At 35.8% G+C, this 70,889-nt stretch overlaps 6 protein-coding genes across 6 annotated transcripts in view; 4 read left to right on the top strand and 2 right to left on the bottom strand.

Annotated features, from left to right (window-relative positions):
* Positions 1-6,051, top strand: part of LOC110613371 (E3 ubiquitin-protein ligase UPL3) — a 10,875-nt gene extending 4,824 nt beyond the window's left edge. Inside the window, exons 9-17 of the mRNA XM_021754454.2 lie at positions 12-125; positions 1,872-3,443; positions 3,534-3,758; positions 3,840-3,944; positions 4,384-4,464; positions 4,575-4,643; positions 4,743-4,871; positions 5,474-5,596; positions 5,673-6,051. Of these exons, the coding sequence (XP_021610146.1) occupies positions 12-125; positions 1,872-3,443; positions 3,534-3,758; positions 3,840-3,944; positions 4,384-4,464; positions 4,575-4,643; positions 4,743-4,871; positions 5,474-5,596; positions 5,673-5,738 (2,484 nt within the window). The 3' untranslated portion in view covers positions 5,739-6,051. The remainder of the gene's footprint in view (positions 1-11; positions 126-1,871; positions 3,444-3,533; positions 3,759-3,839; positions 3,945-4,383; positions 4,465-4,574; positions 4,644-4,742; positions 4,872-5,473; positions 5,597-5,672) is intronic.
* A 14,157-nt stretch (positions 6,052-20,208) lies between these two features.
* On the bottom strand, positions 20,209-25,472 carry LOC110613621 (beta-galactosidase 13). The gene is made up of 19 exons (XM_021754844.2): positions 24,906-25,472; positions 24,716-24,811; positions 24,495-24,607; positions 24,341-24,407; positions 24,163-24,255; positions 23,929-24,072; positions 23,712-23,806; positions 23,520-23,625; positions 23,343-23,427; positions 23,136-23,254; positions 22,856-23,023; positions 22,308-22,483; positions 22,098-22,207; positions 21,908-22,017; positions 21,710-21,817; positions 21,267-21,374; positions 21,032-21,177; positions 20,603-20,948; positions 20,209-20,526 (listed from the first exon to the last, which is right to left on the bottom strand). Exons 1-19 carry the CDS (start codon positions 25,083-25,085, stop codon positions 20,410-20,412), a joined length of 2,487 nt encoding a protein of 828 aa, XP_021610536.1. The 5' UTR covers positions 25,086-25,472; the 3' UTR covers positions 20,209-20,409.
* Positions 25,473-33,311: 7,839 nt separating this feature from the next.
* On the bottom strand, positions 33,312-41,528 carry LOC110613623 (LEAF RUST 10 DISEASE-RESISTANCE LOCUS RECEPTOR-LIKE PROTEIN KINASE-like 2.4). The gene is made up of 5 exons (XM_021754845.2): positions 40,763-41,528; positions 40,302-40,379; positions 39,256-39,282; positions 35,490-35,540; positions 33,312-34,697 (listed from the first exon to the last, which is right to left on the bottom strand). The coding sequence occupies exons 1-5, from the start codon at positions 41,526-41,528 to the stop codon at positions 33,556-33,558; spliced, it is 2,064 nt and encodes a 687-aa protein (XP_021610537.1). The 3' UTR covers positions 33,312-33,555.
* A 391-nt stretch (positions 41,529-41,919) lies between these two features.
* LOC110613624 (rust resistance kinase Lr10) lies at positions 41,920-44,092 on the top strand. Its single transcript, XM_021754847.2, has 2 exons — positions 41,920-42,616; positions 42,705-44,092. The coding sequence occupies exons 1-2, from the start codon at positions 41,926-41,928 to the stop codon at positions 43,829-43,831; spliced, it is 1,818 nt and encodes a 605-aa protein (XP_021610539.1). The 5' UTR covers positions 41,920-41,925; the 3' UTR covers positions 43,832-44,092.
* A 3,619-nt stretch (positions 44,093-47,711) lies between these two features.
* On the top strand, positions 47,712-51,498 carry LOC110613626 (protein MCM10 homolog). Its single transcript, XM_021754848.2, has 11 exons — positions 47,712-47,932; positions 48,249-48,426; positions 48,757-48,831; positions 49,015-49,252; positions 49,333-49,457; positions 50,105-50,138; positions 50,217-50,263; positions 50,403-50,543; positions 50,630-50,694; positions 50,776-50,848; positions 50,947-51,498. Exons 1-11 carry the CDS (start codon positions 47,830-47,832, stop codon positions 51,107-51,109), a joined length of 1,242 nt encoding a protein of 413 aa, XP_021610540.1. The 5' UTR covers positions 47,712-47,829; the 3' UTR covers positions 51,110-51,498.
* A 14,410-nt stretch (positions 51,499-65,908) lies between these two features.
* Positions 65,909-70,805, top strand: LOC110613138 (rac-like GTP-binding protein 5). Its single transcript, XM_043956204.1, has 7 exons — positions 65,909-66,205; positions 67,658-67,745; positions 67,825-67,934; positions 68,033-68,096; positions 69,990-70,054; positions 70,181-70,246; positions 70,340-70,805. The coding sequence occupies exons 1-7, from the start codon at positions 66,107-66,109 to the stop codon at positions 70,442-70,444; spliced, it is 597 nt and encodes a 198-aa protein (XP_043812139.1). The 5' UTR covers positions 65,909-66,106; the 3' UTR covers positions 70,445-70,805.
* The last annotated feature ends 84 nt before the right edge of the window (positions 70,806-70,889 follow it).

Genomic DNA, 70,889 nt, shown 5'->3' with positions numbered 1-70,889 from the left:
TTCTTTGGTAGGATGAGGAATTGGATATATCTCCTGTTGAGATTGATGAAGCATTGGTGATTGAAGATGATGATATCTCTGATGATGATGATGACGACGACGATGACGATGATGATCATGAAGATGTAATTATTTAAATTCTTTTCTCATTCAAGATTATATTGTTCTGTTTCTTTATTTCTCCTCTTCTTACCAGGCTTTTGGAAACTGGAGACTGTTTAATGTGATGGTTATAGCTGTTTCTTAAATCAGATTGCATTTTTCTTAAAATGATAAATGTGTCAAAATGTTGGTTGGAAGAAAATTGCAAAAATGTTTTTCGCGATTTTAATCAGTCATACACAAGGTTGCACGCTATTTGCTTTGAACTGAAATTTCAAACCACACCACCTCAAATTGGAAATTTGTTTCAGTCTAGTGAGACAATTTTGGAAAATGGAAGTTGGTTGATTCTGTGTCTTTAGGCCCTATATCACCACAAATTTTGAACTTGATTCTCCCTTGTGCAAAATACCTTTGTTTATGCTATTAACATTTCTCTATTTTGTGAACACAGAAATTTCAGACACTGTACTGCCCTTTTCTTCCCCCTTTGTTCTTTACAACTCTACGGTTGTAGCGTTATAGTGTTATTTCTACAGTTTGAATTTTTACAAGCCTTGAATATTAATGTGAACTTGTGTCTGATAGAGCTGAACAAAGATCCATATAGCGACTGCAACTAGTTTGAGATTAAGGCTTCTTGTTGTTTCTAATGTGTTGTTGCTGATTCTTGAGAATGAGCTTTAGGGTTTGAATTGAGATCATATTTTGTTGGGTTGCAGAATGTGTGGTTGGAGTTGTATTTTACACGATTCATTTTTCATGTTCTGCTTTGTATTCAAATTCTCCTACTTCTGCTTTTTCAAATCTGTACGTATTTTGTTTTATGGATTTATCATTTTAAAAAATAAAAAAAAATGATTCTACTGTTGTGTGTGAGCTGTGATGCAATGAATCTTGTTGACTGCAGTGCAGATGTTTGGGGGGGGGGGGTCCAAAAACTGAGTCAAGCCAAACCAAATTGAATATTTTGATTTTGTTCTGTTCGATTTCGGCCCTTTATTAAATTCTTTTTTATTTGTTTTTTCATATTTCTGATAATTCAGTTTTCAGTTCTTTGAATTCAAAACTGAAGCAATTGGATGCAGACCCATTATGCACCCCTGAATTTGGATTTTATCGCTATTTTTTTTAATGTAGGATATAAAAAACAATTTGTATTGTTGAGCTACTGGAGAGTTTTGTGCCTTGTTTACCTGCTGCAAATAGGGCCTGTAAATTTGCCTATGATTTGAATTCTTACTAATTTGTATTCTTCCTTCTTTGTGACTTGTAATAAATTCCTAAGTAGCTTAGGAAATAATCAAGCTCTTCATTTTTTACTCGGTGAAAATTATTGAAGGATAGATGTCATATTATTGCATGTGAAGTAATGATTTTAATAGTTGGACTTTTTAGTACATTCATGTGATAATTAAATACATTTTAAGAGTTCTGAAATAAATATCTATAGACATCATCCTAAATGTAAAAAATTACAATTCTAATACTCATTCACAGCGTCTTATGTGTTCCTGTGATTTTTGTGCCATAATTTCACATTATTTATTTTACAGCATATTACATTAGTCAAGCTATAAATTGAATTCTAGTAGGGGCATTTGCAAAGTATTAGTAGTTATTATAGCAGAAGAATGGAGGATGGGGAAACAGATTGTTGTCTAGTATGTTATTTTTCATGCAGTTATATATTGGTTTCTTAATGAAGTTAGTGCCCCCACTCTTATAACTGACAAGCCAGTTGTATCTTTATTTGTTGCCTTTCACAGGTGCTGAGAGATGATTCTTTACCTGTTTGCATGCCAGAAAGAGTACATGATGTAAAGTTGGGTGATGCACCTGAAGATAGCAGCAGTGCTCCAGCAGCAAGTGATAGCCAAGTGAATCCTGCTTCAGGTTCTAGCAGCAGAGCAGCTGCTGTGAGGGGCTCAGATTCTACTGATTTTAGGGGTGGTAGCTCTTATGGCTCAAGGGGTGCTATGTCATTTGCTGCTGCTGCTATGGCTGGTCTTGGGGCTGCCAATGGCAGAGGTATCAGAGGAGGCAGGGATAGACAAGGACGACCATTATTTGGTGGTTCCAGTGATCCTCCAAAATTGATCTTTACTGCTGGTGGGAAGCAGCTAAATAGGCATTTGACAATCTATCAGGCCATCCAGAGACAACTTGTGTTGGATGAGGATGATGACGAAAGGTATGGTGGCAGTGACTTCATATCCAGTGATGGTAGCAGGCTTTGGAGTGATATATATACAATTACATACCAGAGGGCAGATGGTCAAACTGACAGGGTTTCTATGGGGGGTTCGAGTACTACCACCACATCAAAGTCTGCAAAAACTGGTGGTTCTAATTTGAATTCTGACAGCCAATTGCAGCGGATGTCACTTTTAGATAGCATTGTGCAAGGGGAACTTCCTTGTGATTTGGAGAAAACTAATCCTACTTATAATATCTTAGCACTGCTTCGTGTACTAGAGGGGTTGAACCAGCTGGCGCCACGTCTGAGGGCCCAGTTAGTTTCAGACGATTTTGCTGAAGGGAAAATCTCAGGTTTGGAAGGGCTGAATGCTACTGGTGGTAGGGTTTCAGTTGAAGAATTTATAAACAGCAAGCTCACCCCTAAATTAGCTCGTCAAATTCAGGATGCCCTTGCATTATGCAGTGGGAGTCTTCCATCATGGTGCTACCAGTTGACAAAAGCTTGCCCATTCTTATTCCCTTTTGAGACCCGTCGACAGTATTTCTACTCAACTGCTTTTGGATTGTCTCGTGCACTGTATCGTCTACAGCAGCAGCAGGGTGCTGATGGTCATGGATCAGCAAATGAAAGAGAGGTGAGAGTAGGAAGATTACAACGTCAGAAAGTTCGTGTTTCTCGGAACCGCATTTTGGATTCTGCTGCCAAAGTAATGGAAATGTATTCTAGTCAGAAGGCTGTACTTGAAGTAGAATACTTTGGTGAAGTGGGCACCGGGTTGGGTCCTACCTTGGAGTTCTACACACTTTTAAGTCATGATTTACAGAAAGTTGCACTTGGAATGTGGAGGTCAAATTCATCATCAGGAAAGCCAACTATGGAAATCGATGAAGATGGTGACAAAAATGGAAAAGCCAATAATGATTCGAGGGCTGTTGGAGATGCAGATGTTGTTCAAGCTCCACTTGGTCTGTTTCCTCGTCCCTTTCCTCCAAATGCTGATGCTTCTGAGGGTAGCCAGTTTTACAAGGTTGTTGAGTATTTCCGGTTGGTTGGACGGGTAATGGCCAAAGCTCTTCAAGATGGACGCCTTTTGGATCTGCCACTTTCAACAGCATTTTGTAAGCTTGTGCTTGGTCAGGTATGCAGATAGCACTGGACACATTTCTTTCTTTTTTCAGTTTTAGTATTGATTTTTTATTCAAACTTTTTTTATGTTATTTTACTGCAGGAGCTTGATCTGTATGACATTCTCTCTTTTGATGTGGAATTGGGGAAGGTTTTGCAAGAATTGCATGCTCTTGTTTGCAGGAAACATTATATGGAAGCTTTAGGAACTGATAATCGTGATGCTATTGCTGGTTTGCATTTTCGTGGGACTGCAATTGAAGATCTCTGCTTGGATTTTACCCTTCCTGGTTATCCCGACTACATTTTGAAGCTTGGAGATGAAACTGTACATGACATTAATTTTCTTAATCTGATGTTGTCCTTGCTCTTGTCCCCTTCTCTTACAAGAACTTATTATAAACTTCAGGTTGACATAAATAACTTGGAAGAGTACATATCTTTAGTGGTTGATGCAACGGTGAAGACTGGGATTATGCGGCAAATGGAAGCATTTAGAGCTGGGTTTAATCAGGTAAAATACATTATGCATAGTTTTAAATGAACTATTATGGACTTTGAGTTTTATATAGTCTATTTTAACATGGTTCAGTGATATGTTGGGTTCAATAGATATGTATAGGGGTCTGCATTATTCGTTCATAACTGAATTGAATTGTTGAAATTTGGTTATTTCAATATCCATTTTGTTTTTCGGTTCAGTTGGTGTTCTTAGAAAAAATTAGTTTTGGTTACTGGTTTGGTTTGGCTCCGTAAACAAACAAATTAAGTGAATATTTTTGGTGTCTGTTACATTTTCTTTCCTCTTAATTTCTTTTAGGTTTACTTAGCTGAATGCTTACACCTTTTTGTGTGTTTTGTGTACCATGCTTGAATATGGTATTGTACGATGATATCTGGTTATCATGTTCTTCTTTTCTGATCTTTGCTTCATAATTTTGTGCATCAATTAGGTATTCGACATCTCATCCTTACAAATATTCTCTCCACAAGAGTTGGACTATTTGCTATGCGGGCGTCGAGAGTTGTGGGAGGTAATTTTCTTTTCCATTTCTTTGAATTTTAGAGTATGTGACTGGATCCAGTACTACATATTGTTCTGTAGGAAAATTTTATTTCTTTGATTTATTTTTTACATGTGCAGCCTGAGACCCTGGTTGACCACATAAAATTTGACCATGGATATACAGCCAAGAGTCCTGCAGTAGTTAATGTATGATTTTATGCATTGTTTTGATGGGAATTTCTTTTATATAAAATTTGTTGTATGAACTTGATTGATTGATGAAGTTTGTTTCTATGACTTGTATAGTTGCTTGAGATTATGGGAGAATTCACACCTGAGCAGCAGCGTGCCTTCTGCCAGTTTGTAACAGGCGCACCAAGGTTACCACCTGGTGGTCTAGCAGTATTAAATCCGAAGTTAACCATTGTGAGAAAGGTACAGTACAATCGTCAGGATTAGGATGGCCATATCTGATCTAAATGTTTATGATTTCACATAGCCTTTTTAATGCCACAGAGATAGGTTCATGGAACTGTTAATGTTTAATATATAAGATGCTATACTGCAAAGTGCATATGTTTCTGATATTAATATCATTGTTATGCCATTCTTCTTCTTTTATTTTTCTTTTTCAAAATTATTATGTCCATCAACCCTTTGGTTTTTGGAATGCTTTTGTGTTGTTCTGGTTTTCCTGCTCCTTATTTTTGCTTATAATTATATGAAGCTAATATGTATGGTGGCATAGTTTGTTATTAATATATATTATTATTTTGTTTCTCCCTCTAATCTTGGAAAGGCTGATGGATTTCGCACCTATTTTGTTTATGTTGATTTTCATTTGGGAATTGGGAGGGGGGCTGGGCCGCCGGGGCTTATTGGTTTCTATCTTTGATAATGGTATAGACTGACGAAGTAGCCGAACCTTATAGTTCCTTTTTGGGGGTCCTCTAATAAAATTTTTAGGTGGTTCATCTTTTTGTCTGTACACTTGGAGTTCTTATACAGTTGCATAAATGTTGTATGCCTGCTTGCAGCATTCTTCATCTGCAGGGAATGCAGCAGCAAATGGAACTGGGCCTTCAGAATCAGCAGATGATGACTTGCCTAGTGTCATGACCTGTGCTAATTACCTGAAGCTTCCTCCATACTCCACCAAGGTACCATATGTGTTAAATTTGATTTATTTTATGCGGGTGTTGAATATTCTGGTGCTGATAATTGTGCTTTAAACAGGAAATAATGTACAAGAAACTGCTGTATGCGATCTGGGAAGGGCAAGGATCCTTTGATTTGTCTTGAGTTTCGACTAACTGGTTGACGGGTGTATATTTTGTCACAAGAATCTTCATCATGGTCATTGCTTTTTCTTTTTTCTCTCCTGGATAAATTTGATATAGGAATTAGCAACTGTCCTGCTCAATAATGGTTTCTTTTTTGGTGGCCCTTTAAACTAATGGAGTCATCAATGTCAGTTCCTAAAATTTTTAAGGAATCGTTATCTGGTCGGGTTTTGTTTAGGGTCCGATGGAATCTGTGCTCGGCTGGGTCTCTCTGTTGGCTTTGTAATTTAAGTTCATATATTCAATTTAAAGAAATTGAAAATTATTGTCCATACTTGATCAAATGCCTTTGTTTCTTTAAAATCGTCACTTCTCATAAATTAGACGACGTGAAAATAATTATTTGTATTATATAAATATGTAGTTATTATATTTTAATTGTGATATATCAAAGATAATATTATTGAGTTTTATAATTTATTAAATTTTATTTTATTTTTAATACAATTCTTATTAATTATTTATTTCTTTTAAATGAAAATTTAAATTGTCTTTCAATATTTAATTCAAGCATATATTATTAATAAAAATTTTATTATTTCAATAGAATTTAATCATTTTATATCAGAAAATTAATAGAATATTTAATTATCATTTCTTAATTTTTGTAAGCACCCAAATATTTTTTTTTTCAGAGCTAGCTGCTCCTGTTGCGCAGCTGCAACCAATTTAGCATCAAGAGATGTTTGGGCATATGTGGATGTTTCAGGGACATTAGCAATATTTTGAACAAAGGATTGATGATAGGGAGGGGTGGCAAAACATAGGTTGGAAAGAGGCTGGTGTTTAGGGGAAAGATGAGAAGATGCAATAGGGGATGAGACCGTTTGCTGAAGTAGGAACAGAAGGATTAGTGAACCCATCAGTATTATCAGGGTCAATAATAGGCATAGAGAGGACAGGAGAGTCATCAAGAGTCTTAGATTGAGCATAAAGTGTGATGACCGCTGGTTCCTTCACCCTTGTCTGAGGGTCGGCCCATGAAGACAGCCGAAGGTTCTCAGATCTTCCCCAAGAGCCAGACTTGGCCCATTCCGCCGCGAGATCGTACTCCACCTAAGCTTTCCTTACAAGCTGGCTCAAACTCTCTGGGCCTACAGTCCAACTTTCTCCATCCTCGGCCACAACTCCACCTTCTTGTCCAACCCGAAAGACAGAAAGCGGCCAGCCTTTCTTGCTAGCGGGTCCCCTTGCATGCGTGTCAGAGGCGAATCAAAGATCGTTATGCATGTAGCAGGAACTTGATATGTTCGTACGTCCGTATCTGTATAGCAGAGACACGTGGCCCAACGACGAGGGCTCCGTTATATGTCACTAGCGGACGAAAGGAAAAGGATAAAAGGGGAGACCCTTCCCTCAGACCTCCAAGTTTTTCCATTACCTACAAAACCTTTGTAAAACCCTATTTTCTGGATCTCAGATTATCAATTGGCGCCGTCTGTGGGAACGAAGGAGATCTTTTCATCACCGGAGTTCCATTTTGAACATACCAACTGAGATCCACGATGGCTAATCACAATGAAAACAATCTTAACACTCCCAACGACCTGAGCTCTGCCCAAGAGGGGTAGCAGTTCTCTTTTTCCAGTCCTACGACTCCCAATAACCAACCACCCATTCCTTTCAACCCCTCGCCAAGCTTGGCAGGGAATGTGCCCGCAGCGGCCCTGTCCAACCAGGACCTCCAGACCATTGCCCTCCAGCTACAAAACACCGCCCATTGGTTGGGGCAGATAATGCAACAAAGGGGCCTCAGCACCCCGATGAATGCACGGCTAGTGGTAGAAGAACCCCAAACAAATGAGCCCCAACCTGCCCTTAACCACCTTCAAACCAACAGCCGAGGTACTGGGGAAAGGGAGAGAAGAGCCGGAGAAGAGGAAGAGCCGGAGGCCCGAGTCCACGGGAGGAGGGCGAGGGAGATGATAAAAAATGATGAGGCTGACAATTATTCTGCCGGGACTACCAGGTGGACGAGAAGTGAAGCAGAGGAGGAGGAATGCCGCCTGGGGAAGAAACCTAGGCAGGAAGATGAGAACGTAGACCAAAAGCTGCAGAAGTTGAGAGAGCAGCTCTTGGCTGAGCTGGGAATGAAATATCAGAACCAAACTCTCCTACCCATTGCGTCACCCTTCTCGAAATGGGTGCAGCAGGAGACTGTCCCTAATGATGCCACCGATGGCGGCCTATGACGGAGCTGGAAACCCCCGGGAGCATGTCCTCAACTATAAGACTTTCATGGAGCTGCAGACTCTGTCAGATGCCTTGATGTGCAAGGTATTCCCAATGACGCTCTCAGGGCCGGCAAGGGCGTGGTTCAATAACCTTGAGGCCGGGAGTATTGGCAGCTTTGGAGACCTGGCCACCCGCTTCATTAGCCAGTTTATCGCTGGGGTGCCCGCAGATAGGAAAACGCGCTACCTGGAGACAATCAGGCAGAGGAGAGACGAATCGCTAAGGGAGTACGTCGCTCGTTTCAATACGGAGGCCCTGCAGATTCCAGAGCTCGATGAAGGAAGGGCGGTAGAGGCCATGCAGAAGGGAACGACCTCTGCCGAGTTCTTTGGCTCGTTGAGCAGGAAGCCTCCCGACCTCATTAACCGAATTGATGAACAGGGCCGAGAAATACATAAGGCAGGATGATGCTTTGACGACAAGCAGATTCGCTAGGGGAGCGACGGATAAAGGGAAGGCTCTGGAAGAAAGGAGGCCAGAAAGGCAGGAGAAGAAACAAGGCAGAAGGCCAGAGCCCTATAGGCAGCCCTGGGAGCGAAGGAATCAAAGACCTCTCCCTCTTGGGGTCCCGGAACAAAAACCACGGCCCTCGTGGATCCCAGAGAAGCCGACCCCGCTCAATGCCTCAAGAGCAGAAGTGCTAATAGCTATACAGGACAAGGAGTTCCTACAATGGCCCAGACCCCTAAGAACTGAAGCAGACCAACGAAACCCTGACAAATATTGTCAGTACCATCGCACGCATGGCCATGACACCAATAACTGCTTTCAGTTGATCACTGAAATCGAGAGGCTAATAAAGAGGGGGCACCTCAAGAACTTCGTGAAGAAGCCGGAGGGGCAGAGACCTCAGCCCAACCCGGCGGTTCAAGCGCCGAGGAGAACGGGAGCTAACCCAGTGAATGATGGGTCCAGTGGAACCATCAACATGATCGTTGGAGGCACAGGCGGTCGGATGAGCCGAAGGGGAAAAAAGAGGAGTAGAGAGGGAGAAAGTAGCAGTGCCGAGGTTATGCAGGTCGTCGAGCACTCCCCAGTAACCATCACTTTCTCCCCGGAGGATGCTCAGGGCATTCAGATGCCCCATGACGATGCCCTTGTCATTGAAGCCGTTATTCACAATTACAAGGTGAAGAAGATTTTGGTGGATGACGGGAGCAAGGTGAATCTGCTGCCATACCGGGTCTTCCAGCAGATGGGAATTCCCGAGGAACAATTGGTCCGGGACCAGGCCCTGGTCAAAGGGATCGGGGGAGTACCGGTGCCGGTGGAAGGGAAGGTAAAGCTGGCCCTTACTTTGGGAGAAGCACCAAGGACTCGCACCCACTATGCGGTGTTCTTGGTAGCTAAACTCCCCCTGAGCTACAACGCGATCCTAGGAAGACCCGCGCTGTTTGACTTTGAGGCCGTCACCAGTATCAGATATCTGGCGATGAAGTTCCCAACAGAAGCAGGGGTGGGAGTAGTTCGGGGAAGCCAGGAGGAAGCAAGAGCAGTGTACCTAGCTACGGTAGCAGAGCCGAGCTCAACAGAGGAAAGGCTGGATTCAGAAGTCCTGGAGGTCCGAGACGAGAAAACAGAGGCCAGGACAGAGCCGGTGGGGGAACTGGAGATTTTTCCCTTATCAGAAGCAGAAATAGATAAAGTCTTTAGTCTCAATGCCGGCCTCACCCAAGAGCAGAAAACCAAGGTCATGGCCCTGATCCGAGGTCACGCGTCAAGCTTCGCCTGGAAGCCTTCTGACATGCCCGGGATTGACCCAAAGGTGATGACGCACAAGTTGAATGTCCTCCCCGAGGCCAGACCGGTAAAACAGAAGAAGAGGGTAGTCGGAAGGGAGAAGCAACAGGCCACCAGGGAGGAGGTACTAAAGCTAGAAGAGGCAGGCTTTATCAGGGAGGTCATGTACCCGCAGTGGTTAGCAAATCCTGTATTAGTCAAAAAAGCCAATGGCAAATATAGGATGTGCATAGATTTTACTGACCTGAATCAGGCTTGCCCTAAAGATTGTTATCCCCTCCCTGATATTAATAAAATGGTCGACTCTACGGCCGGTTTTGAGTATATGTCGTCTTTGGATGCAATGTCTGGTTATCATCAAATCCCAATGGACAGGTCGGACGAAGAAAAGACCTCGTTCATAACAGAGGATGGGACTTACTGCTATAGAGCCATGCCTTTCGGATTGAAAAACGCTGGGGCAACTTACCAAAGACTGATGAATAAAATCTTCAAAAATCAAATCGGCAGAAACGTAGAAGTTTATGTGGACGATATGGTGGTCAAGAGCCCAACTTTCCAACAGCACATGGCAAATTTGAGGGAGGTATTCGGGGTATTAGACCAGTACAGAATGAAGCTGAACCCAGCGAAATGTGCCTTCTTCATCAGAGGAGGAAAATTCCTGGGGTACATGGTGAGTGGGAAAGGCATCGAGCCCAACCCGGAGAAGGTAGAGGCCATATTGAATATGCCAGAACCGACCTATGTAAGGGACGTCCAGAGACTGACCGGGAGAGTAGTGGCGCTTAATCGATTCATGTCGAGGTCGGCAGAAAAGTGTTTACCATTCTTCAAGAAGTTGAGGAAAGTGCCAAACTTTGAATGGACAGAAGACTGTCGAGAAGCCTTCAAAGAACTCAAAAGCTATCTCAGCTCGCCTCACGTGCTTAGTAGCCCCTTAGAAGGTGAGGAACTTTTGATATACCTGGCGGCCTCTGAACAAGCAGTCAGCGCCGTATTGGTAAGGGTGGAAGAAGGAGAGCAGAAGCCTATTTTCTACGTCAGCAAGGTGCTTAAAGATACCGAGGTCAGATATTTGAATATTGAGAAGATAGCATACGCTCTACTACTGGCAGTCCGAAAGTTCAGAGTTTATCTGGAAAGCCACCAGGGAGTAGTAATGACAGATCAACCCTTGAAGAAGATTCTACATAGACCGGAGACCTCAGGCCGGATGCTAGCTTGGTCCATTGAGATTAGTCCTTACTGCCTAGAGTATCGACCTTGGACAGCTATAAAATCTCAGGCCCTTGCTGACTTCATAGCAGAGTGCACATTCAATGAGGAACAAGGAGAATCATCTTCAGAAGTGTCGAGGAAGGAAAGAAAGGAAGAACTCTTCTAAAAGTTTAACTGGAAGTTTTATGTAGACGGGGATTCAGGCGCTGGAATAATGCTTAAGGGGCCTGGAGAATTTAAGGTTTGCTACGCCCTACGCTTAGAATTCAAAGCCTCCAATAATATGGTGGAGTATGAAGCTCTAATAAACGGGATGCTGGTGGCAATGGAGGTAGGGGCAACCGACCTCGAAGTGAATAGCGACTCACAACTGGTGATCAATCAGGTAACTGGGGCATATCAGGCCAGAGACCCAACCATGCAGAATTACCTGGCAAAAGTAAAAGCTATAGAGGCTGAGCTCATGGATCGGGGAATTACCACCAAATTTCAAAGAATACCTCGGGAGGAAAATGAGGAAGCAAACCTGCTTAGTCGGTTGTCCAAAGAAGAATTAGAACAACTCCCCAATGAAGTGTACATACAGCACGTCAACAAGCCTGCTTTTAATAAAACAAACACGGTATTGTAGGTGGAACGAAGCCAGACTTGGATGACCCCATACCTGGAATATCTAGAAAAAGGAAAGCTCCCCGAAGACAAGGCTGAAGCAAGAAAGATAGCCGCTCGTGTTGCTAATTATCAAGCAGTAAGGGGGACCTTATACAGAAGGCGAAAATCCAGCCCGTGGCTCCGGTGCGTGAGCCCGGAGGAAGCAATAAAGGTGATGGAGGAGATACACAGGGGAACATGCGGAGCTCATGAAGGAGCACGAACACTGGCCAATAAGATATTCAGGCAAGGGTATTACTGGCCCACTGTTAAAAAAGAGACAGAAGAGTTCGTCCAAAAATGCGATGTATGCCAGAGGTTTGCCAACGCCATCAATGTCCCAGCCACTCCTCAGTCCAGCATATCTAGCCCGTGGCCGTTCTCACAATGGAGAATAGACATCTTGGGACTCTTTCTCAAAACCACGGGGCAGAGAAAGTTTGTAGTGGTGGTTGTGAAGTACTTCTCAAAATGGCCAGAGGCGGCGGCAGTTCCCACAATCACAGTCCGGCAAATGATCGATTTTGTATGGGGGCATATCATCTGTAGATTTGGCATACTAAGGGTGCTTATCTCAGACAATGGCAGACAGTTTGACTGCAGCACCTTTAGAGCATTTACGGCGAACATGGGCATATGGCACAAGTTTTCCTCAGTGGCCCATCCACAAACCAATGGCCAGACAGAGGTCACCAACCGAGCTATCCTCCAGGGACTGAAAAAATGACTGGATGGGGCAAAGGCGAATTGGGCAGAAGAGCTCAACAGCATCCTGTGGGCACTACGAACTACCCCCAGGACATCCACTAGGGAAACGCCTTTCGCACTCGCATTCGGCACTGAGGCCGTAGTCCCAGTCGAGCTACAAGTCCCCACACATCGAGTCCAGTTCGGCAGTGAAAGCACCAACGAAGGCAAATTGAGAAGCAATCTGGACGCCCTGGAAGAAATCAGGGAGGAGGCTCAAGTCCGAACTGCCGCTTATCAACAAAGAGTAGCCCATTATTATAATCAAAGGGTCAGGGAAAGAAGCCTGAAGGTGGGGGATCTGGCCCTAAGAAATCTGGAGGCTACGGGAAAGAGAGCGGCGGTAGGCATGCTAGCACCGACCTGGGAGGGCCCATTCAGAATAGCTAAAGTGGTCAAGCCAGGGGTGTATCGAATTGAAGATATGCAAGGAAACCCTGAGCCCCACGCCTGGAATATCCAGCACCTTAAAAGGTACTTCCCTTGAGATATTGTTGAATGTAAAAGTCCGATTGTATTTTAAAACAAGGCAATAAAATAGACGTGGTTATCGTCCAATTTCTTTCTTTTTGTCATAATTCACATCATTGCTCTCAAAAGAAAAGGAAGAAAAAATAAAACAGGCGTCAGGGCCCAAAATCTCAGGAAGGTAAAAGACCGGGATCCCCAAGATCTCCCGGAGCTACAAGTCTAGGATCCCCAAGATCTCCTGGTATCAGAAGACCTCCTTGAGACATAGAGACCTCCTAGAGGTAAAAGACCGGGATCCCCAAGATCTCCCGGATGAAGACCGGGATCCCCAAGATCTCCCGGAACTACAAGTCCAGGATCCCCAAGATCTCTTGGCATCAGAAGACCTCCTTGAGACGTTGAGATCTCCTGGAGGTAAAAGACCGGGATCCCCAAGATCTCCCGGATGAAGACCGGGATCCCCAAGATCTCCCGGAACTACAAGTCCAGGATCCCCAAGATCTCCTGGCATCAGAAGACCTCCTTGAGACGTTGAGACCTCCTGGAGGTAAAAGACCGGGATCCCCAAGATCTCCCGGAACTACAAGTCCAGGATCTCCAAGATCTCCTGGCATCAGAAGACCTCCTTGAGACGTAGAGACCTCCTGGAGGTAAAGGACAGAGATCCCTAAGATCTCCTAGTGTGAAAAGCCGAACTAAGAAGATAAAGGCAGCAAGAGGCCAAGAAAAGCCGACCTGAAAACACGAGCTCCAAAAACTAAAGAGAACCGAGCTCAAAAAGCTCAAGAGGCAAACCAAAGCTACAGGCTTCACAAAAGAGCTTGGAGCACCAAAGTAGGGAAGGCAAAATTCCGAACTCTCGAGCCCATAGCACCATAAAATTATATATGTAAAAACCTAAGGAAAGAGCAAAAATCCGAGCTCCTTAATCTGCTGTGCGGACGGACTCTCAACAAATAAACGACTGAGCTCAATAAAGCCGAGTAAATAAAACAACAAAAGGCCGAGCTCCCCATCCCAATGGAGCATACAGCCCGGATCGCACTGACTGACAAAGGGTCACTTCAACAAGGGACTAGATATCCGAGCTCATAACCGGAAAGAGAGGTAAAATTGTCTAAAATGAAGCTGCGCAGTTACAAAGTCTAAGGATTTACCCCCTCACTACTCATGTAATAAATGCTGAGGAGGTAAAGGGGCAACTCGAGGAAAAACCTAGGGGCAACTCGAGGAAAAACCTAAGGGCACGAGCAGATAAAACCTCAGTTTTAGTCCCTGCTCATCACCTTAAAACAGAACTCATGGGTACAGTCAGTCCAGCTCGGAAAAGGCTTACGGATAAGAATGCCCTAGCGAAATAGATAAATCTACGGGTCAAAAGTTCAGTTAAATGACAGAATTTCAGTTCTGACAGGCCTGAAGGCAAAAAGGAAAAACATCATAGTGGATCCCTTAGAAAAAATTACGAGGCACGCAGTTTAAGTGTTTCATTCGTAATAAGCAGAGGTAAGTTCAATAATGGATGAAAAACAAGAAGTAGTTCAAGTAAAGGAAAGTAAAATTTCATTAAAAGAAAAATGTATTACAATCTATTCTAATTATCTGCTAGGGTCGAAGGAAAAACAGTCCTTAAGGGACTTATACTTCTAGGTATATCATCACCTACATTATCTTTATCTACATTTACATTGTCATCTGGGAGAGGTCTAGCATCCTCCGGCTCAGACCCCTCAATGCCAACAAGAGGCACAATCTCCAGCCCTGGAGGCCTAGCACCTTCCTCTCCTAGCTCTACATCCTCCTCTTGAGGCCCAGAGTCGTCCCTTTCAGGTCCGAGGACCTCCACATCTTCCCCGTCCAACTCGGTTTCTTCCTCAGAAGACTCAGCTGCAGTGCGAGAGGTCCCTCTGGGCAAGGGAAAATCATCCTCCCCGTATAGCACGTTCTCACCATCAGAGTCCACCTCAGCAATTCGGAGCTTTGCTAAAGGGGTATCAGGAGCAAGTTTGGCTTCTCTTATGCCCCGATTGAAGCCAGACATGAACATGCGAAAGCCTTTTTGCCAAATAGCAGTCTTCATCTCATCAGAGGCTTTATACTCCGCAAGTTGTGACTGGCAGGCCTCAGCTATGCTTGCTTTCAGCTCAGAAGAATCCTTGTAATCTTGGAGATGAGCTTCACAGGCCTGTTCAATCTCCCTCTTTAGCTCAGCCAAATCCTTATACTCCATCAAACGCCTCTCACACTCCAGCTGGATTCTGTCTTCAACATGCCTGGCCTCCTCGAGCAGGGCTGAACATTTATGCTCCAAAGTCCTGACCTCATGGCTGAGCTTTTGATTATGAAGTTTGGACTCCTCCGCCAATGAAGCCAGGTCTCTGATACGATCAGAACTCCTGCTCAGCTCCTGCTCGAGAACTTCCACCCGAGCTAGGGCCCCTTCCTTTTGAATCCTCACCTTATCAAGATGAGCTTGAATTCCTTCGAAATCAGCCTTCAGGGCCTCATATTGACGATGGATCTCGTCCCTCTGACTTATAGCCTCATCCCTCTCACGAAGGGTCCCTACCATGGAGGACAGCTGCTTCAACACTTCTTCACAGCGGACCTCAGCTGCAGCTGCCCTCTCGTTAGATCCCTTAAGAACCCCTCGAGTGCGAGATAACTCCGCTTCCAGGGATTTAGCATGTTCCTGCGCCTCAGTCGCCCTCCCATCAGCCCTCTTGAGGGCCTCCAAAGCTGTATGTAGCTCGATCTGGAGGGATTCGGAGTTCTCTCGAATAGCCGCAAGATTGCCTCTGGCGTCACTGGTGGCAAACAAGTTCTCCTCCAGACGCGCCTCCTCAATCTGGCGATTCATGGACTCCCGGAAAGAGTGGTCGCGAGCATCCACCTCCATGAAGAGGCCCGTCACCTAGTACAAAAGGACAACTATTAGAAGAAAGAAATAAAGAAAGCCAGAAAGGAAACCAAAAGATGACTTACCATCAGGAGCATCTCCCTAATTATATCTCTGAGCTCCCCCCGAGGTCGAGACCGGAACGCTGCCTGCTCCTTAGTGGAACTGGCTAGAAGACCAGTAAGGGCGAGCAAGCGAGGGTCTGAAGCCTCTGTGATGCCACCAAACATCCGCTCTTTGATGATTTTGGCGACCACACTAGCCGGAGATTGGTGGGTGATGTCCTCCGCATTTAGAATGTCGTTGTCTGGGGCAGACAACAGAGGTACCACGGGGACACCCTTCTCCTTCCCAATAGGAGGGAGGGTTGGAGCCGATCCCGCGGAAGCCCTGGACTTCTTCTGAGCAGGAGTTGGGGCAAATATTTCAGGAGGGGCAGGACGCTTGTCCCCAGTTTTCTCTATGACGCCTTCGTCAACAGATTCAGATCCAATCTCCACAGGAGCAGGGGCATTCCCGGTAGAGGTCTCCGGGACATCTTCCTCCACAAGAATAACCTCCGTCCTCTTCTCCGGAGCTTCCTCTTCAACAATGGGGGACTCAAACCTCCCCCCTGACACCTCCTCGGGAGGAAGAACAGGATCCAACCTCACTTGCTCAATATCTTCCGCCTGCTTCATAATGATTCGAGGAGCTTCCCTCACCTCCTCTATAGAAGCTTGATTGGACTTGGACTCCAAAGTAGGTTTAAGGACCGAGATCGACATGCCATGGCTAGATGGCCGAGAGGATTTGGTACCGCGGGAGCTCGATTTAGGGGCTCGAGAGGAAGCTTTGGCAGGAGGACGGCTAATCGTCCTAGAGGAAATAACCTGAGCCACCTCTTCAGTGGCTTCAGACACGCGACGTCCAGCCCGGAGGGCATCCAACGCGGCATTCATGCTCTCCCGGGAAAAAACTAAGTTCTTCGGGGGCTTGATTTGATCCATCTTGGCGTCAGAAGTTGCAAAAAACACAAAACCAGAAAAGGTTAGCATATTTTCCAGTACCAGTCACAAAGAAAAAAGAACTGCTAGACCAAGCGCAATACCCGCATCTCGGATATCCCTAAGGTTAGACGCAAACATACACTTCTCGACGTCATACTTCTTGTCGACAGAAGTCAGTCGGAGGAACCCCACTTGCTCGGTAAGGCTCAGCTGGGGCAGGTCATTGCAGCCCAGGGGAACATCCTCCCAGTCGAGCCCCACTCCCCACGACAGGTCGGTCTCTTTCTTCAACTCTGCCACAAGAAAACTCTCTACCCAGCCCTTTATTGAGTCCTTGTAGCCTGTGAAGAGAGACAACCCTCCACGGGAGGCAAAGTAATAAAAATTCTGGATCGCCTTAACAAGACGGAAGAAAGTAACGAATAGACACGCCGTGGGCGTAAAACCCCAGCTCAAGCAGATAGATTCAAAGCAACACATGAACAAAATGGAATTCGGAGACAGCATCCGGGGGGTTATCCCGAAGTACTGAAAAACCTCGACGAAGAAAGGGGTAAATGGAAAAGTCAGGCCGAGGTCCCGTTGCTTAAGGAAAAAGACTATACTACGACCCTTTTGGGGATCTATCAAAGCAGGAGGGGAAGGATTTGGAAGAACTATCCTCTCATTCTGGAGGGGAGCTCGAATAAAATAAAGTGGAGTATCTAAATACTTCCGAGAAATGAACTTAGTTATGGAAGAAGGAGTGATGCATGATTTAAGATCAAAAACTTTGGGAAGTTTAGGACCTTCCATGGAGGAATAAGAAAGCGTACCTGAAACACAGTAAAGATGGATAAGCAGAAGAAGGCGAAGGAGAACAGAGAGCAGAAGAGAGCAAGCTTTCCGAGAAGACAGAGAGAATTCAAAATGTGAAACAGTAATGAGACGAAAAGTGGTTCTGAACAGTTTTGTCCTGGAGCGGCGCGATCATTATTACTCACGATGTTTATCCCCTCGTCAGTCGGGCAATAACTGACGAGAAGGTAAAGGGGCAATTGATGACCGTTGGGTTCCTTCACCCCTGTCTAAGGGTTGGCCCATGAAGACAACCCACAATATGAAGGCTCCCAGATCTTTCCCAAGAGCCAGACCTGGCCCATTCCGCCGCGAGATCGTACTCCACCTAAGCTTTCCTTACAAGCTGGCCCAAACCCTCTGGGCCCACAGTCCAGCCTTCTCCATCCTCGGCCACAACCCCACCTTCTTGTCCAACCCAGAAGACAGAAAGCGGCCAGCCTTTCTTGCTAGCGGGTCCCCTTGCATGCGTGTCAGAGGCGAATCAAAGATCGTTACGCATGTAGCAGGAGCCTGATATGTTCGTACGTCCATATCTGTATAGCAGAGACACGTGGCCCAATGACGAGGGCTCCATTATATGTCACTAGCGGACGAAAGGAAAAGGATAAAAGAGGAGACCCTTCCCTCAGACCTCCAAGTTTTTCCATTACCTACAAAACCTCTGTAAAACCCTATTTTCTGGATCTCAGATTATCAAAGTGTAAATCCATGCTGACCAGGATAGCACCAGCCTGCAAATCATACAATTTGTAAGTTTTATAAGTCCCTTCATACCCTATCATAATAGTTATAATGAATTTGTTCAAACTTATGCCTATAGGGATCCATTTTAGTGGCAAAATAAAGACAACCAAATTTTATTAGGTGAGTGTAATCAGGAATACTACTAAACAACCTCTTATAAGGGTTTTGCCAATTAAAATTGGCTATTGGCATTCTATTTATGAGGTAAGTAGTAGTCAAAACACATTCAAACCAAAATTTTTTTGATATATTAACTTAAAGTCTCAAAAATCTAGCAGTATTAAGAAGATATCTATGTTTTCTTTGATCTGAATGCCTATCAATCTTAAGAACTTGAATAGTATGTTTGTGTTTTTTCCTTTGAATTGTGAGAAAGCATCTTACCTTAGTCAATAATACTTCTTTATAGCCTCCAGACATCCAAATGAATTAGTGTGACTCATAGGAAAGGGCAATTTAGATTGCTCAGCCAGAGGACAAATCTCACATTAAAATTCTTATTCACATCATATTTAACCCCACTTATATGCTTTAACTTATTGATGGAAATATGACCTAACCTTTCATGAATATCCATATATAGTACTCAGTAGGAGTAAGCATTTGGGTAGTTTAGTTCAAAATCAAACCGAACTGAATAAATTAAAAATTAAAATTTTAGTATTTATAAAAATCAAACCAAATCAATTTTAGACAAATCAATTTAAATTGAACTAATCTGATTTGATTTAATTCGGTTCAATTTAATTGGTTGAACTTTTTAATGGATTTTTTATTTTTTATTTTTATATATTATTTTTAATATTTTAAAATTTAATTAAAATATTTCAATTTTATTTATGGTCTAATCTCTCTATATTATTAAAAATAATATATTAGTATTACTAATCGGTTAGATTTGATTTTATCGATTTTTTTTACTAAAATCAAATTGAAATGCAATGACCAAAATTTTTAAAAATAAAAACCAAACCGTCAAAAAAAAACCTGAATTGAATTTTTAAACTAATTTATTTCGGTTCATTTTTTCAATTTGAATCGAATACTATTTACTCTAATACTCGGCATATATTAAGATTTATGTGATACATAACTAAGATGTTTTTATTAATATTAGATACAGAAAGCATAGTATTTGCGAAAAATTATAAAAAAAAAAGCAATATGTAACATTACAGATAAAGTAGTATTATAAACCTCAGAAAAATTAGTATGAAATAGCAATATGACTTTGTTGTGCCAGATGAGTTTACTAACAGCCAATAAATTAGAATTACAATTTGAAGGAAAAATGAAATGATAGGAAACAACTAAAAAAGTTTAATGAAGAAACTACAACTACTTAAGAAAAGTAATTTAGGTTTGTTGGATGAAAAATACAACAATTTTATAGGGTTTCATATTTATAGTAAAAAGATTTATTTTTTATTAAAAAATTTCAATTTTAAATTTATTATAATTATGGTAACTTCTTAAATTAATTTTAATCAAATTTAAATTAGCTCACACTACATATCATTAGTTTTACCATATAAATAATTTAATTAAATTAAATTTTAATTAAGATTTTAAACTCCTAATTATTTAAAATTTTGTATTAAAATTATTATTTAACTAAGAGAGATTTAAGTATTTTAATTATATAATTTGAGACTTTTATATGATTAAGGGTTTAGAATCTTAATTAAGATTTAATTCTTATTAATTAAGTTTTTTATATGGTAAAAATAATAATATGTAGCAATATCATGTATGTTAATTTAAATTTGGTTTAAAAAAATAATTTAAAAATTACAATAATTATAATAAATTTAAAAATTAAATTTTTTTTATTCAAAATTTAAACTTTTGGCTATAAATATAAAAAATCTAAAATATGTTTTTGAGTGAAATGGGCCTTCATTTTAATAAACGTTTGAATATGGAGAATACAAAATCATGAGTTTTAATGTCTTGTAAAGACAAATTTAAGCATTATGAATTGTATATTCTTCTATGTCCTTCAAAACATCATAATGCTGCATCTCCCACATCAGACCCATGATCACAAACACCTCCAATACATAAAATTTGTCTGGTGATCACTAATTCTTCTACCCACACAACAGTTGAATAGCGAGTGTCTTTTTAATGTCAGGGCAAGCATCATTATTCTTGTCGAAGAGATCTCTTTCGATTGGTATGTCACAATAAGCTTTTCCAATGCAACGCTGCTCAAATACATGAACAAACCCATCAAGTTCTTATGTCGGAGTGAAAAAAAAGAAGAAAATAAGATAGAATTACCTCTTCGACAATTTGCTTAGAAAGAGGAGATGTGCAGTTTCCAAGAACAAACCCTCCACAAGCACCATAAGGATCACCGAAGCTTGCAAACTCTACTTTGATAAACTTCTTGTGGTTTGGACACTTGAGGTGAGCTGCTGGTCGCACATCATCAACAACAGTTTTTATCCTGTCATCTTTTCTTGCCCATGATCTTACATGTGGCGGATCATACTCTGTTATATAACTACATATTATATCTCTATTCACAAGTAGAAACTCAATCTTTTCTGGGTTTGCATGCTCCTCCTCAAATACTACTATTAGGTTATCCTTTGGCTTTATGTAAGATCTCGGAATATGGTACCTGTATGTAAATTTCAATGCATTTTTATACACTGAAGTTTTTTTTTTTTTTTACATGCATAATTTATTAGTTATTTTACTTACTCAGATTGAGTAGGTTGCGCAAGAGGGGAAACATAACTCATCCAGTAGCGACCAATGCTCTGACCATTGATCCAAATCATACCCTTTTTCATACCTGTCATACGGACAGCAACTGGTTCGTTTCCTTCGGGAGCATCAAAAGAAGCCTGCCAACAGCGAATCATAAGGCCTATTGAGTACCAGTAGATGATTCTTAGCCAAGTAAAATCAAATTATATGATTACTCTGCAAATACCTTGTACCATGAGATAGGAGGTCCTTCACCCTTTGGAACTTGTTTCCATGTTGCCTTCTTTGATCCTTCCTCAGTGAACCACTGGCCCCTTTCTCCAGTCGTGCCAACCTATAAGGTGGGCACCATTTATTTTGACTAGCCATTCACTACTATTGTATCATTGAGTTGGAAGCCTAATTTCTTCAATGAACTTAGTGGGTGTTTGTCTTAGTTGATTAGCTTAGAAGCTCTAAATAAATTGACCTATTTGTTTATAATACCAAATAAGTCAATTGCTTATCAACCATTTATAAGTATTTAACCATATACATAATTGCTTAAAATTTTGAATGATTATAAGTTTCAACTAGTTTATAAGCACTTAGTGCTTATAAATATTTATAAGTTAAACTGAATACCATCTTAATTGACATATTCTTATTAGTATGGATAGCTTATTATACCTCATGACCCCAGCCATTAGATGTCAAATCTAGAGTTCCAGAGTTCAAACCCAAGATTCTTACACCTCGAGGACCAGCATACCTATGCTCCATGTAGGCTCCACTATCCTAAATTCATACAGAGAAACTTACAGTCAATTTTAACTGCAAAATTAATCATTAATGTCCAAAAATATGCTTCTTCTGGAAAATCCTTACTGGGAGTCCAACTAGAGAGCCCAATAGCGTAATTGTATTAACTCCACGCTTCAATTCCACAGGTCTTTGTAGGACAAAGCTCTTCTCAGTTTGACTTCCGTGAGCCGATCCTAAAGACAATTAGCATATTTACATGGAATGCTCTTGCAAAATTTATTATATAATAAGATATGACTGTGGATGTGCTTACCTATAAAGTGACCATTTACAAAAGCAAGCATTCCATGGCCAAGACTTGCAACCCTTAGAACTGGGAGAATATCCCTTCGCACAGACAAGTCCCAAGGATCCAATACTACGCTGGAATGAGAATTACACTAGCAAGTTAGATCTCTGCATTTGCAGAAGATAGAAAGAATGTAAAGGTATTACTTGATATTCAAGAACTTCATGCACTTACTCTGTGGTGTACCAAGCATAGTCAGTGGCATCTTTGGTCAAGCGATAGAGCTCCAATGGGATCTTGGACGAGGTTTTAAGTTGGGTTGGTATGACTTCTGATATCGTCTCCCATTTCAGTTTCTTGTTTGCTATCTTGGATTTTGTAAAATTCCTTGCATTATGTTGTGACACAACCTGTTCGTACAATTAAGATGTAGCCTTTTGTTAATTAGCTTTGTTCGGCAACAATTTTGAAAGTAGTATTTAGTAAACACTAGTATTCAGTGGTTGAGAGATTGGATTACAAAAAACTACTTCTTATAACTTTTGATCAACCATTACATGAACAACTATGTACTATTAAAACAAGTAACGGCTACTACAATGCCTAGTATTGCCTGACAGGACATTGGAGACCATCAAGATGACTAATCAATTCAACATTAAAACCCAACGATTTATATTTTACCTTCTCATTTTATAAACTTCTAATGCAGGATTCTCAACATTTTTCAGTTAAAATTCAATCTGAGGAAATCAAAAAGCAAATAAATGATTAAGAAATACCGTCATAGTGTTATAAACCACGGTCTTGCAGTCAGGGAGAATGCTAATGGATCGTGGAGGCAGGTAGAATTCCCGACCGTTGAATTTAACATCATATCCATTTTTAGTGTCGTTGTTTGTCAAGAAAGCTGCACAGAGTTTGGTTCCAGGTCGCTTATAAAACCGAGCCTGCACAGGACCACGGCTTCAGCACAAGCGACTAATCTGCACTTCTCATTTATTATATGAATGGGATTCTTTTGGAAAAAAAGAAAAAAAGAGTTAAAAGTTTGGCAGTTACCTCCTGATCATTTCCCAATTTTTCAACACCAGGTGCACCCCAAAGCAAAGGCTTCCTTGCTAGTCTTAGAGCCCTGTGCAAGTTCTTCATGTGACCATATTTCGGTTCTCTTTCTAAACCTGAAACAAAAGAAAGGAAGACAAGTCAATTTTTAACGATTCTAGTTCCTTCTCCCTGTATTGACTGAGATTTCCATGTCAATCCTACCATATTCATCAAGAGGTGCTTCATCATAGTAACGAGTTGTTACGAATGAGGCAGCAGTCCTATCTAAATTCGTACCCCCATGGTACTGCAGAGATAAAATGATTAAAACATATTAAAAGAATCATGGGTGCTGCATAGAAGAATTGGAAGATGTTAGAGGATTGAGTATGCTCTTACCATATAGTAGTTAACTAAAGATCCATTCTTGGAGAACCAACGTGCTACTGAAAATGCAATATCTTCAGCTGATCTTTGAGAAGGTGGGTCTCCAAATACTCTAAATCTATAATCAAACAACATTTATGCCAAGAATAAACTAAATTCTCAGAGAGTTTTTGGCCCAGACTTGTAATGGAAGTATATACTTACTGAGCAGTCCAGTTCTCAGTCCACAGAGAAGGCTTGTTGGGTTGGTTGGGGCCTGAGAACGTGTCTCCACAGTGCCTTCCATTGCAAGTGTTGATCTGCACAAGGAAGCTTGTTCATTAAGTTATACAACCATAAATCAAGTGTTCTTGCATGATTGTTTCTTCCAGTTTCACCAGTTAGTATTCTGGGTCCCCTAAGGAAGGCTAATTAAGCATACCACTGGACCAGGAGGATCTTTCTGCTTGCACATGACCCATGGTATTCCTGCTCCTTGGCTCAGAGCAAAATCCCCTGCCCACTGAACATATTTATTTCCCAATTCCCTATATGCAAGTTGGACAGTGTTGTACTCATTTTCAATCTGCATTACCAAATATAGAAATGGAGTGAGTTTTATCAGTAACAAGAGAAAGAAATGAGGGACAGAATTATTAATTGAGGGGAACCAAACCTGAGCCAAGACAATGGGGCCTCCTTGTGGTGCAAATAACTTCTCTTCTTTCATTTTATCCATAATCATCCTGATGAATTTCCCCATGTGAATCTGCAAAATAATTTTACATTTTGATCAGATGATTTCTTGAACTATCATATATGAAAATCATTCTTCTGTTAGGTTGCATTATTACCATGAATGGTTCATTATATGAACGGAATATGATGTCTGGGACCTCTCTTAACCAATATGGAAGTCCTCTACAAGTTTAGTTGCAAACAACAAAATATAAGGGGATGAAAACAGATCAGAACTGCTAATCAAATCAAGAAGATGAAGAACTATACCCGTGGTTCCACTCAGCCTGGATGAATGGCCCAAGCCTGAGAGTTACATACAGTCCCTGCTTTTGAACTTCCTTGATGAATTTCACCAAGTCAAATCGCCCTTCAAAATTGTACTACATCAAACAGAAACGAAATCCCTAATTAACCTATCTTGTTTTCTAGAAACATAAAGGTAAAATTCATGATAAATTTGTTTACAATGACCATAGTTAGCAATATACCTTGCCCTTCACAGGCTCATGGATGTTCCAAAACACGTAAGTTTGAATAACATTTAGACCTCCATGCTTGGCCTTTGTAATCAATTCCGGCCACATCTGAAGCCAATTCAAAGAAAAAATATCAGGTTTTTTTTATTAAAATCCCAGAACCCAATATCAAAAAATGCATAAAAACTTGTATATTCATTACCTCTGGGGTGCTACGAGGGTAATGAATGGATCCAGAGAAGAGTAGCTCTCTTTTTCCATTGATAATCAAGGATCTTCCATCATAAGAAACTTCTTTAGTCTCGCCTCCATCTACAATCGCTGATGAAATGAATAAAGAAATAATGGCCATAATGAAAAGGCCACGTATATCTACTGTCATCTTTGAGTCTCTTCTACATGAAATAGAAAAATGATATGTAATTACAAGAGAAACACGTCTAAAACAATAAAAAGACAAAAGTTCAATGTTCTGTTGGATCAAAACAAATAGGTGAAGGTGTATTGTTGAGCAAACTATGGGTCTCTCTCCTGCTTTGCATGGAAGGAGGTACCCAGCAGCTGCAAATGCAAGATTCAGGTGTGAAGGATCATATAAGCGAAGAGAGGCGCAAATTAAGGGCCTTAGAGCAAAAATCGGGAATTGTGTTGCTGGTTTAGCTATTCCTATTCATCATCCGCGGCCTTGTTTCTCCGCTTGCTATTCTTGGGAAGTTGGGTATGGGGAAGAGAGAGGGAGAGGATTTTAGCTTGAAATGGCTGGCTGCCAATGCCATAGAAATTAAACTGTTAACAAGAACTTCAAAACTAGCGGGTAAGTTGAGAACTATGCATTCTTCATGGATAAATTACTGTAAGTCCTTGAATTTTTTTTTAAAAAAATTCATTAATATATATATATAAGTCTAAAATAAATTATGGAGAGATTGATAATGAACTTATATCAAGTTACACATCTAAACTTATATATTTGTGTTAATGTATTTTATTTTTATTTTTAAATTATATTTTATATTTAATAATATTACTAATTAATATATCTATAATAAATATAATTTATTATTATTATTATTATTATTATTATTATTATTATAAATTTTTAATTTTTCTTTCATTATTATTAGAACATAATTTTTTAATTTTTTAATTTTTTATAATTTTTTAATCTAATATATTAATTTATAATTAAAAAATTTTAAAATTAAAAATTAACCGTATCTTTAAAATAATTAATAAAAAAATAATAAATATCAATTTTTTTAATTATAAAATATGAGAAATAATATATTCAAATTTATAATACGTTTTTATTAATAATAAATAATATATATATATAATTAAATTTAAAATAGATTGATAAGAGATTGATAAGTGAAATAATTAATTTAAATATTTATGACTAAATATATTTTTAATTTTATTTCTATATAAAATAATAATTAATGTATATATAATCAATATAATTTATTATTTTTAATCACTATTAATATTTATTTTTGATTTTCTACTATTTTTTAATATAATAAATACAATTTATTATTTTTTTTAATCACTATAAACTTTTAATTTCATTAAAAACATCACTTTTACTATATAGCAATAATCTTATATAACAAAAAATCATATAAATTTTTTTTATTATTTCATAGTATTATTATTTATTTATTTGATAATTTTATAAAATCATAACTAATATAATTTAATTACAAATACAATAATGTGAATAATTACATAGATTAAATATATATAATCGATTAAAATTATTATAAAAATATTAATAGTAATAAAAATATAAAATAATTAAATAATTAATAAAACTAATTGTGTAAAATATTATCAAATTAAAATTTTATTTGATTAAATAATTATAAAAAAATAATAAATATAAATAATTAAAGTATAATAAAAAGTAAAATTGTAATTTTAATACTCTAAATCAATTCTTATAAATATTAAACAATCAAATTATTAAATTTAAATTACTATAATTTATTATATTAATGACTGTAATAGTTTTAACCTCTTCATTTTTTACAAAAAATATAATATTTGTTATCCATTTTATATAAAATTTATTAGCACAATATCTATTTCATATTTTTTTTCACACCTCTTTTTTCTTTATTTTCAAATGATTAGTATTTTAAAACTTTTCTTTCTTATTATATTTTTTTAGCATCTAACATGAGATATGGTTACACTGCTCTCAACGGCCGATTCAACTCTCTTGACTAGATTGAAGCGGGATAATAAATCAACTACATAATTTAAAAAGATCATTCTATTTTTTTTAATAATAAAATATATTTATATTATAATTATTATGAAATCATTCATAATATTACAAAATAGTGTTCATCTAATATGATTGATATATTATATTTTACTACTCAAAAAATTTATGTATTTGAAAGATATTGTGATAAAATAAATGATTATGGCCACTGTCAACTGTCAACCACCGTTGCAGTTTAGTAAATTTTATTTTTTAAAAAATATAGTTTCTTGATTAAAACTTTATTATTGTATATTAATAATATATGATATTGAGTATTAAAATATTTAATTTTTTTTTATTATAATTGAGTTTGATAGAGTATAAATTTATATTTAATTTCTATTTTAAATTTAAAATTTTAGAGTTTTGCGGTAGGTGGAGCAAATTTTTTTTTTTAAAATTATTATTTTATAAAATAATATCATACCATAGTAATATAAAAAATTTTAATATTCACTCAACGTATGAACAAATGACTAGTTTGTTCATATTTTAAAATAACTATATTTTGTAAAATTTAACTTCTTAATTTTTCTTTAAAAAACTTTAGCATTCTTAAATATTTATATTATTTAGTATTATAATTTTACTTATACATACTATTTATACATTTTAATTTTAGATATTCATATTATTTAGTGTCTTTGCTTGTTCTTACCTACTGGATGAGAAGAGATGAGACAATTGGGAAATTATTAAAAATATAAAATTAATTTTTCGACACGGTTTATTCAGTAATTTAGTTTGGAATCTCAAAAATAGTGCACAATCGTATTTGTGATTCTATATATTTAGACCTTTAAAGTTTATCAAAGAACTCTTATAAAATTTTAATTTTTAAAATATAAAAATTAATATTCTATAAGTATAAAAATTTTTATACTTATAAAAATCAATTAGGCAAATCTCATAAGAATATAGATTAATTTTTAATTTTAATTAAATATAAAAAATTTTATACGTATAAAAATTAAAATTTAGATATACTCCTAAGTATAAAAATTAATTTTTAATTTTTAATTAAGTATAGAAATTAATATTTAATTTTTAAATCTGTCATTTTTATACTTACATAATATAAAAAATGAATTTTTAAGAAAAATTAAAATTATTCATTATTAGTTTTTATACAAAATATTAATTTTATACTTCAAAAATTAAAATTATTCACTATAATAACAAGTAAAAAAATAATGGATAAAACTTACAAATTCACCAATTTTTTAAAATTAAAATAGTATTTTTTTATTTTTATTATTAAAATAATTTTTAATTGGATTATTATCATAAATATACTCTTATTTAAATTTATCATAAATTGGATTATTATCTACACAACAATTATAACTAATTTTTTTAATAATATAATTATCATTCAACGATATCAATTACCATTATTCAAATATTTTTTTTGAGAGGAAGTTAAAAGGAGAATCGATTCCAAATCAATATACCGTTGCCAATCGCTATAAGCAGGACTTGGCTATCCAAGGTTATTTGTTTGAGAAAAATACTCTACAAATATTCCCATCACAATTATATTGGGAAGAGAATTTATTTTAAATATTAATTTAAAAAAATTTAGATAAATAAATATGAAATTAATGTAGATTAAGTATTCTTGTAAAGTATTCTGGTGATCTACTAGAAACTAGAAAAATTATATATATAGAAAAATTTAGAAAAAAATGAAGTATTAAAAATTTTTATATTGATCGACTTAATTAATCGATTTAGCAGATTAATAAATTTTTCACTTTAGTCCATAAACTATTTCTTATTTCATTATCATTGAAATTTATCAACCAAGTTAATACACTTTTAATCATTAAATTTCATTTATCAAATATCCAAAAACTAATAGTTGTATTAGTCTCGTTTGATCAATAACGGGATTTAATTAAAATTATCGTCTATCCAATACTACTTAATTAAAAAATAATTTCTATACCATAATCATATTTCCATGGCTTCTTCCTCTACCAACAAATTATTTTCTATTTTTTCTAGAGAAAATTATGATTACTGGGTCATTCAAACGAAGACATATTTTATCTCTCAAGAATTATAAGAGATTATTGAAAATGGAGTAATTGTAACAAGCAGTTCTACTCCAAATGAAAAAGAGATAAAGAAGTTAAAAGGAGGAAAAGAGAAAAGATGCAAATTCCTTAATCTACATTCAAATGGCATTGGTGGAATCAATTTTTCTGAGAATAGTTGGAGCCAAGTCAGCTAAACAAACTTGAAAAACTTTGAAGGAGGAGTTTTAAGGTAGTATCAAGGTATGACTATTAAACTTCAAACTCTACGAAGATAATTTAAAATTTTGAAAATGAAATATTCTAAGACCATTAAAGAATATTATTATAGAATTAAAGAAGTGGTAAATCAACTAACAACACATGGAGAAGCAATTTCTGGTCAAAGAGTGATTGAAAAAATATTGATTTTTATTACTGAAAATTTTGATACAATAGCCACCAGCATTGAGCAACCGAGTTGGTTGGATCCTTAGAAGCTTATGAACAAAAATTGAGTAGGCATAATCAAGGCTTTATTGAAAGTGTCTTTCAATTTAATTTAAATATAAGGTCTCAGAAATTCAAATTTGATGGTAAGAAATTTAAAATTTTTTGTACAAGATAAAAAAAAAAAAAGAGAAAGAAATCAAAGTCAAAGTAAAGGAAGATATCCGTCATGCCAAATCTGTAAAAACCAATCACTTGGGAAAAGATTGCTTCTATAGAGAAAGTAATCAATATCGATAATGCAAAAAATATGGCCACATAGAAAAAGATTATCGACTCAAGAAAGATATCAAGCCCACTATTTCAAAGAAGAAGATTAAGGGAATAATCTGTTCTATGCAATGCCAATCAACAGTAGAACAAAAAAACAGAAAGAGAAAATGAAATATGGTATCTAGATAGTGGGTGTAGCAATCACATGTCTCCTAATGAGAAGACTTTTTATGAGTTGGATAAGTCCTTCAAATTAAGAGTGCAATTGGGCAATGGATATCTAGTCAATGTCGATGACATTGGCACTCTTGCTATGAACACAAAAAAAGGTACGCATTTCATTAAACAAGTACTCTATGTTTCTAATTTAAAGACAAATCTACTCAGAACTCATCTTCAAAGGAGACACATGCACTAAATTTGATAATAAAGATAAAAATTTGGTAATTGAAAAAGTGAAAATGCAAGAGCAAAGAAAATTTCCCATTGTTTGGCAAAAAATAGAGACAACTATGACAATACTACAAGACCAATCATGGTTATGGCATCAAAAGTTTGGTCACTTCAACTTTTATGGCTTGAAGAAACTTCATCAATTAAAAGTGATGAAAGTCCTACCAGCAATTCAAATAGTTGATCAAGTATGTGAATAATGTCTTTTTGGAAAGCAATACAGAAAGTTGTTTCCTAAAGGAGGTTTCTAGAGAGCAAAAAAAGCCTTGGTGCGGGTGCACATTGTTATATGTGGACTAATGAGGACACCTTCCATCAGCCAACAAAGGTCTTTATTCTTTTTATTGATGACTATACAAAAATGACTTAGATATACTTTATGCGTGAAAGATTAGGAGTCTTTAAGATTTTTAAAAGATTCAAGAACCTTGTTGAAAATCAAAGTGACAAGAAGATTAAAGTCATTAGAAGTGACCGAGGCAAAAAAATATATTTCCAATGAGTTTGACAAGTTCTATGAAGATGAAGGCATCAACCATCAACTCACAGTTGGATATGCTTTAAAGCAAAGTGGAAAGAAAAAATAGAACAATTATAGAAATAACATGATCAATGTTTGAAGAAAAAAATGCCAAGAACATTTTGAGCAGAAGCTGTCTACACAACAGTCTATTTACTCAACAGTTGTCCAATGAGAATAGTACAGAATAAGACTCCTATTGAAACATGGAGTGAGTGGAAGCCTTCAGCACAACATTTGAGAGTTTTTAGAAGCATTTGTTATGTCCACATACCAGAAGCAAAAAGACACAAACTTCAAGAGAAGACAAAAAAAGGAATCTTTCTCAGTTATAACTCACAATCAAAGGGTTATAGAATCTATAGCCTAAAAATAAAGAAACAAATTGTAAGTTCGAGATTTCAAGTTCGACGAGGTTGCCACTTGGAATTGGGACAACAATAAAGTTGAAAGGCAAGTCATTGCTCCAAGAATATCAAAATCAGAAGAAAGTTAAGAAAAAGAAGTGGAGGCTTCACCACAACAATCACCAAGGGTTGAGTTGCTTCCAACAATAGTAGATGAAAATACATCTCCAGAACCATCACAAGCAAGTGCAAGTCAAGATGGAGATGAAGACATACAACAAGCAAAACAAACAACTAAAAAGATCTATAAGATTGAGGAAGCCAAATCCGAAGTTTGCAAATATTACTACCGAGGTAAGAGAAACTTACTATTGCAATTTCATTACCGCAGAGCCAACAAGTTTTCATGAAGCAATCAAACAAAAGGAATGTGTGGAAGTAATGAAAGAAGAGATTAAGATGATAAAGAAGAATGAAACATGGGAGCTAGTTCACAAGCCAAAAGATAAAGAAGTTATTGGGCTAAAATAGATTTACAATATCAAGTACAATGAGAATGGTTCAATTTATAAATACAAAGCAAGGTTAGTGGCGGAAGGATAATCTCAATAGACTGGAATAGACTATTTCGAAACATTCTCACCAGTGGTACGTATGGAGATAATTAGAGTAGTGCTTGCAGTCCAATAAAAGGAATGGGTGGAAGCAATGGAAGAAGAGATTAAGATGATAAAGAAGAATGAAACATGGGAGCTAGTTCACAAGTCAAAAGATAAAGAAGTTATTGGGCTAAAATGGATTTACAGGATTAAGTACAATGAGGATGGTTCAATTTATAAATACAAAGTAATATTAGTGGCGAAATGATACTCTCAACAGCCTAAAATAGACTATTTCAAAATATTCTCACCAGTGGTACATATGGAGACAATTAGAGCAATGCTTGCAGTAGCTACAAAACTCAAATTCCAAGTTTATCAATTAGATGTTAAGTTTACTTTTCTCAATGTAGAGTTTGAAGAAGAAGTATACATGGAGCAACTCCAAGGCTATATTATTCAAGGAAAAGAAGAGATGGTTTACAAGCTTAAGAAGGTATTATATGGACTAAAGCAAGCACCTCGAGCCTGGAATGATAAGATTGATAAGTATTTGCTTGACAATGGCTTCATCAAAAGCCTTAGCGAGCCATCACTCTACATCAAGGTACAAGATTCGAAAGATTTCTTAATCTTATGTCTCTACTTCCTTGAATGCAAGTAAAGCAAGAGCCAAGACAAATATTCTTATCTCAAGAAAAATATGCAGAAGATCTACTCTTGAAGTTCAATATGTCAAATTGCAACCCATTAGCAACACCTATGGTGCAAAATGAAAAATTGTTAAAAGATGATAATCAAGAAAGGGTGAATGAGATAACCTTTCGAAGTCTGGTTAAATCACTATATCTCTCTCACAAATACAAGGCCTGACATATTTCATATCGTGAGCATTATCTCAATGTACATGAACAGACCAAGCAAGGCACATTTCACAACTGCCAAGAGGATACTCCTCTATATCAAAGGAACTAAGAGCTTTGATATTCTTTACAAGTGTGAGGAAGAATCAAATCTCATTAGCTACACAGAGAGTGACTAGGCAGGAAGTGTCGATGACAGGAATGGCATAAATGGATATGCTTTCTTCCTTGGAACAAAGATAATTTCATGGTCATCAAGAAAGTAAAAAACAATGGCATTATCCTCCATTGAAGCTGAATATATAATAGCTACAAGCGCTGCATGTGAAGCAATTTGGCTAAGAAGAATTTTGCAGGATTTGCAATTGCAATGATGAAGAATTCAGTCTTTCACAACAAAACGAAGCACATTGAGATACGATATCACTACATTTGAGAGCTCATTGATAAAGGAGAAATATCCATGCAATTTTGCAAGACTGACGAGCAGGTTGCAGATATCTTCACCAAGGCAATATTAACAGAGACGTTTATCTACTTTTCGAGTATACTTGGAGTCAAAGATTTTCTAGCTTGAGGAGGACCGTTAAATATCAATCTAGAAAAATCTAGATAAACAAATATAAAATTAATCTAGATTAAGAGATAATTCTATAAAGCATTATAGAGAACAATGGTGATGTACTAGGATCTAGAAAAATTATATGAATAAAAAAATTTAGAAAAAAATTAAGTATTAAAATTTTTTGTATTAACCGATTTAATTAGTCGGTTTAGTAGCCTATAAATAGGCTTAATAGGTACTCTAAAGTGTGTGCAGAAATCACAAGTCCACTAATATGTAATCCTCCTCCATTAATAAAATTTTCACTTTAGTCCACAAACTATTTCTTGTTCAATTATTATCCAAATTTCTCCGTCAACCCTCATACACTTTAAAACATTTCCATTTACCAAATACGCAAAAACCAACAGATTTAAATATAAATACAAATCTATTTTGTCAATATAATTTTATTGCTAATATATGTTATGAAAGATATACAATTCAACGTCCATTCACCATCCAAGTAATTGAATCTAAATAACTTTTTGGCACATTTGATAACTCTCTGTTTGCTTGGATTTCAGGATTTTCATTTGGCATCTCTTGTGGGTAAAAATTAGGTTTTGGAGGCATTTCTAAACATTCGATCTCACTTTCAAGCATTTCTACTACTTTATGCATTGAAGGACGATCAATAGGTTTCAATTGTATACACCATAATGCTATTATGATCATCTTCTTCGTAATTTCCCTTTCCTCTTCTGTGTCGCCTCCTAATTCTATGCCTTCTGCTTCGTTAAGTTGGTCGTAAACCCAAGAAGGGTAATATATTTGGCTTGGATGCTCCTCGGATACATGGAAATTCTTCCTTCTTCCGGCCATTTCCATTAATAACTTTCCAAAACTGTAGACATCAGCTTTGTAAGAAATGCGTCCAATACTCTTATAGATTAACTCTGGAGCCATATAACCCATTGTTCCTCTTGCCGCTGTGAGAGACACAATGCTATTATCTGTGGGATACAATTTTGCTAATCCAAAATCCGAAACCTTTGGAATGAAATTTTCATCAAGAAGGATATTGTGCGGTTTGATATCAAAATGTAAGATTTGCATATCACAACCTCTGTGAAGATACTCAATGCCACGAGCTACTCCAATAGCAATCTCATACATTTTCTTGATGCTTATTGTAGTAGTAACTTCCCGAGCGAATATGTGCTTATCAAGAGATCCATTAGGCATGAATTCATATATAAGAGCTCGTTTAGATCTTTCAGCACAAAATCCAATAAGTTTTACCACATTAACATGGTGAATTCTTCCAATTGTAGCAACTTCATTGATGAACTCTTGACCATTAGCTTTGGATTTACCTAGCATTTTTACCGCTGCAAAGTAACCGCTACGAAGTTTTCCTTTATATACAGAGCCATAGCCTCCTTCACCTAACTTATCTTTGAAACCATTGGTGATCTTCTTAATATTAGAATATGAATATCTAATAGGAATAAGATTATTATGAGTCTGCAAAAATTCTTCCACTGTACCATATTCTGAATAATGCCTCCTTCGCCATCTATAACTACAAAATATGATAGCCGAAAGAACCGCACCAAGAAAAAAAGGAGCACGATACAACACTGCATGCAAAGAAAATATTAATTGTAATTTGGATAACATGCTATTCAGTTGAAGAATGGTCTAAATACAACGTTAATAAAGTCACAAAGAACCAGAGAATCAGACCGATGAATCAGTAAATTAGACCTTAAATCAGTTTGGGTTCGGGCTTGTAATCAAAACAAAAATAAAAGCGATTCAGTTGAATATATATATATATATGCACACAACAAATATAATTATGAAATTGTGTGAATCATAACTAAATGAGTGACTCATTGACATGTCACTCTTACATTTTAAGATTTAACGAGTGGTATTTTAGCAGTGGTTATGAAAATATTACTAAATATTATTAATATAATAATTTAGCTGCAGTTTAAAATTATTATAAAAAAATTTAATTTTTTACCATGTATAATAAAATATTTTAATAAAAAGTTTATTTTTATGTTTAATAAAATTATAATTTTAATCATGTTTTATATTCATTGTGGAAAATTAAGTAAATTATTGTCTTATATTGTGACAAAAAAGATAAATACAGTGGTTTTCAAATTATTGTTATTGACTCATATATACAATTAAAATATATAAGGTAACAATTTATAGTCGTTGATTTAAACTGATTTTTATAATAGTGTGTTAACTTATTTACCTATCCTCCCTACTTAACCTTTAATAACAATAATTTAATAATGTTAAAATATTATAACTCATAGGCATTGACAACCTAGAATTAGGAAATAAATTTTTTTCTTGTCGGAGCAATGTTAATATTTTATAACATAGCAAAATAACGAAAGTCTTACCAAAGAGAATAAGAGCATATCGAAGAAGGGCCAATATATATCCTTGCAAATCTGCAAGAAAAGAGAAAAGCTCAAGCAATAAGCAAAATAATTTAGGTACAAGAAACTTCTTTATGAGATTTACTAGGCACAAGGCTAATATTAATTGATAGGCTGCAGATACCATTTTAGAAACTCTAAACAAAGACAGGCCAGATTAGGTTTTGTCAGAATCTTGGTGTTAACGGACTTGACTGGTCCTCTGAGTGAAGTGAAAAATAAGTTTTATAAGTTAAAGGTCATTGAAGATAAAGTATCAAAATCCCGCTAGTAGTCCAAAATGGTGAGTTAAAAAGTGAAGCCTCCAAAAATCTTTTCTTAAAAACCCTTTCTCTTAATATGGCCATTACTTCAAAATCTATTACTTTAAAAGCTTTTACTTATCCTCTTAAAACTTCCTTCCAAAGATAATGGAAAAAGATATGGTTAATTTACACAAATTGTGCACCAACTTAGGTGGTATAATATTGCTTAGGTTTCTTCTCATGAAAACTACCCGTGGAGTTTGACCTTTGTTTACAATTCCATTGTTAACTTCTCTAAGTTTCTTCCATCTATTCTTTATATCTTCATGTGCTAAGAAAAGTAAATTGAGTTGCTGACTCATTAGCTAAGCAGGGAGTTCTTAGATCGAAGGACCTCATTGCTTGGTTATAATTTTTTTTTTTGTCTTATGTTTTTTGGTTCTACTAATTATTTTATTTTCTTTGGGATATTTTATTTTTGTAGGTTGGAGTTTTCTGCAACGTTATAGCTTTGTGTGGCTGGAGTATGATTTTATCATTGGTTTTATGTTTTTGGTTTGCTTCCTTTGTATGATGAGGCTTTCTGGGTGTTTTTACTCAACATGCTAAGTGCTAGGTTGAGTTTTTATTTTTCAGTCTCGAGGGTTTTAGTTTTGAGTTTAGTGGTATGGATCATGCTAATTTTTTTTTCAGATTTTATGAATAAAATTTTGCTTTATATAGAAAAAATAAATTACAATTTAGTTTCTAAATTTTAATATAATTAACAGATCGATTCCTATATTTTTAAAACCAAACACTTAAAGTCACTTTATCTTTAGCTTTTCATCTTTAGCTTCTACATGTTGACAAAAGTCTACCTTTTTTTTAACTGTAATAAAGGTATGCAGATCCCATTTCACTTCACTTTTATGTAAAGTTAATGTAGCAGCATTGCCTTCTTCCTTCTTGTGCCAATAATTTCGAGCAAAATGACTCTTTTTGCCACAGTTATAACATTCACCATTGTTTCTGAAATTTCCTTTCACTTTCCCATTCATTATTGTTGTGAGTGCCCCATTTTGCTCCCCTTGGTTGAGAGCTTCGGTATCGATGACCTTTTTACCAACCTCCTTGATTTCTCCTTTGCGTGCCTTTTTCATTTTGGAATTTCTCTTTGTAATTCTTCTTTTTACTGCTGAAAAGGGCTTTTTTTAGGGGTGAGCATTTGGTCGGTTCGATTCAAAACTGAATCAAACTAAATAAATCAAAAATTAAAATTTTAGTATTTATGAAAATCAAACCGAATCGATTTTGATCAGAAATCGAATCGAACTGAACCAGTCTGATTCAGTTCGATTTGATCGGTTTCGATTTTTAATAAATTTTTTATTTTTTATACTTTATTTTTAGTATTTTAAAATTTAATTAAAATATTTTAATCTTAATATGATTTAATTTCTCTATATTATTGAAAATAACATATTATTATCACTAATCGATTCGGTTCGATTTTTTTGATTTTTTCTGATCAAAACTGAATCGAACCGAAATAACCGAAATTTTTGAAATTAAAAATCGAACCGAATCGAATTGAATAAAAAACTGAACTGAATTTTCAAATTAATTCAGTTCGGTCGATTTTTTCGGTTTGAACCGAATACTGCTCACCCCTACTTTTTCCTCATCTTTAATTGTAGCTCCAGACATCCACTTATTTAAAACTTCTTGATTGGCTAACAAATTCTCTAACTCTGTCAAGGTTAGTTCTTTAACCCATCCTCTGGTGGCAGTTACTAGAGCAATATTCTGGTCTTAAGCCATAAACGATGATTCTTCATATTCTTGAATTACAAATCTTGTTTTCCGGATCAAGTTTTGAAATATCAATAGAGATAGACTTCACTTTAGTAAAGAATGACTGATTATTATGTTGCATTGTGAGATTGACTTGAGCTCATTCTCAAATTACTGCAACTTTGCTTCATTTATATGTGTGAATAGTGCTGCTCAAGTGTCCCATGCTGCCTTTAGTACTTTAGCATCTTTAATGTGATGTAGTAACTCGTCTTCCACTGTGATTGAGAACGTATACGTAGCTTTTCTAAATCTAATTCTCCACTTTCTAGCCTCCTCATCGTCAGTTAGTGGTGTGACCTCATTTCTCCAACAATACTCCATAAATCTTGCCCCATCAAATAGTACTTATGTGAATACTCCATGTACTATAATTATTGTGGTTGAACTTTTCAATCGAACTAGATGAACTAGTTAGATCTGTCATAGTAATTTAGAATGTTGAAAAATAGTATACGTATAATTGTACCAAGAATTATACGATAAAATTTTCTAAGAAAGATTGGAGGCCTCAATGGTCCACTTAAGTTCCAATCTCCTTAGATAGGATTTTCCTAAACGTGTGATTAATAGCTCAATATATCATATAATCTAAACGCAACAAATAAGCAAGCTGTGTCTCTGACAGCAACTTTACAATCCCTAACTGCATATTCTTTTCTAGTCCTTGACCTTCCACTATGATATCACTTGTTAGACATGTTGAGTAGATTTTTTAGGATAGGAAAGCACAGTTTGCAGAAACTTTAAATCAAGATAATAGCAATAGTATAATTATTTCTAATGTACAAGATCCATCAAAGTAGCAATTATAAAGTATACTTTTATATCATACTAATGCTTACAAACTTAATACAACACTATCACACTTCTCTTCACTTGAGCTCTCTAGCTCTTTTCTCACTTTCACTCTCACAATTACTTTCACTCACTCACATAAAAACTAAGCACAAGAATGACTATTTATAACCATGCAAAAGTCCTATTTAATACAACTACCATCTACCCTTATTAAACAACCCATTAAATACATCAAAACATCCAATATTCTTCTATATTAAAAGTCTTATAATTAGTGTTGACTTTAACCAATAGAGTGGGTTTGTGATTCTTTTATAGGTTTGCTATTTCTGAGTTGCATATTTCTGGATTTGTTTTGTTTATTTGTATTCTTCTTCTTATTGATGGAGGTTTGAATCGCTAGAATTGTTGATGCACATCTACAATTTTTATTAATAGATTTTTAGGGATTTGGGAATTGGAGATAGTTCAGATTTCACTGAAGTGCTACAAAATCGGTTCAATGTTGAAATTCAAGTCATTCAGTTTTTCAGCTTTCAAAATTCCATTAGACTTCCCAGTTAGAGGGATGCTTATTGGTTTTTCCAAGGATGCCCATGTATCATTAATGGAATATTATACTTATATTTATAATAAAAATTATTTATTTAAATCAAATTTATATAAATTCATAATGTATTTAAATATATAGGTGTCATGTAATCACACTATCATAATAAATTTACCAAATTAAAATTTTTGTTGAATTTTATAAAATCATAAATTAATAGTTAAATTTTACGTGATTAGAATAATAGCCAAGATCATGAATATGCGAAAGATTAAAAGAAAAAGAAACTACTCACCCAAATCAAAATAAAGAGAAGGATCCCCTGCATTGACAAAATGAAGTTTTAAATTAGCATCACGCTATAAAATCTTATAAACTAAAATTTAAATGAAAGGGTGCAAATAGCAACTATATTTGTATTCTAAAATGTTCACCAACCTAATTTGATTTTGGTCATGTATAATAATATTAGCGGTTTTAATAATTGTTAACTATTTTAATTGAAAATAATTGTTTTATTAGTATTTAACTAAAAATTAAAAAATATATATATATATATTTTATAATCAATTCTCTCAGTATCTAAATGTTAGTGTTTTTATTCATTAAATATAGTAATCTTCAAGTTTAAGATCTAATCCTCGAATTTTTAAGATTTGGTAAAATATTATTAGATATTATTCAATTCTTTCTTTTATTAATTAACATTTACTATTATTATTTTTACATTAAATTTCTATGATATATGAGTTATATCTAACAAAAAAAATCTTTAATTCATTGGGTTTGATTTCTTTTATATTTATTAATGTTGAAATATAAAAAAATAAATATATAAAAATATTATTTATTGATTAATTGAGTTACCAGGACCAATTGTTATATGTATATCCTATTCACTTTGATTAATTACTGAGATTTTCATATATCAAAACTGAAATAAAAAAATTAAAAATATATTAATTCTTCATCAGCAAGTTGAATTTTCAGTTATATTGCAGTAAATTAGATTTAAATAATCTTGATCATTTAAAAGTTTTCGAAGTAAACAAAGAAAAAGAAATTAAAGATATATTTATTTTATGAAAATATTTATACTAAAAAATTAGTTTAATATAAAATATTTTTTTATCAAATAAAAAATTAAGTTATTTTTACTTTTTAAAAATTTTATTAATATTTTGATATATAAATTTATTAATATATTTTATTTTTTAAATTTAAATTAAATAATAAAAATTTTATTAAAAAAAATTTTTTACAAAAAATACTTTTCAAATATAAATTATTTTTTCAAATAAACATAAGCTAAATCAATAAATAAAGTAGAAGAGTTCTTACAATTGAATCGTTTGAGTATACGACCGAGGGCAGTTTTTTCCAGCTTCAGAAGGATTGAACGTAGCTGAGGGAATTGAACTGCAACACGTAATTATTCAGCTTCATTAATAAAAAAGAAATATTCATATAATAAAAGAAATTTCTTTATTATTTTATAAAAAATCAAGTGTTTTAATTCCTCTCTTATACTTGTTGGAATGTTAAACTTAATCTACTTCAACTTTTGATTCAAACTTCTAATTTATGTTTAATTAGTTAAAAATAAAAAAAGGATTAAATTTATTAAATTTTATTTTAGTTTAAACATCAAGAAATTTAAATTGAAAACTTTAAATTAATTAAAATACAAGTTAAATATGGTACTGAATATACTGAGAGATTGAGAGTTACAGATTAAACCCATTATCTTTTTATGAATTATTTTAGAAAAAAGAAAGCATTAAAAATTAGGAGCAACGTACTGATCCCAGATCCTGGATTGCAATAATTGATGATGGTGGAAGCGTCTAGCTTGCAGCCGTTTTCCGTGTAATTCCGGCAGCAACCCCAAAACCATGAAAGCTCAAACCCAAATATCAAACCACGGTGAACATCTGCATAGGAGACGTTCTTCACATCTTTCGGCAACAAAGATGTAATATAAATTCGATCTATCCGGCAAGAATCCTCCAAATCCATCGCTCCATCAGACCCAATTTTAACATAGGAATAATCTTTGATTTCCGAAATAGGGTTTGGAGAAGATGAATTAAAGGTAATATTGCAGGGAGAAGCATCCACATAATCTTCAGAAACGACTGGTTTTGGACAAGTGATGAAAACCAAATCCTGATATAAAGTGTCATAGTTATAGGTTTGCCTGAGATAGGTAGCGTAAAACAATGAGGGGAAAGAATATTCTGTGGTTGAAGGATAAGGAGGGAGAGAGCAGTAGTTATCGTTTTGCACATCGGAATCAGCTAGCCGGATTGTGAAGTTATTGTAATTGATTTCCTTCACATAATATTTTGCCGAAGAGAAGTATATCAAAGGGACGTTATTCTCGCAAGAAATTTCATACTCTTCCTGGCCGCAGATTGCAGGATCTGTTTTCAATCGGAAAGGGAAGCTAATGTGGCGGATGTGGCCGCAAGAGGAAGGAGGGCAGGCGTTGTTGCTCGTTGAATAGCAGGTTTGGTGTAATTGGATCAGAATTACAAGGATAAGGAGCCTTGCATTGGTTAACATTTTGAGAGAGAATTTTTACGATTGCTGACTAATGGGCAGGAAAAAGAAACGCCCTTAAAGGAGTATCACCTTATTCCTTTCAGCGAGATCGAGACTTTGATTTTGTATGAGTAAAAAAAATCCAGGTGGAAAAAGAAAATCAAAGATTGCTGGGGCTCTCGCTGGACTTCTCCTGCAGCCACATGACGCGTTGGGGTGAGAAAGTTGACTGACAAAGAATAGCAAGTGACTCTGTTCATCCAATGACTTTTTAGCACCCAGCTGACAAAGATGACTTGCAGAAAATAGCAAGTGGACTGTCTTCTTCCATCTGCCTTGCAGAAAATTTTGGGCAATTAAAATTATTGAAGTGAAATCAAGATTGATCAGATTTGGCAGCACCGATCATTCTTTGGAAATGAGTCCCTCTATCTTATCTACCTTCATCTTGCTCGTTTTGGTCCTCGGAGACCTTGGACAAAGCTTTCCCAACTGTCCAGAATCAAGGTGTGGGTCTGGTCCAACCATCCGATTCCCGTTCCGGCTCAAAGATCGGCAACCTGATTACTGTGGCTATCATGGGTTCGATTTGTCTTGCACAGAGAGGAACAATACATTGCTGGAGCTGCCAAATTCTGTGAAATTATATGTCCAAGAAATTGATTATCTCCATCAAGTCCTTAACGTTTCTGACCCAGATCACTGCTTTCTCAGACAGGCTTCAAACATCAAATTTTCTTCTTCTCCTTTCAGATTTTACGATGATTTCCTCTATAATTATACCTTATTCAACTGTACTTCAGCAGAGAGAAATATACTCGGAATTGCGCCTTGCCTTGAAGTTCCAGGCTATGAAGTTTACGCCATTACTAGCAGCTCTCGCATTAGTCAATATACTCTTACATCATGTACAAAGATGTACAATATTTTCTCTATCCCCTACATTTATTCATACGAAATTTATCCAGAAAAGTCGAATGCCTCGATTCAATTGACATGGGCCAAACCAGCTTGTGGATTGTGTGAAGCAGGAGGAGGAAGATGTCGTTTTAAGAGTGATGGCACTGAATGGTGTGAGATGAGTCGTCGTCTAGCTCCAATAACCAGAGGTATTTAAGCTTCCTTACTCTTCAAAACCAATTTAGGACTAATTCTCAGAAGTGGGTAATATCTAATTTTTCATTCTAATCTATTCAGGTGCATCAACCAAGTTGATAATTGCTGGTGCAACCTTGGGTTCATTTCTTCTGCTGGTAGCCTTCATTGGACTTTATCATCTCTACAGCGCAGACAGAAAAGAAAAGGAAAATCAAGCAAGGATAGAGAAATTTTTGGAAGATTATAAAGCTCTCACGCCCACAAGATACACATACGCTGATCTGAAGAGGATTACAAATCAATTTAAGGACAAGTTGGGGCAGGGAGCATATGGAACAGTGTTCAAAGGAAAGCTTTCTAGTGAGATCCTTGTGGCTGTGAAGATTCTCAACAGTTCAACAGGGAATGGGGACGAGTTCATCAATGAAGTTGGAACAATGGGAAGAATCCACCATGTAAATGTAGTTCGTTTGGTTGGTTTTTGTGCTGAGGGATTCCATCGAGCTTTGGTTTTTGAATTCCTACCAAATGAATCATTGGAGAAATTCATATTTTCAAATGATGGTCACCATCATTCTCTTGGTTGGGAGAAGCTACAAGATATTGCACTCGGCATAGCTAAAGGAATCGAGTATCTTCACCAAGGATGCGATCAAAGAATCCTACATTTTGATATCAAGCCACATAATATTCTACTGGACTATAATTTCACTCCAAAGATTTCTGATTTTGGTCTTGCTAAGTTGTGCTCCAAGGATCAAAGTATCGTATCCATGACAACAGCTAGAGGTACCATGGGCTACATTGCTCCTGAAGTATTCTCTAGGAACTTTGGCAATGTATCTTATAAATCGGATGTCTATAGTTTTGGAATGTTGTTGCTGGAAATGGTTGGAGGAAGGAAGAATTTCGACGTTAATGTCGAAAACAGTAGTAGCCAGGTCTTCTTTCCTGAATGGATATATGATCATTTGGATAGAGGAGAAGATATGAGAATCCGAATTGAGGAAGAAGGTGATGCTCAAATAGCAAAGAAACTCACCATTGTTGGATTATGGTGCATCCAATGGTTCCCTGTGGATCGACCCTCAATGACAATTGTTGTTCAAATGATGGAAGGAGAAGGAAATGATTTAGCAATGCCTCCTCATCCTTTTAACTCCACAGGTATGCTTGCTGGGAGACATCATCACCAAGAATTACCAGCCATCTCTGAAGGAGAGTGACTAGCTAAATCAATAGTAATTGGTGTTGAAAATTCTCAATTTCATGTGTCAACAACAAATTTCTACCTTAATTTGATTTTGAATGCAACTTCTTTTTTTTTTTTTTTAAACAATGTTAATGTTTTATTGGTTATAGGTCATATTATTGCATAGCATTTATATTATTTCAACTTGTCATCCACTAAAATGTTAGATGATCCTAACCTGGAGATGCTGAAAGGCTTTTCATGGTTTGTGTTGAAACTGAGGATGAATGTAACAATTGTAATAAAAAAAAATTATTTTTTGCTTGGTTATCTAAAGAATTTTTCTTTTATGTTATTTCTATAACTGAATTAACTTGAAAAAGAAAATTATTATTAGTTACTTGAATTTTTAGAAAATTTATTAATTTGTATATATTTTAAAATTACTCTATTAATATATTTATATGTTTAGCAAAATCAAATTGTTTAATATTTTATCAAAAAGATTGTTAAGTAATTTATTTTAACCTTTGTCAAATGGATTATTTTAATGTTTTCTTTTGATAAAAGAATTAATTTAATATTATAAAATATAAAAACATTATAATTGAATAATTTTGAAATAGTAATGAATTAAGAAATTTTTTAAAATTTCAGATACACGATAATACTTATCGTAACTCATTCTCTGTTAATCTAACTCATATTCTAATTTGTATGGGATATATTAATGAATAAAATAAAAAAATCATATTAAATTACCATATTGATAATATTTTATTTATAATAATAAAAATTAACTAAAATTTTGTTTTTAAATTTTATTTCATTATAATATTTCTACTTAAATTTAATTAGATATAAATTACGATCATAATAATTTGTTATTATGATAATTGAAGACAAAATTTAATTAACTATATTTCAGATAATAATAATAATAATATATTATTATATAAATTAATATTAATATATATAAATAAATAATTAATATATTCAATGAGTACAAATAACCTGCAAGTTAATAAGAAACTAGATTTGATAAATGAGAATATGATAATTATTTATTTTAAAAAAAATTACTTTCACATCTCTGAAATATATTAAAATTAATACATAATTTCTTTTATTTTTAAAACCTAATAGTTTAATATTTATATTTTAACACTGTTAAATTCAACGTTTTTATGTGAAAATAGTATTTATCTTTTTAGTTTGATAAAGTTAATATACAATAATTAGATTATTTATATTTGAGAAATATAGGGAATAAGTGTTAATTTTAATATATTTCAATGATTAAAGTATTTTAATTGTTTTAAAAATAATTAATAAAAAATTAGATGGAAAGACTTGTAAGTTGATAAGAGTCAAAATTCAAGACTACATTATTAAATTTTAAAAATTGAGAGGCACGAATATTAATTTTAACATGTTTGATGAAGATAAAAGTAATACATCCATGTAGTTTTTTATTTTCTATCTTTATCAATATAGAGAAAATTTGCTCTTGACATCTTTTTTTCTTTTGAGGTTTAGTCCTTGTTGTCTATTTGATTTTTGGTCGTCTCCTTCTCTCGATGGGATGACCTTCCTTCTTTATTTAAAAAGTGAGTTTGCCTCTCCTTTTTCAAATAGATTATAAATAGTTTTATTTGAATTTTTTCTTTACAAATCTAAAGAGTTTGTTGGTTTGATAGACTTGCTTGTAAATCTGCTTGTTTCTTTTTTATGGATATTTATTTGTTGTGTTGCATGCAAAGAAGGGTTCATCAGTGTCTGCATGGAATTATTGTGTGTCCTTCTATTTTCTTTTAGATGAACCAATGAAAATGCTTCAATTATCTTGGAAATATTAACGATGACCATCTCTAATTTAATCTAGTCCTCCAAGGTTGCATATGGAAGTCAGAGCTCCAACAAGTTATCTCTTGCCAATGGGAGCCCCTTTGCAGCCTCCTTGCTTCACTTATATACCAAATTTGGGCTTGTGTGCAATGTTTCCTACATTAGGTGATGGTCTACCTCTTGTTACAAGAATCGAACCTTTTATCCCCATTGTTTCTCAATATGAGTGCCATGATATTTGTTGGCTTGACTATTGAACAAGTGTTTTTTATTATGTGGGATCCCAACTGTTGTTGATAGTGACATTTTATAGAAGAAGGGTGCGGTATAAGCTAAAGATTTTCTCAATTATGGAGTTTTCTATATGGATCTAGATCTTCAGCCGCTGTGTTTTCTATATGGATTTTGAAGTTTGTTAGTGTGTTGGACTTATTGTATAGGCCATGAACCTCTTCCATTTGGTGGCTTTCGCTTTTTATTTTAATATAATGATTTTTACACCTCGAGCACAAAAAAAAAAAGCTAAATATAAAAATTCACTCCTCAATTTTATCAAAAAAATTTGGTGACACTCTGTTCTTTGAAATCGTCATATCTCACACTTTAAATTTTAAAGAGTGAAATTAAATAAATTTCGTAATAATTTTAATAAAGTGTGTACTATATAATTGAATTGGCATATCAAAATAATGCTAACCTGAATCTGTTATCCAATAATTTTCTCATATATATTGTGCATAATTTTTTAAGCAAAATAATGGTAAGTAAATTTAATGATAAAATTGTGAATTTTCATAGAAATAGGAACAATTTAAAAATTGTCTTCTTCTTCCCTTTGCATTCCTTCTGTTGCTCTATCATTCTCTCTTCCCCACCACAGAATCAATAGCAACAGCAACAGTAACAACAAAAGTGGCAGAACAACCCCAAAGAAAATTATTGCTTTGTGGGCAGTGAGCCCACGTCTACGCTTGACGTTAGAAGAAGCCTGAGCCCTCTAACCTCCTCCTCAACACCGTCTTCTTCACAAGGTGGAAGTAACAGCGGTGGAGGCGGTGCCTCCACTGAAACCACCACCGATGTGGCAGCGGTGGTTTCTGGCTTTCCCTCTGAAGATATAAGTACTGAAAAATGTGGACAGCTTGAAATGGAGAACTGGGACTGGGAGGGTGTGCTGCCTGAGTCTCCTAGTCAAGAGCAATCTATTTTGAGACTAATTATGGAGAATGTTGAGGACCCATCTTTGAAATTGAACAAGCTCTTGCAAAGTGGAAATGGGTCATAAGATATAGAGTACAATGCAGGTTTTGGGTAGTAGATCCATCAACTCTTATTGGCACCATTAACAAAGCGGCTTAATTCCGGGCTCCTTGGTGCCAACTATCAGGTGCCAAAGGTTCAATTTTTCGATTCAAAGTCAGACTTATTTCTCCAATGACAGCAATAGCAGCAGTATCAGATTCAAATGCTCCCACAGCAGAGACTAGTAATGATGAAGCAAAAGATTATGACAGATGAATTCGTGGTCCAACAACTTCAGTAGGCAATATTAAATCCAATATGCCAGGCAGCAGAGCTAATCAAATTCGACAATTCAGTACTCGCGCAGAGGATATTGGCATGACTCAATCACCAGCTCTCTCTTTCTATCAACAAGCCTCATATTAGGGCCACTTTTTTACTTCAAGGAGGAGGTGGATTTTAGTATTTTATGATAATAATTGAAAATTTATTTTAGTTTTTTTTTTCATTTATTAATTTTTAAAATTTCACTCTCTTTTATATGTGAATTTACACTCTTTGTTGATTAAAATTATACAATTTACTTAATTTCACTCTTTAAAAATTAAAATATAAGATAAGATGACTTAAAAAATGGGATGCCATATTTTTTCTTTTAATAAAATTGAAGGGTGAATTTATATATTTGACAAAAGAAAAAGCATACTCGATTTTATGTTATATTATGATTTGACATGGGCTGAGCTCGAATTATACGTGTATTCAGCTGAAACTCTTGGGCTCATAATTGGGTTCGGAGTCTTCTTGTTAAATTCCACTTTCATTTCCCTCCAAAGGAAGTATGTTCTCCCTCCACAAAAAATTGACATTTTCTGGCTTCCTAAAACCCTCTTAACTCATTCTTTTTTCTTCTTCACCATTCAACTTCTGCAAAAATTTAAAATGTCTAGCCATCAAGAAGACCTCGACCTCCTTCTTTCTCTCCAAGATCGAGTCTTGGAAACCCCTCCTGGCTCTCCATCAAATCTCCATTCTCATTCACCGGGTAAATTTCCCTTTTTGTTGGTTATACTAAGTACTTTTAATAGCCATGTTTTCGATTTTTTTTTTTTTGCACTGGGTCATTGATTTTGTTTTGCCTGGTCCGTTCAATCTTAATTTGGGTGTCTCTTACTTTCGTATGATTTACATTCTCTGGGTATTCACGATATTCAATTTTTAACATTGTGTAATTCTACATCTGCTGTTATTTGTTTATTTTCAGCAGAATTTTATCTATTTATCTGATGAGGTTCTTTTTTCTTTGCGATTTGTTTTATTAATCAATTGAATGTTCTGAAATTGGGACTTTAACCTTGAAGGATATTCGTCGGATGAATCCCCTAGACGGAGAGGGCATGCAGATTTGTCTATGTTCAAAGATGCTGTCAAAGATTGCCTTGATTATGAGCAAAAACCAGCTAAGAAAGCCGAAAAGCTAAAGCAGTCGAGGAACTCAAATGAAGTGAATGTGGAGAAGTATTCGGGTTTAAGGATAAGGTTGCTTTTAGACCAACTGTAATTCATGCTATTTATCTTGTATACTTTGATTGCTCAGTTTCATTGTTAAAAAAGTAATCTTTGTTGGTTAACTTGTATTCTATTTGTGATACTGAAATTGCCTCAATAAGGAGAAGAATATGTCGATTTACTTGAGGGTACTGTTGCATCATTCTCTTGTAAGATTGAAAATAGTATCCTGAGGCATTTTTTTGTAATCCTCTTTGTAACCAGATAAAACAACAATTAAATTATGGGGAAGAAAAAGAAGTCCTAGATTTTTTTTTTCATAATTCTGCTTAATTTTTAGTTTGTTACTTTCTTTGTCAGGAATCAAATTGTCACTCCTGCAGAGCTTGCTGAACGTTTTTCAGATATCCGTTTTGTACGTTTACCTGCTATTAAGTAAGCTTCTTGCTTTATCATTACATATAATTGATTAAATATGGTTGTAATTTGGAAGTCATTCACTTCCTTCAAGGAATTAGAAAGTATTCTCATTATTATTTTACTCAAATTTATAATCAGGACTTGATGAACCGTGTAATGTTGATTGGTGATTTCATATATTGGGATTTTTTTCTCTAGAAATCTTTTGGTAGGAGATACTATCTCTGGATGCTGGGCTACTGTTGGGGTACTAACCGAGAAGGGAAATTCAAGGACTAGCTCCGTTGGGAAGAGCTATTGCATATGGAAAATTGGGTGTTTAGATGAAAACACGATTTCTCTTTTCTTATTTGGTGATGCTTATCATCAGTATAGCAAGGAGCAGGCAGGAACAGTTTTTGCATTATTCAATTGCACTGTACGCAAGGACAATGCTGTATGAACTTATCATATACTCACTGCTTCATATTATTTTGTGTGCTTCATTAGAGATTTTGATTTCCTTCTCTCTCACAGGGAACAGGTTTTTCTTTGAGTGTCTATTCTCCAAATCAAATGCTAAAGGTGGGCACTTCTATTGATTATGGAGTTTGCAAAGGAAAAAGGAAGGATGGGATGTCCTGTACACTAGTCATAAATAAGTAAGTTGCAAAGTATTTTTACGTGGACTTGCTTTCTGGGGTGATATAAAATGCCATAAAAATCATTTTGATTAGTGATTTTGAGAAAGGACCATATTTGAATGTCGATTTTGAGAAAAAATTATAAAAAGGTGTCATTTGAAATGGATTTCAAAGGTTTAACTCAATCACATTCAAGGTTTGTCTAGCATTGCTATTGGAGCTACTATTAAGAAAAATACTTTATTAACAAATTTTATTGGAGACCTTTTAAATTTGAGTTTAATTTTAATATGTCATGTTTTTGTTACAAGAATTTCAAACAATCTAATTGCTTTTTCAAAAAAGCAGTTTCAACCTCAATCCCAAACGTGGTTTCATATATCAGAACATATATTAATGATATAAGTAAATAGTAAGTCAAATTTGGTTAATGCCTTTTAGTCTCACGTTCTTGAAGGGGATTCTCATGACTTTTACTAATATTTAAGCATGCTTCCTGCATTACAGATCATTGCATCATAGGCTGTGGGCTCTCTTTTTTCCCCTCATAATGAAAAGAATATAATGTTCTTTTACCATAATTTTTCAATAGTAACATATCAAATATTGACTTTTCTTTTCTGGGTATTCTGACTTTTGTATTTTTATTTTTTTTTAAATGTCAGACGTCAAGGGATATATTGCAGATATCACAAATCAGTAAGTATGCCTTTCTATTGCTGCTATCTTCCATACTTTTCTCCTTCCAAACTTACCCCATATCTGTGACTTCTATAGAAAGCATCAGAGAGATTTTCCACAGTAAGAACTGAGCTCAAGGGAGGGTAGGTGATCTGAGTTATCATTTGACAATTTGTAGTTTGTAATGCATAATAGTTGCATAAAACAAATAACTTATCTGCTTCAGTTTTTGAACTTTTTATCTCTCATGGGACTCCTCAACTTGAAATATTACTACTCCAGGAACTTGAGAACAGCCTTTCGGGATCCTGTCCAGTCACAAGGCATTTACTTGGTGGACCCTTTAGCTGACAAAACAAGCATAAAGAAACCTACACAACCGGTGAAATTGCTATCTGTGGAAGGACTTAAGAAGGCACTTAGGTACTAATGTTCACTCAGATTAGTATCCCAAACTGCATGTTTACCAACCACTGCTAATGACCTTGCTTTTTAACTTTGATGAACAGTAATGCAGATAAAGTGACAACAAATACGTTCTCCCAGGGCATACGATTTCTTAATGAAATAGCAGGTTAAGATCATTAACCTTCACCAGACGCACTTGCCATGGTTGTTTGCTACATCCTGATTTTACATTACTTGGCATTTATAGGAAAAATGAAACCAAAAAATTCAACCAAAGTATCTGTGACAGCAAAGCAACAAATAACTAGCCTAGACAAAAGGTGAATCATTTATCCAATTTTTTAATGTTACATCCCATATTTATTTATTTGAGTTTGCTTTTTGTAGCACTGAACATTTGTTATATCATATTCCTTAGGAAGTCATCTACAATGAAGGTGAATCCATTTGTAGTCATGAATAATGAACCAGATGCAAAAAGGAAAAAAACTGACTATGGGCAAGCTTCAGCAGAGAAATCCAAAAATGAAACAGGGAAGATGATTGAATTGGAAATCTTTGGTTCAGATGAAGACATATGAGTTATTTCTATGGCGGCCCACTTTGGTCTTACTATTTTTCAACTTACAATGTGGTGTTGTACAAGTGAGCTAGAGCCCTTTCCAACACAGTGCCGCAGATGCATCTAGGGGACCATAATCATTCCAACGTTAAGCTCTGCAGAAGATGCTGCCTTCTGAAAAGGAGTTACAGTCATGATATCTCGGTCTTTATGAAGTGATAGTTAAGCAACTGGCCTAGAGTTCCATGGCTGCTCCTTCATTTCAAGTAAATCTAGCAAGCTCATGAATAACCTTGCCCTTAAGGCTAGGTTATGAAGTTTGAACTGTTATTTCTCACGTTTCAATGAATTAATTTATTATCCTAACAAAGATAAATTGAAAATATAACAAATCCACTTGTGAGACAACGTTGATGTGCCTACAAATTCTTGCATTTTTTACCATTCTGCAGGGAATAACATGGTATTGGTCTTATGGATTAGAGGGGTTTGATTTTTTTTTTTTAAATCAATGTCATTTTTTCAGAACTTTTGTTTCATATGCATATCAATTTTCATGGAAGACTCATGCAGATTGAGAGGAACAAAATTGTTTTAATTGTTTCTCTTCCCCGTGACTTACCTGGCCAATCAGTGGAGCTCTGCTCTGAGGCTTCCGTAGCAATGGTCCTTGGATGGAAGCATTAACCAATCCTCAGTACAGTACTTATGTCCTGTGATTTTGTGCCTGGAAACTGATGGATTGTAAAAGATTCAGCTGCAGGCCAAGTGGATGGCCACCATTAAAGGAAGGAAAAGTTTCATTTAATCCCAAGTACAATCAGATATTGTTCAATATATTTGGTATAATTAGGGTTATTTGAATTTTTATAAATTATAGGTCATTTCAAATTTTGCCTTTTTATTTAGGTTTAAATTGGATTATTTAAGTTGTAAATTACTCATCAAATTGCTATACGTAAAATATTTCACTTTAGATTCATAATAACATATTATTTGTGAAAAATCATTTTTATTAGCTTTTAACTCAATTGAGTTTAATTGGACCTCAAGCCAAATCATATGAGTAATTAGATTAATCTTAACCTTTTCTTGTGCCACCGTTGAGAAAATGGATGGGTATAATATGGGTGAGTTTCGATTTGCTTTTTTATTTATTTTGTTCCAGTTTGATTTTTAATTTTGAAAATTTTATTTATTTTAATTTGATTTAATTTTAATAAATAAAATTAAAAAAACTGAATTGAATCGATTAGTAATGATAGTATATTATTTTTAATAATATATAAAAATTAAATAATATGAAAATTAAAATATTTTAATTAAATTTTAAAATATTAAAAATAAAATGTAAAAAATAAAAAATTTATTGAAAGTTTAAACTGATTAAATTGAATCAAATTAAACTGAATCAAATCGATTTAATTCAGTTTAATTTTTGATCAAAATCAATTTGGTTTAATTTTTATAATTATTAAAATTTTAATTTTTAATTTATTCAATTTATTTTAATTTTAAATCAAACTAACCAAATGTTCACCTATCTATTATATTGAAAAAATATTATGCTCAACTCTGTCGTAAGTAGGACGATATGGTTTTCTTCGAGGTTTAAAAATTTTAAATTTGTGTTTGGGAGTGATATCGTTTTACAAAGAAAGATTTTTGAAAATATTAAAAAAATTATTATTTAATTTTATATAATTTGAGAAAATTCATTAATTAATTTTTTTATTTTAAAAAATATACTAAAATGCTACTTAATTTTAAAAAATATATATTGATTTTTCAATTTTAATATATATATATATATTGATTAATCCCTTTATTAATTTTAGTTTTTAATTATTTTTTAAAGCAAAATTATTTATTGTTTTAATAAAATTTCATTAAATAAAAATGAATATTATTCCAAACAGAGATACTATTATACCTAATAGATTCTCTAGCGAAAATATGAGCAGTTAGATTAGTATTATGACGAATCCATCTAATAGAAATATCAGTTTTAGAGTTTAACAAAAATTTACAATCATTCAATATCAAACTCTACATAGAATAATTTAATAAAAATACTCCTCAAATGCATGTCTAAACCTCTGCATAAGATAATTTAGTAAAGATGCTCCTCCTCTTTTCTCATCTCTCGAGCATAAATCATTAAAAGTTTCAGGCGACATAGCTGAAGCATTTTTCATATCATACTCTTTATAATAGCTAACAAAATTTCTGACCAATTTAGCCAACGTCTCGTTATAATAACAAAAAAGGAGGTCTTTAATCAGAACCCAAAAATCAGAATGAGTTAGAGGGATATGAAGAGGATTTTCATTACCTTATATCTCCTTTCAAACAAGGAGGAATCGATTATACAACCAAGGGTCTCATTCCCTATATTTTCAAAATCAACATTATTAAAAAACCGACACAGATATTTTTTTGCCTCTAATTCCATAATAGATACCCCTCTAAAGGATGCCATAAATCTGCCAAAGAGATCTGCATATTCTGAAAATTGATTGGATTGTATGTGAGAAACATCCGCAACATACAGGAATTATAAGTGACGATCGGAATATCTCTGGAGCTCTTAATAGAGACAACAACATCTTCTTCTTCATCGATAGTCAATTGATGCAGATCGTCTTCTATGGAAAAGGAGAAAGAAGAAATTAAGTTTAAGGAAAAGGAAAAGGTGAGAGCATCGAGTCACAAAGGAATCAAGTGGAAAACCTACAGTAATATGATATTTTTTATAATTTTTAATTATTAAATATACTATTTAAAATTTTCTTAATATTTAATGGTTAAATTTCATAGAGAAATTAATTAATAAATTTAATATATTTTTTAAAATTAAAAGAGCCATTAATGACTTTTATATAGTAAATAGTAATTTTTCCTCATTAGAAGGGTGTAAAAATCTCAATTATCAACCTGCTAATTTCCCTTTACAATCTCTATAAATATATACCGATGATAACTGGGTCTGGATATCCGATTCTGATTGAGCCCGTACTGAAAAGGTTAGACCTTAACTCTAATAAAATCTAATACATAGATCTGTTTCACATGTAAGGCCAAACTTCATTTTGATAAATCGGATTGGGCTTAAGCCTCTACACGGGAGACCAGACTATATTTATTCCTTTGGCCCCTTGAGATAACAAATTCCGTGACACTTAGAATTGTGTCCACATAGTGCCAGATGGAATTAAATGGTCGCCTAATGATAGGAAAAGACATAGTATGTCTGTACATATAGCCAGTGTGACTATGATAGGAGGGTACAAACACAGGACGACAGTTACACTCACTAGAAGATAAAAGGGAAAAGGAATAAAGGAAGTAAAGGGGGACAAACCAGATTAAACTTACCAAAATACACCTTGAGCCTACCCTTTACTAGATTTCAGGATATCAATTAGCGCCGTCTATGGGAACGAAAGAAATCTTTTCATCACCGGAGTTTTCATCCTCATTTCACCCACTGAAATCCACATGGCCAACCACGACGAAAACCATACGGGAAACACCCCAACGACCTGAGTTCAACTCAAGAAAGACTACAGTTCTTATTCTCTAGCCCAACTGCCCCATTAAACCAACCCTTTATATTGTTTAGCCCTTCACCGAGCTCAGCCGGAACCATGCTTTGAACTACCTTATCTAACCAAGAGTTGCAAAGTATGGCTCTAGTTACAGAACACTGCCCAATGGCTAGGTCAAATGTTGCAACAGAAAGAGCTCAGCACTACGTTGAGTATACCACCTGCCGCTGAGGGGTTCAACGTCAATGAACCCTAACTCACATAAAATTATGAAGCCCCTCAGTAGAACAGTAGGCGAACAGATGATGGAGATGGAGAGGCCAGTCGGAGAAACGAGCCGATAGCTACAGCAAGAGGCAGGATAGTGCGAGAGCTCATTGAGAATGATGAGGCTGAGAGCTACTCCTCCGAGCCAGCAAAAAGGTCGCAGAGTAAAGAGTTAGAATATCGCTTAGAGAAGAAGCCTAGAAGGGAAGATGTGGATGTAGATCAAAAGTTAGAAAGGTTGACAGAGCAACTACTGACAGAGTTAGGGGCAAGAGACAACAACAGCCCTCTATTGCCAACCTCATCACCATTTGTGAGACGGGTTCAATAAGAAACCAATCCAAAGGAGTTCATGATGCCAACCATGGCAGCCTATGATGGGACGAGAAACCCCTGAGAACACATCTTGAACTATAAGACTTTCATGGAGTTGCAGACCCACTAAAATGCCTTGATGTGCAAGGTCTTTCCCACCATCTTAATAGGACCGGCCTGGACCTGGTTTAACAACTTAGAGGCAGGATGCATTAAGAGCTTCACAGATTTTGCTAGTGTATTTATTAGTAGATTCATCACCAAAGTTCTCTCAGAAAGAAAGACGAGCTACTTAGAGACCTTTCAGTAAAGGAAGAATGAATCCTTGAGGGAGTATGTAGCTAGGTTCAACTCTGAGGCCTTATAGATACCCGAGCTAGATGAAGCGAGAGTAGTAGAAACCATGCAAAAGGGCACAACCTCCCCGGAGTTCTTCGGATCACTATACAAAAAGCTCCCTACTTCCTTGTCAGAGCTGATGAAGAGGGTCGAGAAATACATAAGACAGGATAACACCTTAATCACTAGCCGGTTTGCTAGGGACGACAGAGACAGAGGAAGGGTTAGGGAGGACAAGAGATAAGACAGGCTAGAGAGGAGACAAGATCGAGGACTGGAGACATTGAACAAGCATCGATGGGAGAAAAAGGAATAGAGACCTTATCAACCCCAGCTGCCCACTGATATTACTCCCCTGAACATGTCCAGAGCCAAAGTGCTCATGGAAATCCAGGACAAAGATTTCATACAATGGTCCAAGCCCATGAAAGCAAAAGCGAACAGAAGGGACTCGGATAAGTACTGCCAATACCACAGAACTCATGGTCATGACACAAATGACTGCTATCGGTTAATAAATGAGATAGAAAGGCTAATCAAGAGAGACCACCTCTACAATTTTGTGAAGAAGCCAGAGGGCCAGAGGCAATAACAAAATGCAGCTAAGGAAAGGCCCAGGAGACAAATCGGAGCGCTAATAAATGACAACTCCAGCGGAATAATCAACATAATTGTCAGAGAAACTGGAGGCCGTATGAGTCGGAGAGGAAAGAAGAGAGGTAGAAATGAAGATGAAAGCAGCGCAAAAGTGATGCAGGTTGCTGAACACTCTTTGGTAACCATCTCTTTTTCCCCGGAGGATACATAAGGAGTATAGATGCCTCATGATGATGCCTTGGTCATCGAGGCCGTCATCCATAACTTCAGGGTTCAGAAGGTGCTAGTAGACGACGACAACAAAGTGAATCTATTACCTTATAGAGTCTTCCAGCAGATGAAGATACATGAAGAGCAGCTGGTTAGGGATCAAGCCCTGGTCAAGGGGATAGGGGGACCCCAGTAGCAATAGAAGGAAAAGTAAAGGTAGCCCTCGAAGGAAAAGTAAAGGTAGCCCTCACCTTAGGGGAGCCACCCTTGTTATAGACTCACTACGCAGTATTTCTAGTGGTGAAGTTACCCCCAGCTACAACGCCATCCTGGGAAGACTAATGTTATATGATTTTGAAGCAGTGACCAGCATTCGGTATCTGACCATGAAGTTTTCAACAAAGGTAGGGGTCAAAATCGTCCGAGGAAGGTAGGAACAGACCAGAGTTGTATACTTGGCCATAGTGGAGGAACAATGTGCCCAACTGAAAGAAATAAATCTTGAAGTCATAGAGGTCTGAGATGACAAGGAGGCGAAGACTGAACCTGTGGACAAGTTGGAGACCTTCTCATTATCCAGAGAAGAAACTGATAATGTCTTCAGCATTAATATGAGCTTGGAAGAGAGACAGAAGGAAGCTACAATGGACTTAATCCGAGGGCATGCCTCAAGCTTTGCTTGGAAGCCCTCGGATATGCCAAGGATTGATCCTGAAGTGATGATCCACAAGCTAAACATCCTTCCCGGAGCCAAATAGGTGAAGCAAAAGAAGAGAGTCTTCAGGAAAGAGAAACAACAGGCTACGAGGGAAAAGGTGGAGAAATTAGAAGAGGTCGGGTTTATTAGGAAAGTAATGTATCCACAGTGGTTAGCTAATCCTATATTAGTGAAAAAAGCCAATGGGAAGTATAGAATGTATATAGACTTCACTGATTTAAACCAGACCTATATCCCCTCCTAAATATTAATAAAATGGTCAATTATACGGCCAACTTTGATTACTTATCATCTTTAGATGCTATGTCAGGATACCATCAGATCCCCATGGACAAGTCAGATGAAGAAAAGACCTCCTTCATAACTAAAGACAAAACATATTGCTACAAGGCTGTGCCTTTTGGGTTGAAAAATGCCAGGGCAATGTACTAGCGGCTGATGAATAAAATCTTCAAAGATCAGATAGAGGGAAATGTGGAGGTGTACCTCGATAACATGGTAGTTAAAAGCTAGACTTTCTAGCAACATCTGATTGACTTGGAAGAAGTCTTCCAGGTACTCCAGTGATATAGAATGAAGTTGAGCTCTGCAAAATGCGCTTTCTTCATTAGAGGAGAAAAATTTTTGTGCTACATGGTCAGCAAAAAAGGCATAGAGCCGAACCCAGAAAAAGTAGAAGCCATATTGAGTATGCTTGAGCCGACTTGTGTAAGGAATGTACAGAGACTCGCAAGAAGGGTAGTAGCACTTAATAGATTCATGTCCAAGTCAGCAGAGAGATGCCTACCTTTCTTTAAGAAGCTAAGGAAAGTTCTGGACTTTGAATGGATGGAAGATTGCCAGGAGGCTTTTAAAAGCCTCATAGAATATCTCAGCTCTTCGCACGTGCTCAGTAGTCTTCTGGCGAGAGAAGAGTTGTTGATCTACTTAGTTGCGTCAGAATAGGTAGTGAGCGCAGTGCTAGTAAAAGAAGAGGCGGGGATCCAAAAACCTGTCTTCTACATCAGCAAGGTACTTAAAGACGCCAAGACCAGGTATATGAATATAGAAAAAATTGGCATTTGCTTTGTTATTGGCAGTGAGGAAGTTCAGTATGTATCTAGAAGACCACTAGGAAGTAGTGATGACTGATCAACCTTTGAAAAAGATCTTATGTAGGCCTGAAACTTCAGGACGAATGCTAGCATGGTTGGTAGAAATCAACCCGTATTGCCTCATTTATTGACCTCGGACAACAATCAAAGCCCTGGCTAACTTCATAACTGAATGCTCCTTTAGCTCGGGTGAGAAAGAGCAAAATGATGCATTACTGAGTTCAGTGGAAGAAGGGGTGGAGAGTCAACACCAATATGAATTCATGTGGAATTTGTTTGTAGATGGAGCATCGAGCTCCACAGGTAGTGGAGCAGGAATTCTTTTGAAAGGGCCTAATGAGTTCAAAATATGTTATGCGTTGCTCTTCGAATTTCCAATGTCTAATAACATGGTAGAATATGAAGCTCTTTTGAATGGAATGCAAATAGCCTTAGAAGTGGGGGCAACAGGCCTCAGAATAAACAACGACTTGCAGCTAGTAGTGTAATACCCGGCTAGACCCCGGCATCAGAATTCCTACCTTCCGGCCGAATCTTCGTTGGAATCCGGAATTTCTCGGATGTCGGAGCCTTCTAGAAGGGTAAAATAAAAGCCAGATTCGGCCGCCGAACCTCATGTTCGGCCTCCGAACATTGGGCTCTTGTGGAAGCACCTTTGGCCCCCGAAGGTGGTCTGGCCAGCCACCTATAAAAGGCCCCATGTCCGAAAATGGGCGAGTTTTCTCTCTCTATTTTCGGGCATCGGTGAGTTTCGCCCTTCCATGGTTGATTTTGTGTTTTCCTTCAATCCCTTCAAGTTTTTGATGAGTTTTACTTTGTTTTGAAGATTTTTGAGCTAAGATCAAAGTTTTGAAGCTTGGAGACCCCCGGAGCTCGATTTCTCCCAATCTTCAAGTTTGGATCACCTCTCCTCTCGATCTTCAAGAGGTAAGCGTAGATCCTCACCTTCTTTTATGTTTTAAGTAAGTTTTAAGAAGGGGTTAAGGATTTTGAGGCATGGTTAGGCTAGGGGTAAAATGTTAGGGTTTATGTTAGTTAAATGTTTAATGTATGCTAAATGTGATGTTTGTTGGGGCATAGATTAGTTTTATGCCTCTATATGCTTGAATAAGTGTTTATGCATGTTTTAGTATAGTTTTGATGCATGTTGGGTTATTGTGGGTGGCTGGATATGCAAAGCAGAATCGGGTTCTGCCCTTTGGGAGAGCCCAGGTTCGGCCGCCGAAGCCAGTTTCGGCCGTCGAACCTGCCTATAGAGGCAGTTTGGCCGTCTAAACTCGCCCCCGAAAGTTTGGACTTTCGGCTCTGGAGGGGAGTTTCGGCCACCGAACCTGCCCCCGAAAGGTTGTGACTTTCGGCTCTGAAAGCACCTTCGGCCGCCGAACCCTGCCCCCGAAAGTGCTTGACTTTCGGCTCTGAAGGGACCTTCGGCTGCCGAACCTACCGCCGAAAGTCCCCTATTCAGCCTTCCTTTGCATGTTTTCTATGAATGTTTTATGATATTTTAGGGAGTTTTTGGGGAGTTGTTTAGAGTCATGTTAGAGTTTGTTTGGTCCTTCATTTGAGTCCACCTGTGTAGGTTCGGACCCGAGAAACCGAGGAGGCCAGCAGTGTTAGCTGTTTCAGAGTCAGCCAGAGGTGAGTAGAACAGAACTACTTTTATTTTAAACGTAATTAAACTTTTAAGCATGTTCATGCATCACGATTACCATGTTTATAGGTTGTTGCATTAGAACTCATGAATATGATGCATTGCATAATTTGCTGTTGATGTGGATGGATATTGGATGATCCATTAGCCCTCGATATGATATGCTATGTTATGATGTGGAAGACCAGGTGTGGCCTGCACTACGCCCCTGGCACTATGTAAGAGAAAGTCCGGGTGTGGCCTGCACTACGCCCCCGGCATGGTTGGATAATGTTATGATATGTATATGTAAAAGAAAGACTAGGTGTGGCCTGCACTACGCCCCTGGGACAGTTGGACTATGTAGAGGGTTATTGGTGACAAATCCATCCGTGATGTAAATTGTTTGTGATGTGATGCATTTCATGATGGCATATGTTTATAAACTGTTTTTATTGTTCTGCTCACTGGGCTCTTGTAGCTCACCCTTTTCCCTCTAACCCCCAGGTTTGCAGGTTCAGGATAGCCCGGGAAGTTGTCAAGGGTAAAAGCTATATATATGTAATAGATTAATAGTGGACAAGATATGTAAAATAATGTAATGTAATGTAAGGTATTGTACAGTGTTGTAATGAAGATTAGTATTGTGCTTGGCCCTAGTATTTATTGTAAATCCCTATTGTACATGATCTTGATGTAAATGTTTTAATGATGAGTTATGTTGAACCAGGCTTGACATATGATATGTTACCTAGCTAGAGCATTTGATGAGGGCTCTAATGTGAGGTTTTATGTTTACAGTTATGGTGCATGCACAGGTCAAGCTTGGTGTATAAAAAGTTTAAAGTTTTTATGAAATGTTGATCATGTATGGGATTTTATCTGATGTATAGGATGTATAGTAGGCTTGCTACGGGTTCCGGCGACCTTAAGTCGATCTGGACCCTAGCGCCGGTAGCAGTCCGGTTTCTGGGTCGTTACAAGTAGTGAACCAAATAACAGGAGTATACCAAGCAAAGGACCCCGTCATGTAAAGGTACTTAGCTAAAGTGCAAGCTCTGGAAGCCGAGCTCAGGGAGCAAGGAAGCATTATCAAGTACCAAAGAATACCTCAAGAAGAGAATGAAGAGGTAGACCTGCTCAGCAAGTTGTCTATGGAAGAGCTAGAGCAGCTCTCAGATGAAGTGTACATACAGGTCAAGCTTGGTAAGTGGTAGGACAATTTTGTTTTCATGTTTTATATTTATGTTTGATCATGTATGGGATTGATCAGGTACACAGAGTTCAGGTTAGGCTTGCTATGGGTTCCGGCGGCCTTAAGCCGACCTGGATCCTAGCGCCGGTGGCGGTCTGATTTTCGAGTCGTTACATGTACGTGCAGCAAATTGACATCCCTACCTTCGAGAAGTTAGCCTCTATCATGCAAATTGATGAAGAATGAAGCTGGATGACCCCATGCCTAGAATACCTCGAGACTGAAAAATTGCTCGAAGACAAAGCAGAAGCTCAAAAAATTGCAGCTAAGGCTGCTAATTATCAAGCGGTAAGAGGAACCCTATATCGGAGGGGGAAGTCCAACCTATAGTTGTGATGTGTAGGACTAGAAGAGGCATCCAAGGTAATCCAGGAGATACACCAGGGGGTCTGTGGACTTCATGAGGGAGCAACCACATTAGCGAACAAGATTTTTCGGTAGAGATATTACTGGCCTACAGCGAAGAAAGAAGTCGGGAAATTTGTGAAGAGATGTGACATTTGCCAAAGGTTCGCCAATGCCATCAATAGCCCGGCTACGCCATAGTCAAGTATATTAAGCCTGTGGCCATTCTCACAGTGGAGGATAGACGTTCTGAAGCCATTCCTTAAAATGGTGGGGCAGAAGAGATTTGTAATCATAGCTGTAGAGTACTTCTCTAAGTGGCCCGAAGTAGAGGTTATACCCACCATCACAACTCGGAAGGTGATAGATTTTGTGTGGGGCCACTTCATCTGCCGATTTAGGATATCCAGGATACTCATATCAGATAACGGAAAATAGTTCGACTGCAACTCTTTTCGAGATTTCACAAAGAACATGGGTATATGGCACAAGTTTTCCTCAGTAGTTCATCCACAAACGAATGGCCAAACCGAGATGACAAACTGGCTATCCTTCAAAGGCTGAAAATATGGTTAGATGGTGTTAAAAAGAATTGGGCAGCTGAATTGCATAGCATCTTATGGGCATTTCGGACTACACCTTAGACACCAATAGGGGAGACACCGTTCACGCTAGCGTTTGGGACAGCAGCTGTAGTCCCCATAGAGCTATAGATTTCTACTCACCGGGTCCAATTCAATGATGAAAGCATCAACGGTGAAAAATTGAGAAGCAACCTGGATGCCATATAAAAGATCAGAGATGAAGCATAGGTACGAACAGATGCAGATGCAGGGTCCACAGCCTGTAAAACCTCCCGGGTCACATCAGCTACGGATTTGTTGACCTTGAAAGTGGCCAGAGTCGCCTTCATACTCTCTCAGGACAAGGTGAAATTTTTGGGAAGCTTGATAATGCTCATTGATACAGCAGAAGCTGAAAAGAAAATATCAATTTAGTTAGAGCTCAAAATACTGAAAGGAAAATATAAAAAGAAAAGAAAACCAGAAAAGAATACCAACTTCCCAGCAGGATCTCTTTCCAGGAGAGGTCGATATCCCAATTGATCTTGAGCTCTCTTTTAGCTCATCAACTATAAAATTCTTTGCCCAAACTTTTATCGAATTCTTATACCCAACAAATATGGACAGTCCAGCTCAGGGACCAAAGTAATAGAATCCATAGGTAGATCTAACGAGGTGAAAGAAGGTGCAGAACAACTCAATAGAAGGGGCAAAACCCCAGCACAGGCAAACGAGCTCAAAATAGCACATGATCAAGATAGAATTGGGGGACAACATCTGAACAAACACCCTAAAATGACGAAAGACCTTAATAAAGAAAGGGGTAAAAGGGAAGGTCAGCCCAAAATCGCGAAGCTTAACAAAAAAGACCAAGTTACGCCCTTGATGGGCGTCTATCAGACTCGCCGGTGGTGGGTAGAGGAGAACGATCCGCTTGTTAGGTAAGGGAGCCCTAATTCTATTGATGGTAGTATCAGAATAATTACTAGAAAAGTGGTGAGAAAATGAGGAAGAGGTGATAGAGGACATTAGATCCACTACATCGAAAATCCTAACAGAAGCCATGAGAAGAGTAAGACAAACCTTGGATTGGAAAGACAGAAATTACAGAGAAGAGAAAGGGCAAGATAGCAGAAGTAGTGCAAGAGGCAGAACAGCAAGTGAAAGCAATAGCGCAAGTTTGAAATGGGTAAAGGCAAAGAGGAGATATTTTGACAAGAACTCTCCTAGAGCCGTGTAATAATAATTGGAGCTTTGAAATTTACCCCCTCATTAATCATAGAATAATTAATGAGCAGGTAAAGGGGCACTTGATGATAACTAGGTCCAGAAAACTCCGATCTTGGTTGAGCCTGTACTAGAAAGGTCGGCCTTAACTCTACTAAGGTCCAATACATAGGTTTGCTTCACGTGCAAGTCCAAACTTTACTTTGAAGTCCAAGCTTCACTTTGAAGTCCCAGCTTCACTTTGATGAGCCGAACTGAGCTCGAGCCTACACATAGGAGACCTGACCATGTTTATCCCTCTGGCTCGTGAGACAACAAATCCTATAACACTCGAGATCGTGTCTACATGTCGTCGGATGGAGTTAAATGGCCGCTTGACGATGCGGAAGGATATAGTACGTCCAAACGTACAGCCAGCGTGACTATAATAAGAGGGTACAAACGTAGGATGGCGGTTACATATCACTAGAGGACAAAAAGAATAAAAGAAGCAAGGGAGACAGATCGGACTAAATTTACCAAAATACATCTTGAGTTTACCTTTATTGGATCTCAGGATATTATATATAAATCATGAATAATCTTAACCTACTTTTGTTTGGTAAAAAATAATTTATATTTAGAGAATGTTTTCCAAAAATAATATTTTTTAAAGAAATGCTTTCCATGAAAAATATTTTCTAACAAAATAACTTATTTTTTATTATTTAATTTTAATTTAAAAAATAAAATATATTATTAAATTTATATATAAAGGTCCTAATAAAATTTTTAAAATTTAAAAAACAAGCTATTCTTTTTTAAAAAAGTCATTTTCTTAAAAATAATTTATTTTTTTTATCAAAAAAATAATTTTCGTTTACTCCAAATACTAAAAAATATAAAAAATAATTTTTTTTTAAAACAAACGGAACCTTACTTTATAAAATAATGCTTTTAAAAAACTTTACCTTAGGTCCTAACAATCTAAGTTTCTCAAGTAGAGTGTTACAAGTGTATTGTGATTTTATTATATTTAGAGGTATGGTATAATGAGGGAGGATGGTCTAGAAGTTTCTTAGTTTTTTTTAAAAATATATATATACATGTATACAAAATTTAAGAATAAAACTTACCGTTATTAAAATTATATTAATTTTGATAAAATTTTTGGTTCTATATAAGCTCTATATACACTTTAAAATAGATATAAAATCTGAATAAATCAAAATTTTCTAATCGGAGTTTTATATATATAAAAGGTAGAATTATACAATACATATTAGAGCATGGAAAAATTAACATAAGAGTAGGTGAACAATAAGGACTTGTGAAAGCAATTGTGAGAGTGAGATGAGAGACTAAGGAAGGTTCTATTAAGGACATGAGTTGGTAATTGCTTATGCAAGCCTAAAGAAATTAAAAGGATTAGTTAGTGGTCTGGCAATTTCTAATACTGAGTTGTTAGCTTTCATTTTCCTCTTGCAATTCTAGCCAGTATATGGGTCACTGCCTCACAGGTTGGCTTGATTTATTCTATAGAATGCAATGGTCAAAGGGTTTCTTTTGTTTTGAACTAATTGGCAGGTTGTGTATGCAAATGGGTCCTTGTCATTTTTATTAAAATATTAATCCTCTGCTAATGCTTGACAACCGGTTGTGCTTAACTTGTCAAAACCTTAATCATTAAACTATTCTTGTAATTTGCGGTATGAAAAAATTTATTATTTAATTTTATAAAAATTTTACTAATTAATTTTTTTATATTGAAATATTTTATTTTATTTTTTTAATATTTAATGATTAGATTAATGAAAAGATTAATTAATAAAATCTTTAAAATATTAAAAATCTTTATAAAAAGTCTAATAATATTCTAAATTTTTTTATAATATTTAACATGTAAAATTAATAAAAAATCTTATTTCAACAAATATTAATTTTCTCCATTTTCTTTTTCTATAAAGTATAATTTTAAAAAAATCACATTGGCCTTTCATTTTTCTTATTTAAATTACATATAGACATAGTGACTTTCATTTTTCTTGTTTAAATTACATATAGACATGGTGAATTTTTTTTTTTCACACTTATAAAGTGGGAGGAAAAAAATTGATATTGCTAAGCGTTTTGGCCAATGAGTTGAATCGTATCGAGTTATTATTGCAAGGTATTTATAAATTTAGTTTTAATTTTGATTATTTGATTTCAATTTAATCTAATTTAATCAATAAAATTTTAATTTTTAGATTAGAGCATCTTAATTTTAACTCAAAATTCAACTTGATGTATTCTAATTTAATTTAAAGAGAATTGAATTTAATTAAATTATAATTTGATTTTTAAAATTTAAATTAAGGATGTAATCCGTAGAATATCAGTGAACCATTAAATTTTATATATTTTATTTAATAATTTATACAAAAAATATTTTTCATTAATATTTTTATTTAATATTTTTAAATAAAAATATATAATTTTTTTATAAATATTATTGTAAAATATTTTTATATTTAATTAATTATTTATATAAATAAATTCAATTAATAGTAGTCAATACATAACCTATTGTAAACCCAATTAATCCATGGTGATTTCTAATTTAGATATAGATTTGGTTTTGATTTCGATTTTTGAACCGGGAGTTGACCGGGTTGGTTGAGTAGAACATTTGGGGTCCTGAAAGATAGGTTCGCTCGTGTATCATTTATAGCTGGCAAGAGCTGTCCTTTCTTCGTTTCGAATAGGCTTTGCTTGCTTCCTTCCTACACGTCTCTCTCTCTCTCTCTCCCTCTCTCAGTTCTCCCAACTCCTCTTGCTCTGCTCTCTCAGCTTCCCTATGTTGCTCGACAACTGAATGTTTTAGGGGTTTTTTTTTGTCTGATTGAAACCAAAAACCCAGAAGAAGGAGAAGAGAGAAAGAAATATGAGCGTCTCAAGGTTCATCAAATGCGTCACTGTTGGTGATGGTGCTGTTGGAAAAACTTGCATGCTTATCTCCTACACCAGCAACACTTTCCCTACTGTATGTATAAACAATTATGCTTGTTTTTCTTTCTTTTTTCCTTTTTGGGTTTCTGTTTGGTTCTTGAGAAAATGTGCCAAGTGGAACGTATTTATCAAGTCAATTGGGTTTTGTACAAGTGTTTTGTTTCCGAAATTTAGTCTATAGATATTTTCTTTTCCTCTTTCTTGTTGTTCTGTTTTCTTGTCGAGAAAATGTGGAAACATGAAGGAAATTTAATTTCTTTACTTTTTCAAGAATGTCCTTGTTAAGTCAACTCAGCTTTCGCAAAAGTAATTGGCTTAATCAAGATTTTTTTTTTCTCGGTAAACAACTTTTTGGTATTAATGTCTAGCTTAAGGCTATTTTCGTATCCGTTAGCGTGTAGTTGCCAGGGAAACACTGGAAGTTAAAGAGAAATCCAACATTTTCTTTTTTATTTTGCTTATGTTTGCTTATCCAATGTTTGGATACCAACAAAGAAATTAGCCCGACTCTGTTTCATCCAAGAGATAGCTTTGGTTATGTGATTTTTGGATGTGTGTTTTACTTGGAGCCAAGTGAAGTGTCAGATTTGGGCTTTTCATTCGAGGAACAGAAACAGAAGCAACGTTCTTGTATCCCTAGTTTGCCATTTTTTTGAAATAGATAAAGTCAATCACTAGCCCGACTCGAACCTTTGACATCTGGGAGACTAAAAGCCAAATGGATGATTTGTATGTTTGGTCTGTGAGATTCACTGAAACACTCTTGATCTCGGGCAAAAAATCTCCTTTTAGTTGAATATTGAATATTCAGAATTCAGGTGCTCATTTGTAACTTATCTTGAGGAATTTATATGAAATTACATAATCCAATTTAAAGTGGGAAACAGGGGAACCGACTTATAATGTGTTTGCCTGGATTCTCTCTTTAGTTTTGTTTCCACAGAAATGTGATTCATTATTTTATATCAACTTTGAAGTTATAATGCTGTTGTTGGGTTTTAATGAGTATTTATTTGTTTATTTTATCTGTTTGTCTGGTTACGCTGGAAGGTCCTTTCTCTAACTCTCTCTTTCTCTCTATCTCATATTTTAAAAGCACAGATACCAGTTAGGAGCATCACTTTGGTGTAATTAGCAACCAGTGTGCATTTTGTTCTATTAAACATTTGATTGAGGAAAAGTTTCCCTCCAATGACATTCATGATATTACCTTTGTTTGGGAGGATATTTGTAGTTGATGCCTATACATAGGCTTTATGCTTATTTAGAGAAGGTTCTGTTGTAGATTATTGGCTTTTTTCATGGGCCTTAGTACTGTTTAAAGTTTTATTGGAAACTCTACCGTAGGATTGTTTTCCTGATGATTCAGCATTTCAGTCATTTCTGCAATTAGCAATGAAATTGTGTTAGCTTTGCGACACAAATAGGACAGATTTTGATATGAAGAATTATTTATTGTACTCCTTCATGATTTTCCGTGAAACAGGATTATGTGCCGACAGTATTTGACAATTTCAGTGCGAATGTGGTTGTGGATGGGACCACAGTCAATCTAGGGTTGTGGGATACTGCTGGTATGTGTGTAATTTGTAACTTTTATTCTGTTGTTAAGGTTTATTATCATCAACTTCATGTATTTGTTTGATGGGGCAGGCCAGGAGGATTACAATAGATTAAGACCTTTGAGTTATCGTGGGGCAGATGTTTTCCTGCTTGCTTTCTCTCTCATTAGCAAGGCCAGTTATGAAAATGTTGCAAAGAAGGTATTATCAGCCTTATCTCTTAATGCTTCTTGTCATCTTTTAATGGTTTGATTTTGTGATGTTCTTATGAATTTTCCGCATATGTGTTTCAATTTCAGTGGATTCCTGAATTAAGGCATTATGCACCTGGAGTACCAGTTATTCTTGTTGGGACTAAGCTTGGTTAGATACTCCTCCTCTGCCTTTTCTTTTGTTCTTTTTATAGTGATGATGGTAGTTATGCATTAGTTCCACATATCTTGAAAGTCTTTGCTAGGACTTCAAATTTCTTGACTGTAGGATGCTTTGTAGCTCATAACTTTTGCATAGCTTATGGACTATTGGTATTCATCTTCATTTTTCAGAAATTGCATTCATTATACTTTTTCTGCTTCATTATTCCTTCAGGAGGTTGAGTTATCATGCTGTGGGTATTTCAAGAATCTACTTCTTGGTTGTTATCGATTTCTAGCAATTTCTAAGAAGTTTCCAAAAATAATTTTTCAAAGAATTGGAAGTATTTTGGTCCTCTTTTGACCCTTGGTTTTCTCCTAAATTTTTTGTATGTCCTTGAATACAGTTGTGTTCGAATAGAATCATAATGATGGAGCAGTTTTTCAATACTTCCATTTGTGGGGCAGTTTCTATTTTAATTCTTATAATAATTGGATGTTTTCCCTGGAACTGAAATATGATGCTATGGAAGTCTTCTGCAATTAATTATCACATAATTTGATTTATTCATAAGACATAAGGGCCAACAATCAGCTGTGAGAACCATAATTATGTTACTAGTTTCCTTTTTCCTTACCATGAACTATTGCTGATCCTAGTTATGGATGGTTAGATAAAGCTGGAACTCTGGCTCGGCATATGCGAAACTTATGTAATGATGCTTATAATTTTCAGCTGAGATGTTTTCAGACCTTAGCATTCCATCTCCCAACATGATTGATAGTGAATGGCATTTTATGAAATTCAACAGCAACATAATCATTTATCTATTTTTTCTTAATCCTGGATGAGAACATTTTATGAAATTCAACATCATTGTTAAGATAATCTTTTATCTACTTTTTCTTTCTCACTTGAGGACAAGGAGGAGGAAGGACAAGGAGGAGGAAGGAGAAGGGGATGCTTAGTAAATGTTTCTATAGAAGTAACGCTTGTTTACATTTGATCACATGCATTTGAAAAGCATTTACTTTAATTCAGAACCGTGGGAAGGTGAATAGTATGTTCAAAGGTGGCCTAATTTACGGGAACTGTGGCAGTAGAGTATGGAATAGAAGTACAACTGAGGGTGAGACCTTTCCAAAATTTGTCTAAATCTGACTGATTTGAAAAGTTTCAGTAATTTATTATTGTACTTGTGCCTGACTGTCTTTTCTGATATATGCAACTGGCACATTTGGAAAATAGGCGTTTAACTATGAGGAGGACAACTAGAAGAAAACAAAAACTAGAATTTAAACCTCTACCAATTGTGGGCACCTTAGTATATTTGCCTGGTGATACACAAATCAATTGGTCTTTTCACATTATCAAAACTTAAAAATCTAGAGTGGATATCGAAAAGAATTGGGAGGATTAAAAAATCTATTTTGAAATTTTTTTTTTTTTTTTTGATAGTGCTCGTGTAATTTCGTTAACATTGAAGGTGAGCATTTGCAATGAAATTTCCTTTCAAGTAAATAAAGCATCAATCAATGCTTAGAAAATAAAGTCTACTAGTTTGCATATATGGCATGTGGACCAAATCTCTCCTAATTGATATTATGATCAAAACACTATCTGGACATATCTCAGTTTTTATTTTTTCTGGTGAAATCCCATAACTCTATGCTATTGGATATTATTGGATCTATGCATGCATATTTTTTAATGAAACGCTTATCTCAACTGTGATTAAAATGCAAAATTACTTTCCCCATATTTGATGAAACTACCTTATGTTGGTTGCCCAATTATTCTGATTGATTATGTGATGCCTTAGTGTAGAATGTGTCCTTGTGCTATTTCTAGACTTCTTCAGTGAGAATCAATTTTCATTACAGCTAAATTTGCTTCTTCTAGATCTCCGAGATGATAAGCAATTCTTTATAGATCACCCTGGTGCAGTGCCTATTACTACAGCTCAGGTATATTGTCCTTTGCCATATAAAGAATTATTTTGCGTGTCATATTTTAATGTCACCTCGATTGTATCTGTGGTTCATCACTGTCATCTCAGCCTATGAGAATAACTTTTCTGTCTTTGTTGAAAGGGGGAGGAACTGAGAAAGCTAATTGGGGCTCCTGTTTATATTGAATGTAGTTCTAAAACTCAGCAGGTATATATTCTGTTCCTTTCACATTGCATAAGCAAAAGCTGTCACTTACCTCATTGCTGACATATTATTTCAACCATCCTTTGCAAATTACAGAACGTGAAAGCCGTCTTTGATGCAGCCATTCAAGTGGTTCTCCAGCCAGCAAAACAGAAGAAGAAAAAGAGAAGAAAGGCTCAAAAAGCCTGCTCCATATTGTGATTGAAAAAGAAACCATGGGAAGAAAACATGACCATCTAGGCATTTATCCCATTTATCTTTAGCTATATATCTTTACGTTTTCCCAACTTGAGGAAGCGGCAGAGATCTGGTATTAGCATCTACTGACAGAACTAGGAAGCACATTATAATCATCAAGTTGCTAGTTAGTCGCATTCTGGGTCGCATTTCGATTTGCATAATATGAATGATTGCTTCTGTTAAACATGCATACCTTCCTGTTTCTTTAGGTCATTCTGTATTGAGTGCAGTCAGGATATCTCTCAAATGTTAAACTGTTTCCTCTTGTATCATGTATGACTTGTAACTTGATTTAGTGCACCTAAAAAAATCAATTTGCTCATGGATTTGGCTGATTTTGATAGGTGGTATACATCTACTTTGCATTCGTTATAAACGATGAGCAACAATAGTTTCAAAGACTAGG

This window comes from Manihot esculenta, chromosome 4 (assembly GCF_001659605.2).
Source record: "Manihot esculenta cultivar AM560-2 chromosome 4, M.esculenta_v8, whole genome shotgun sequence".
NCBI classification, from domain to species: Eukaryota; Viridiplantae; Streptophyta; class Magnoliopsida; order Malpighiales; family Euphorbiaceae; genus Manihot; species Manihot esculenta.
Note: the sequence above shows the minus strand (reverse complement) of the source record. Positions and strands in the feature narration are given on the sequence as shown.

Excerpts from the sequence above, each read along its gene's own strand:
- LOC110613621 (XM_021754844.2), bottom strand. The coding sequence starts at position 25,085 with ATGACAGTAGATATACGTGGCCTTTTCATTATGGCCATTATTTCTTTA. Across the intron at positions 22,484-22,855 it reads TGGTTTATAACACTATGACG|GTTGTGTCACAACATAATGC; the intron begins GTATTTCTTAAT and ends TTGTACGAACAG. Across the intron at positions 21,375-21,709 it reads CTAATGGCTGGGGTCATGAG|GTTGGCACGACTGGAGAAAG; the intron begins GTATAATAAGCT and ends CCCACCTTATAG.
- LOC110613623 (XM_021754845.2), bottom strand. The coding sequence starts at position 41,528 with ATGTTAACCAATGCAAGGCTCCTTATCCTTGTAATTCTGATCCAATTA. Across the intron at positions 35,541-39,255 it reads TTCTCTTTATTTTGATTTGG|ATTTGCAAGGATATATATTG; the intron begins GTGAGTAGTTTC and ends CTTTTCTTGCAG. Across the intron at positions 34,698-35,489 it reads ATATGCTCTTATTCTCTTTG|TGTTGTATCGTGCTCCTTTT; the intron begins GTAAGACTTTCG and ends CTTTGCATGCAG.
- LOC110613624 (XM_021754847.2), top strand. The coding sequence starts at position 41,926 with ATGAGTCCCTCTATCTTATCTACCTTCATCTTGCTCGTTTTGGTCCTC. Across the intron at positions 42,617-42,704 it reads TCTAGCTCCAATAACCAGAG|GTGCATCAACCAAGTTGATA; the intron begins GTATTTAAGCTT and ends TAATCTATTCAG.
- LOC110613626 (XM_021754848.2), top strand. The coding sequence starts at position 47,830 with ATGTCTAGCCATCAAGAAGACCTCGACCTCCTTCTTTCTCTCCAAGAT. Across the intron at positions 47,933-48,248 it reads TCTCCATTCTCATTCACCGG|GATATTCGTCGGATGAATCC; the intron begins GTAAATTTCCCT and ends TTAACCTTGAAG. Across the intron at positions 48,427-48,756 it reads TATTCGGGTTTAAGGATAAG|GAATCAAATTGTCACTCCTG; the intron begins GTTGCTTTTAGA and ends TTTCTTTGTCAG.
- LOC110613138 (XM_043956204.1), top strand. The coding sequence starts at position 66,107 with ATGAGCGTCTCAAGGTTCATCAAATGCGTCACTGTTGGTGATGGTGCT. Across the intron at positions 68,097-69,989 it reads TCTTGTTGGGACTAAGCTTG|ATCTCCGAGATGATAAGCAA; the intron begins GTTAGATACTCC and ends TGCTTCTTCTAG. Across the intron at positions 70,055-70,180 it reads TGCCTATTACTACAGCTCAG|GGGGAGGAACTGAGAAAGCT; the intron begins GTATATTGTCCT and ends CTTTGTTGAAAG.